This window comes from Syzygium oleosum, unplaced genomic scaffold (genome assembly GCF_021117445.2).
Source record: "Syzygium oleosum isolate NSW1041296 unplaced genomic scaffold, Sole_v2.1 Sole_v2.10, whole genome shotgun sequence".
Lineage (NCBI taxonomy): Eukaryota > Viridiplantae > Streptophyta > Magnoliopsida > Myrtales > Myrtaceae > Syzygium > Syzygium oleosum.
The window spans coordinates 3,919,354-3,991,442 of record NW_026607494.1 but is presented as its reverse complement, the minus strand read 5'-3'; the positions used below and the strand labels follow the sequence as shown (position 1 = coordinate 3,991,442).

The 72,089-nt window shown below is 39.5% G+C and overlaps 4 protein-coding genes and 1 long non-coding RNA gene across 8 annotated transcripts; 3 read left to right on the top strand and 2 right to left on the bottom strand.

Annotated features, from left to right (window-relative positions):
* Positions 1–34,469: 34,469 nt before the first annotated feature.
* Positions 34,470–35,582, top strand: LOC130139146 (uncharacterized). The gene is made up of 2 exons (XR_008817368.1): positions 34,470–34,523; positions 35,200–35,582. It is a non-coding gene; the product is annotated as an uncharacterized LOC130139146 (long non-coding RNA).
* Positions 35,583–43,893: 8,311 nt separating this feature from the next.
* On the top strand, positions 43,894–44,658 carry LOC115678625 (probable F-box protein At5g04010). The gene has a single exon (XM_030602013.2). The coding sequence runs from the start codon at positions 43,894–43,896 to the stop codon at positions 44,656–44,658; it is 765 nt and encodes a 254-aa protein (XP_030457873.2).
* A 2,670-nt stretch (positions 44,659–47,328) lies between these two features.
* On the top strand, positions 47,329–51,553 carry LOC115678623 (peptide chain release factor PrfB3, chloroplastic). Of its 2 annotated transcripts, XM_056315042.1 has the most exons (6): positions 47,354–47,635; positions 48,379–48,596; positions 48,860–49,060; positions 49,868–50,085; positions 50,784–50,959; positions 51,225–51,553. In XM_056315042.1, exons 1-6 carry the CDS (start codon positions 47,359–47,361, stop codon positions 51,515–51,517), a joined length of 1,383 nt encoding a protein of 460 aa, XP_056171017.1. In that variant the 5' UTR covers positions 47,354–47,358; the 3' UTR covers positions 51,518–51,553. The 2 variants fall into 2 exon arrangements, with proteins under 2 accessions (XP_030457872.2, XP_056171017.1); XM_030602012.2 differs by lacking the exon at positions 49,868–50,085 and having other exon boundaries at positions 47,329–47,635; positions 50,779–50,959.
* A 1,824-nt stretch (positions 51,554–53,377) lies between these two features.
* On the bottom strand, positions 53,378–60,078 carry LOC115678622 (DNA-(apurinic or apyrimidinic site) endonuclease, chloroplastic). Of its 3 annotated transcripts, none has more exons than XM_030602010.2 (12): positions 59,924–60,078; positions 59,378–59,564; positions 59,203–59,300; positions 58,340–58,419; positions 57,717–57,962; positions 57,311–57,633; positions 56,566–56,673; positions 55,352–55,489; positions 55,220–55,267; positions 54,934–55,014; positions 54,432–54,591; positions 53,378–54,242 (listed from the first exon to the last, which is right to left on the bottom strand). In XM_030602010.2, exons 1-12 carry the CDS (start codon positions 60,052–60,054, stop codon positions 54,121–54,123), a joined length of 1,722 nt encoding a protein of 573 aa, XP_030457870.2. In that variant the 5' UTR covers positions 60,055–60,078; the 3' UTR covers positions 53,378–54,120. The 3 variants fall into 3 exon arrangements, with proteins under 3 accessions (XP_030457870.2, XP_030457869.2, XP_030457868.2); XM_030602009.2 differs by having other exon boundaries at positions 59,878–60,043; XM_030602008.2 differs by lacking the exon at positions 59,924–60,078 and adding an exon at positions 59,763–59,896.
* Positions 60,079–71,349: 11,271 nt separating this feature from the next.
* On the bottom strand, positions 71,350–71,922 carry LOC130139091 (uncharacterized). The gene has a single exon (XM_056315324.1). The coding sequence runs from the start codon at positions 71,920–71,922 to the stop codon at positions 71,350–71,352; it is 573 nt and encodes a 190-aa protein (XP_056171299.1).
* Positions 71,923–72,089: the final 167 nt, after the last annotated feature.

Here is a 72,089-nt window from a genome sequence, read left to right as displayed (position 1 = left end):
TTTAATGTTTCAACATGACTCTAGAATCAGAAAGCCGGGAAAAGGAAGCCCCCACTGATACCTCATTACGGTTATCATTTTTGTTGCCGACTTTGGTTACAGGAGGACATGATATCTCAAATCTAAGGAAAAGTAATTCCAACAACTACTACACTGAAATGAACCTAGGAAACTTTCAAAAGAGCAAAAGAGTAGACAACAAACTGGCCTTGGAATGTCATCGAACACTTAGGCCGGCGTGGGCATGATGCTTCCTAAAGGTGAAACCGTGAAAGCCCATTGGAAGTCCCTTGACTTTCAACCCCAGTTCTTCCTAAATCCACCCACGGTGCTTCATGAATTGATAGTTACGTAAACACACAATCGTTCAGGGCGTAGAACATTGCCCCTGAAAGTGTTTCATGCAGCTACAATTTCTCATTTGAGCAAAAACTACCAGAACCCAAGTATAAGCTCCTGAAGGTCTCAAATCTCCCTAGCAACTGTTCTATTTCTTCTCATTCCTCATGTGAGTCCCAACCCGAGTTACCAGCAGTCAAATGAGCGTTCAAGCGCAGAGAAAACGAAAAAATTGTCACATCCTGTGATAGTTTGCAGGAAAAGGAGAGAAAAAGACGTTCATCAACAAGAACCGCTAAATACAAGTTAGGACACATGCATTTTGTATGGCCAAGCATGAAAATACATTGTTCTCACTTTTGAAAATCAATCATCCAATAATAGTCTCTTAAACTTATATTTATTTTATAAGTAGCATTGATGAAACAAATTGGCAAAATGATAAACAAATAGACTGTTTATTTGACATTAATCAAAGTAAAATTTATTGTTTTGCTTTCGTGCCAAAATTAGAAATATTAACTAAATTTTAAAAAAGTATCAAAGAATAGTATGGTAATTCACGTATCAACTAGGGGTGAGCGGTTCCTGGTCCGGTCCGGTCCAACCCAAGAACCGGGAACCGGACCGGGAGGACCGGTTCCCAGTTTCTAGGACCGGGGATCTAACCGGCCAATCTTGGGACCGTGGACCAGACCGGACCGTCAGTCCGGTCCAGTTCGATTCCAATGAGACCAATTGGTAAAGGCAAGAGGGAACCAGGAAGCATTTTTGGGACCAATATATGAAAGCATTTTTGGATTGGTCCCATTGGAACCGAATAAAAATAAACTATCAAATGCTTATTTTGTTATTTAAATATATATATTTAAAAAGTAAATAAATATATATATGAAAAAATTAGAAAAATATATATTTATCGGTCCGGTCCGATCCGGTTCCTACCCTAGAACTGCGAATCGGATCGCCCGGAAACCGATTCCACTTTTAGGAACAAGGAGCTGGACCGATATTCCCGAGAACCGAACCAAATCGGTCGGTCTGGCTCGATCCGGTCCGGTCCCGATTTGGGCGGTTCATCTTGCTCACTCCTAATATCAACGCTTAGGTCATTTCTAATCCAAAAAAACTTGGAAAGCAGCCGAAGAGTCTTTTTCTCTCCCTCTCTCTTCTCTCTCCATCGTCTTCTTCAAGCTTCAGCGAGGGTTTGAGCTAGTCTCACCCTCCCCTCCCTCTCTTGTTTATTTTGTTAGAGTATTCTTGTTATTTTCTTATTTTTACTTCTCTCCTGATCTAGATCTGGGAGCTCTCTTCTCCCGGTCTAGTTCTAGATCTGAAAGTTTGAACTCTCCTAATTTAGTTATAGATCTATGAGTTATATTTTCCTGATTTAAATTTGAGAGTTTAATAATGTTTTCAGGGATTCGATACCCTCGTGTTTTGTTCGTGCACAAGTTCTCTATATCCAGTTTCACTGGTGATTGCAGAAGCTTTGGCGTCTCGCTTAAGTATGAAGATTTGCTCCTCCAAAAGTTAAATTTGTGTTTATTCAACCTGTTTTGGTTGTCTCCATTCGGCGATGGTATAAAGAAAGTCGAACCTAGGCATGCACCGCTAACTAGCAATGCCGAAGTTATTGAAGAAGGAATTTGCGGCATATGCTCATCACTGATGATATGAGACCTAATGATCGGCCGCCGATTATTTTGCTTGACAGATCCGTTTTTATGGAATGAATGTGTGCTTAACCCTGCCGATGTTCTATTCATTCTCCTCATTTCCTGGATTTGGCTTTATTTTGTTATATTTTGAGCTTTGCTTTACTTCGATTTGTTTTGCCATGAAATTATATGTACTTTTCATGTAATCTTTGGAGCAATGAATACAATTTTCTTTTGACAAAAAAAAATTTATGTATTAACATTTATAGTTTTAAGTGTTTCCGATAAAAACAATAGTTAAATTGCGCAAGATTTTGACTAAGTAAAAAGTAAAAGTGAATTCAGACATGAACTCGGATGCAAATGAAATTTCGAAGTGATAATATATCGAACAACCTAAAATAACATGACAATTCCAAATTTGAATAGAAAGTCAGACATCTTACCTTACTTAAAACATGAAATCTACCTCGCCAGAAACTCGTGAGATTAGGAAACTCGCTCGTTAACTGATGTTTAGTTAGAAAGGCAAAGTCGTCATATGTTTCTAAGCATCGAATTTAAAAAAAAAAAAAAATTGCTCGCGCATGCTGACCTCTCTCATTCAGGAAGCGCATCACGCCTCTCTTTAAATTAATTGCCCCATCATCTTACCGAAAAAGGTATCATTCCCCTTCGTTTCACGTCACGCCACATTGCCACTAATAACGATCATAAAATAGGACCAATCATTCGCGCTTGCTCGTCATCGGATTTTGTAATCTTGTCGAGCCGCGTGCTTCCATCGATCACGCTATAAACTCGTGCATCTGCATGCGGTGTCGTACTCGGATTCGTCACATGATCGCGTACAAACGCGTCAATTCGCGTCTGAAATTGCCGACCCATCCCCGCCATAAAGTCGTTCCATTTTCCTATTATGATCTCCAAATGAATTCAGGTAATATGTGGCCACTAGAAGATGTCCTCCCCCATTAGGGAATTAGGTGTTCACCGATTATATTCGACCAGAAGTTTCGTTCCGGCTTCGGTTGATCCATTATTAAAGGGGAGATCCTCGACCGTCTCTGGCCTTCTTTCATGGGCCAATGTCGACCATTCCTTTTCATAAAAAGGTAAAAGGTTGTCCATGACTTTCCACGAGGATACTTCTCCCTTCTTTCTTTACACCTCGACAAGTCTTAGAATCGATAGTATTATTAAATTTTAAGAAGTGAGAGAGTGAAGTTACTCACCTTGCGTGTTTGAACGGGAGAAAAGCTTGATTGGCTCCCTATGCAACACTGAGGAAGTTGTACAATCAGTTCTAAACCTATGCTCCGAATATCAATTCAGTCCTAAATTTTCCAATTTTGCCACTTTAGTCCTAAATTTTTGTATGGAGTTCTATTAGAGTACTTCTCACCAATTTTTGCCAGAAATCGCCGACATGGCAATATGTACAACCGGCAATGACTAGACTGCCAGGTCATTAATTTCCGGTGAAAATTGTCCGAAAGGACTACATTATAATTTGGCGCAATGGTTTAGGGTTAGATTGACAAAATTGAAAAATTTATGATTGAATTGGCATCTATACCATAACTTTAGGACCGATCGGTTAATTTTTCTAGCAAGACTAATCTTTGTTAAACCAAGTGATTTCTAATTGGTATGGTAAAGTTAGTGTTTGGATGATTAACATATGTGTGATATTTTCATAAGTGATTATCTTGATAATAAAATGGTGGCTAATCTCCAATGCGAAGTATCTATCGCTAGTCAAATTGTAACTTTTTTTTTAGTCGAAAGTAAATATTTCAAGATCTCAAGATAATACACGAAAAGTTCAAAATATAGCAATTCCCAAGCAAAGTATAACAATAGAGCAAAAACTGTTTAATAAGCACACTTCTATTCAACAAGAAGTGTCTCATCATCAAAGCAAAATGAACGGCGGCCGATCGCTAAATCTCATATCGTCATAAGTAATGAGAGCACACACTATAGTCACCTTCTTTAATAGCTACGGCTTGGCTAGTGGGCGGTGCATAGTTAGGTTCAGTGTCCTCAACACAATTACCGTACGGAGACACCAAAAACAGGTTGAATAGGCTCCCAAATTTGGATCTAGATTGGGAGAGATTGAACAAGCAAAGAAACGCCTCTAAGAAACTCCCAAATCTAAATGTAGATCGAGAGAGAAGAGTTCCTAGCTCTAGATCTAGATTGGGAGATAAGAGCTTCCAAAATTTAGAGAAGTCGCATAACCGTTTCCAGTGCAATATGGACTCACTGTATTACTGCTCGATCCTGTCGGACTTCTTGGTTTGGAAGATCTAAAACAGCGGGTTGATTCTTACTAATGAAAGGGGAAGATACGCCCAACAAGTAGAGAATAGCATTAGCAAGGAGCAAAAAGAAAAAACAAAAACAAGATAAAAACAATAAAATATCCCAGATCAGATCGGGGGAGAAAATCTCAATTCAAATTAAGAAGATGGAGCCTCCCTCAATTGAGAGTTATTTCTGTCGATGGACCTTGGAGTGGAAGAAAAAAAAGAACTAGAGAGAGGTGGGTGAGAAGAGAAAGTAACTTTGATAAAACCGTGGACCGAACTGGTTCTCACTTGACTGAGACTACATAAATAAGTATGATTGTACTAATATGCGTTCCGAATTCTTTGACTGAACCGGTTCTCTCTAGAATCGGCTCTGAACCTATTGTTCTTCTAGGTCGGTTCAATCTAGTTCCCGAGTTGAACCGAACCCGATGCTCACCCCTAGTAAATATCATATACTCAAATTTCAACTGTGGCATAATAACTTGGAAGGACTCTTTCAATTAACGCAGCTTTCATGAGTATTAGTTATCCCCAATTTTAAGGCTGCGGAGAAACATCGCGCTTATTGACCACGCATTTTTTAAATTTTGTTAGAACTTATGAGTCAATAAATTAATAAATTCGATGAAGTCATTTGAGCAACTTTAAGCCAACCCAAAAAAAAGAGGAACAAAAAAAAAAAAGCCACATGATTCTCTTGCCATGGGTGATCTTTGCATAGATTTGACCACGTACCTTAGTCCTCAAACGTAATATATATATTATAATAATTATAAGGACTTATTTAAGTGCTTATAACAAACTGAGGTTTTCTATTTTTAAGTTAGCATGCCGTCTTAGTCTCAGATTCAATTCATGTGGACTTCCTCTCAATAGTACTCAATCTTCGACAAATTTGTTTATTCCCATCGTGTTTCGCGTTTGTCCAAGAGCACGCTTCGTTTGACTTTAATCGAACCAAAGAAAACAAAATTTTGAATTTCCTATTAGTTAAAAAATTGTTTTGATTTTGGAATAAAAAAGTGAAATATCTTGAGGTAACTTGTTCTTAGGATAAGTAAAATTGATTTCAAACTTTAAATTGTGAAAGTCAAAATTACAACAAAACACTAGCTCTATAAAGTTAATTTATTATCTCTGTCTTTATCTATATATTTAAGGCAAAATCTGTCTTTATCTATATATTTAAGGCAAAATCGGGTTTCGTCTCTCTTTTCTTTTTTATTCAAATTTAACCTAATATAGTGGATTTTTTTAAACCTACACAATCTCTGCTATTTACCTTGAATGACCGCTCAAGACCTTCTCTTCTAATTTTCAGTTTTCAATCCCACATTTCCCTATATGAAAATAAGGGATAAGTATATTGAAAGTTTTAAAACTTATCACGAAAGTGTAATTGAGTTCTAAAATTATCGAAAAATGCAATCAAGTCGAAAAATTTGTTACGAAAGTGCAATCGAGTCTTAAAACTTATCACGAAAGTGCAATCGAATTCTAAAACTTTCAAAAAGTACAATCGATGAAAGGATTTGATTGGACAAATTTTATAAGTTTTATAACTTGTTTACATTTTTTGAAAGTTTTAAGACTCAATTCCACTTTTGTGATAAGGTTTCGGACTTAATAGTACTTTTTAAAAATTTTAAGATTCAGTTATACTTTTATGACAAGTTTTAAAACTTTCAAAGTACTTATTGCTTTAAAATAACTTCATTCTTACTCGATTGCCTCATTAAAGTTGCTTTCTTCTTCATCTTTTGTATCAAAAGATTCAAAACATGGCAGTAAATTTGTGAGGAAATGAAAATGATAATCTTTTATTTTATTGACAAAGTTGATATCTAAATCTTTTGAAATTAAACTAAAAGACCTCGACTTATTAATTTATCTAAACGAAATACTAGTTTAACTTTTCCATCACTTATCTATTTGTATCAAAATAAAAAGGGGAAAATTGAGAGAATCGGGCAATTGTCTAGATCTATAACACTTTTTAAGGCCTAATTTTTATTAAAAAAAAACCCAAACTTTAAGTCAAGTCCCGATTCTATCCTGAACTTTTTTTTTTGTCTAACAAAAAATCTCAAACTTTTACTCTGGTCCAAAGTCTGCCCACACATCCAAGAATCACCACTAGTTTACTCGTAATTATTAACATCAGAATTGGTTAGAAGTTCATTATCAAATCTGCGTTTTCATCAACACCTTTACCTTGTAAGGAACAACAACAACCTCCTAATATTGATAATATTGAAGAAATTGGTGACGATTTTTGGACAAGCGGTCATATTTAGGACTAGAGTGAAAGTTGGAAATGTTTTATGAGGAAAAAAAAATGTTCGGGATAGAATTAAGACTAGACCTAAAGTTGAGAATGTTTTTGGGAATTAGCCCCACTTTTTAGTGCCAATTAAATTATAAAAGCGATTGTTTTCTCGAGTACAATCATCATTTTAGTTTCATGCAAAAACTATCGTGCATGTTCATAACACGTGAATCCCAGCACAAACTTACAAGGTATGCGAGCAGAAGTCTAGGTAACTTACCATATCCCACCTATTAGTAAAAGAGAGAGAGTTATAAACGGGAAAGAGATAAAGTCACCATTGATCCCTAAATCATCGGAACATATGCAATCTAATCCGAAAACTTTCATCTTACACTATTATTTCGACCACGCTATAGTTCGAGCCCGCCCTAATATCTCAACTTTTCGAAAACGGGGTTCCTCCAAACCCTTCACAAGTTTTCAAAATTTGACCAAAAATACTCAAAACTTACTATTCTACATGTAGGAATTGTAGGCCTTCACTAGCCTGCCGATAACGCAAAATTGATCTGACCATACAAATTTCCACAAAAGAAAAGACAGATCCTTCCTCCCACCCACCCAATAGAGAATATTCCCACCCCGTGGAGAAATCAAAATGGCCAAGAAAGTGGGCATGACAAGGGGGAAACGTATGACACCACGCGCAGCGACAAAGCGAACGTGGACCTCCAAGTCATCGCCATTGTCGCCTCCATAAAAGCCGCACTCCTCTCCTCTCCAAAGGCGAAAACCGCAGCGACCACCACCACCAACAACATACAGACATCTCCGAGAACTCCGAAGCTCGCATACTTGTATTCAGATTCAGTGTCCAATCACTGATCGATTCAATCCTCTGATTCTTACATGGCCGGTCTCCAGTACTACTTCTTCCCCACCGACTTCTTCTACCCTCGCGCCTCGTCGCCGTCCCCCGCTGACGGCAGCGCTGCCGCAGCCGTCCTTCCCGTGCAGGCCCTGAAAGGATCAGGAGGCGGAGACGGTTTGGTCGGTCGGAAGAGCCCTCCTCCTCAGCCCACCTCCGTTTCTGCTTCCGCCACGTCGTCGCCGCTGGCGCTCTCCCAGTCAGACATCGAGCGAGAGCTCCGTCGTGGACAGCCCATCATCGCCTCGGACACTCCGAAGCAAGCCTGAATGTGAACTGTGATTACCCAGAAGAGGCTTTATAAATAAGCGCTTCTTTTGTAGTATACTCTGATTGATTTCGCTTTTGAATTTTTGTGGCAAGTTCGTTTGTGCTTTGCCTTTGCTCACAGAGACTTCCGCAAATATCGTGTTGCGCCTGCTTTTCTTGAACGTGTTTGACGTTGTTAGTAGATGAGAGGCTATTTTTCGTGGCCAACTGTTATAGAAGTTACCAGGCCACTTTATAAATGCAATAGCTTTCGGGTGGTACTCCTAACCGGTGCAACATTTGTGACGTTTGAAATGTGGGTACCGCTTTGACCAAAAACAAAAAAAATGTGGGTACCGCCAGCTTTGACTTTCTCACAATTCTTGTGTTCCCTGAGTCCAAACGCTTTCCCAATGCTCATGCAGATTGACATTATAATGGATTCCATGCTTCTCCACAAGGGTTCATCTTCGTGTGACTGTTTATTGGGTTAAAGACAACATAGAAGTAGCCGTCGGGGTGGATAAAATGAGCGAAAATTTACTTCATCGATACTGTCGAATTACAAGCATATGGCATCTTAGAAAACCTTTCGACACTGATCCTGAAGGAAGCTAAATTCTTATCTGGTTTGGTATTTTCGGCGAGACATTGGGCCTTCACCGATTGTTGTCAATCCAAATCAGATTTGTATTGATCGGCTTCCTTGGAAAACTTGTCGAAGCCTTTAACAAGTCCCACCGAACTGGTTTCAAGTGCTCTTCAAGCTTTTTTTCTTCCGCAAGGAGTCTAGCATAGGTGTCGCTCAGCGCCTTATAATTGAGATAGAGATTGTCGATGTGCACCTTCTTACTGTTGAGAGATTCCTCCGGAGCTGTAACTTTCCTTTTCGACAACGTTAAATTCATTGATTTATCATAATTCTCCTTGAACATGTCTATGTCGGAGACAAAATGAACCAAATACTCTTCACACTTGGTTTGAAATTGGCGAGTTCTTGTGAAGGAAAGGTTACCAGCACTCAGCCCAGAAAATAATTCCTTGGCTCTGGCCTCAGAAGCTGGCTTGATAAACTGTGGAATAGCCACCCTACGTGAGATTAAGGAATTCCTTCCATTTGGCTTTCAACATTTCGATAAGAATTTTATCGGTGACACTAGCCGCAGGGGGAACTTTGGGCTTCTCCGATTGAATGATTTTCGTTATACCCTTCAACTCAACTGGATTAATATCACTGGTGGATTTTCTCCTATGATGTTGATAGTTGATGTGTCAGGATTTAAATACTTGATTTGCTTGCTCGTTCGTGGATGGCACTGGAGACTCTCGGTTAGTCGAAGTGTTGGACAGAGTAATAGCAATTTCTGGAGGAGACTGGCTCAACAGTTTCAGGAGCTGGAACTTTAGTACTCTCAGGCGCCGGTATCTCGTGTTGGAAAAAATATGCTCCTTCGAATTGTAGAAGAAAAGAAACTTCAACTTCAACTTCAATCGGGATGAACAACGAAGTCAGACTTTGAGGCGTGATATCACTTTCTTTAAGAAATTATTTGCCCCACGAAGTTGCTAATGGTCACCGGCAAATTTCCTCCAGGATATAACAAAGTCTCGATTGAGAATACCGAATAGCAATTTCGGTATACTTCCAGGGTCTCTCTAGGAAAATAATTAGAAAGAATGGCTGCTGTTTTTCGGAATGAAAAAGTATCTAAAAATCTGAATGAAGAGACTTTATATTCAACCATGTAAAACTGACTCACTAATCACCCCTTTTCGAACAAAGGCGTCCCTTCATCAAAAAGATGTATAGTGAATTGACACGAAATCAAACGTCACGTTGAAATAGGATATATGAAAATTCGGAATAAAATAATAATAAAATAAAAGAATAATATTTTTTAGTCATTTTTTATTAATCCGAGTTTTATAATTCTGAAAAATAATCTTTGAACAAATACAACCTTTCAACGTTGAAGGAGTTATGTCCGAAAAGACATAATCTTCCAAAGGTGAAGTTGTTATGTCCGAAAGAACACAATTTTTCCAAAGGTTGTAAGAACGCCTAATAAACGTTAGGCTAGATAATAAATTTTGAAATTAATTAATAAAAAAATAACCGCAACTCTATTGCGAACAGTCACACTGTTTCAATACGATAAAATCGTTATTTTATAATAATAAATTCGAAATTTAATAAATAAAAATAATAAATGAGGATCAGTGCTAATTATCATCCGCAAGCGCGCCAAGTGCTAAGTGCACCTAATAATCGTGCCAAAATCGCGCACCCGCACACAGGTATTGAGAAGTCTAGTCCACACCCCATTGTCTTCATTTTAACATTGAAGAAGACACTTACACATATAAAGTGGCTCACCTTCTCAAAACTTTCCTATGTGGGACAAAGGAAAAAGCGCTATTTTGTTTGTTTTACAAACAAACAACGAACAATCCCCCATTTTGTTTGTAAAACAAAATGCCTACTAAGATTATAAAAAGAATACAGCCATAATTTCCATGAGATTAATATACTTACATAAAGGTCTCTTTCGAGTTAAACCTTCATTTAGTGCAAGCACATCAAAACTCTATGAAAGTGACAAGTAGCTATGCTTTAAACTTGTACTCTATGTAATAGAATCAGACATACCACACATGTACTAACCTCTTATTTCAGCGAGAAGTTCCATATTACTCAATACTATTATGGCCCTGTGCTTGTACCTGTTTCATGAGCTCTCTAGAAAGCAAACCCAACTTTAGTAAGAAGCGGCACCACTTCTAAGCTCATATAGGTGAAGTATCTTTCATGTGTTTCTGTTACTAATAACATATTTGAACCATACTTCATTAAGAATTTAATTCAATCTACAAACGTAACAGATGATACTTATTTCTCATGTCCAGGCTCATGTCAGTATCAAACAATCACTTCAGTAACTTGTTTTTACCCATTAAACCTTATAACTAGTGATGTTCTAGTAAAAGTCGAGTTACCATTACTGGTGATTTTGATTAAAGGGTTTTAGCCCCATTTCTTTCGAGGTCGTAGTTACCATATCTCTTGGTAAAGCCTTTGTAAAAGGATCAGCTAAATTATTACTTGACCTCACGTAAACAATTGTTATTGTACCATCCTGAATCAATTGTCTCACGTACTCGTGTCTTAGACTAATATGTCTAGACTTACCATTGTAAGTGCTACTATAAGCTCTTGCCAAAGTAGCCTGACTATCACAATGGATAGAAATAGGAGGCATAGGACTAGGCCATAATTTGATATCCAACAACAAATTCCTAATCCATTTAGCCTCTTTCCCAGTTGCTGCTAAAGCAACATATTCGGATTCCATTGTCGAGTGAGTTATGCATGTTTGTTTCTTGCTCGCCCAAGATACAGCACACCCACCTAAAGTGAAAATCCATCCAGAAGTGGAATGTTGATCACCTACACTTGTAATCCAACTAGCATCGGTGTATCCTTCTAGTACAACCGGATAATTATTATAGAACAATCCCAAATTTTTAGTTCTCTTGAGATAACCAAAAATTCTAGCAATAGCCTTCCAATATTTTATATTTGGATTACTAGTATATCTACTCAACTTACACACTGAACAAGCAATATCAGGTCTAGTACAATGCATCGCATACATTAAAGACCTTATAGCACTCGCATATTCAAGTTATGCTACCGCTCTACCAGTATATAATTCAATTTAATACTGCTATCAAAGGGAGTACTCATTTCTTTGAAATCAAGATGACTAAATTTATTTGTTAACGTAATCACATTGGCTCAAAGAATAACCCCCATTATGCCTTTTAACTTTAATACCTAAGATAGTATCTACTTCACCCAAATCTTTCATTTTAAACATGGAAGTTAGATACTTCTTAGTCTCAATAATTCCAGTCATATTTGTTCCAAAAATAAGCATATCATCAACATATAAGCACACTAAGACACCATAGTCTTTAGTGAATTTCGAGTATATACACTTATTAGCACTATTGTGTTTGAAATCACTAGACAATATGACTCAATCAAATTTCTCATGCCACTGCTTAGGTGCTTGCTTAAGCCCTTAAAGAGATTTAATTAATTACATACTTTCCTTTCATTTTCAGGAAGAACAAAACCATCTAGTTGTTCCATGTAAATTTCTTCGTTTAAAACTCCATTCAAGAAAGCAGTCTTGACATCTATTTGATGAACACAAAGATCATAAATGGAAGCTAGAGCAAAAAGAATTCGAATAGAAGTTATACGTGCTACAAGAGCATATGTATCAAAATAATCTATTCCTTCCTTTTGTCTATACCCCTTGGCTACTAATCTAGCCTTGAAAGCTTGGATAGAACCATTGGAATGATATTTTCTCCTGAAAACCCATTTGTTCCCAATAGGTTTAGATCCTTTTGGTAAGTCTACTAATACCCAAGTATTATTAGACATAATTGAGTCCATTTCATCATTTATAGTTTCTTTCCAAAAAGAAGCATCTCTAGAAGACATAGCATCACTAAAACATTTAGGATCGTCTTCTAAATTTAATACTAAAGGGTATTTATTTACCGCGTTATTATCTCCATCTCCTTCAACAAGAAAAACGTGAGTAATATAATCCGGACCTAAATCCTTCGATTTTCTTACTCTAGTGCTTCTCCTCAATTCAGTCATGTCTCTAGAATCATTTATTTCTTTCTCATGAGAATCTACTTGAGTTTCTATAGGTTTTGAATTATTTTCAATAATTTCAGAACCCGTAAAACATTTATTCTCAAAGAATTCAACATCTCTTGAATCCACAATGACATTGGACTCTAAATCAAGAAGTCTATAAGCTTCACTGTTTTCAGCATATCCAATGAAAACACTTTTGATAGCTTTAGGACCAAGTTTCGTCCTGGGGTCTAGTACTCGGTAATATGCCAAGCACCCCCACATTTTAAGGTACGACATATTCGGTTGTCTACCTTTCCATAATTCATAAGGGCTCATGTTATTTCTCTTAGATGGTATTCTATTATGAATATAACATGCAGTAAGCAATGCTTCTCCCCAAAGATTAATTGGTAACTTTGAATTTGAAAGCATACAATTAACCATTTCTCAAAGAGATCGATTTTTCCTTTCAGCCATACCATTTTGTTGTGGAGTGTATGGTGCGGAAACTTGATGAATCATACCATGTTCTTCACAAAATGAAGAAAATTCATTTAAGAAATATTCTCCACCTCTATCTGAATGTAGAACTTTAATTTTCCTTTCCAATTGATTTTCTACTTCAGCCTTGTATTTCTTAAACATGGTAAAAGCTTCATCCTTTGACCTCATGAGATAAACATATAGGTATCTACTGCAATTATCCACAAAGGTAATGAAATACCTTTTACCACCACGAGTTAACATGCCATTGAATTCACATATATCACTACGAACCAAATCCAACAAATTCGAATTTCTATTAACGCTAGGAAATGGTTTCTTTATGAGTTTAGACTTAGCACATATTTCACATTTGTCTAATTCGCCATTGAAATTAATCAAGTCTAACTTTTTCATATTCTTTAAATAGCGAAAATTTATATGTGCTAATCTACTATGCCATAAAGAAGCAAACTCAACGGTATAAGCAGAAGATACGATAATATTATTGATACTTAGTTGATACATGCCGTCATTGGCATAACCATTCCCCACAAACATCCCATTCTTTGACAGGATAACCTTGTCGGATTCAAACAAGATTCGAAACCCCCTCTTACAAAGTAAATAAATTGAAACTAGGTTATTCCTAATTTCGGGTACATATAACACATTAAGAAGAGTAATCTTCTTTCCAGAAGTAAGATCAAGTTCCACCGTGCCTTTGCCAGCAACCTTTGCAAGAGCGTTGTTCGCCATTAGGACCTCTCGAACATTTTTGTCGATAGTCTCTTCAAATTGCTTAAACATATATTTGTCCATGCATACATGGACCGCAGCCCCGAAGTCGAACCACCAACTGGATTGGATAGAAGCATAATTGATTTCAGAAACCACGGCCACCTTATCATTGATTTCAGAAATTCTCATATTTGAAAACTTGGTTGAAATCATGGCCACAAAGTTCTCTTCAACCAAATTCGCATCTGCCTTCACTGTCGAAATGTTCTTGTCCTTGAACATGATCATCTTGCGGTGCTTGCACTCCTTAGCATAGTGTCCATGTTTACCACAGACAAAACAAGAACCCTTCTTCTTCTTATGTGTTTTCTTAAATTTCGGCCCTTTCTTTACCTTGAAATTTCGCCGGTTTTTGGATTGAAATCCATTATCCTCCACAGCATTCACCTTGGTATCAAACAAAACAGAATTGTCACGTACACGTGACTCTTCCTCAATTCGAAGATGTTTTTGAATTTGCTCTAAGGATATGTCCTCTGACTTATGCATAAGCCTTTTTCCATAGTCTTTCCAACTTGGAGGCAATTTTGCAATAATTGCTCCAACTTGAAAGGCTTCTTGAATTTCGATTTTCAGGGCACGAATTTTGTTGACTAGCACTTGTAGTTCATGGACTTGCTCCAACAAAAGGTTTAGTATCAATAAATTTAAAATCAAAGTACTTAGCGATCAAATACTTATTGGTACCTTACTCCTCTGCTTTGTACTTGAATTCAAGCGCATTCCAAATTTCTCTAGCCGACTTCATTTCAGTGAACAAGTCGTAAAGTCGATCGGACAGTGTGTTTAGAATATGTCCACGACACAGCAAATAGTCCTCCTCGCGTTTCTTCTTTTCCTTGTTAACCCTTTCCGTGGCTTCTGCACTCGGTTGGCCTCCTTCAATAGTAGGCTTCGGATCCTCTATAGGCTTCAGGTTAGGATCCAGAATATAGGATATCTTCAATGCAGTGAGTAGGAACATCATCTTGTCCCTCCAACGAGCAAAGTTGTTCCCATCGAACCGGTCCAGTTTCACCATGTCTTGGTTCATGACCTTGATTGTCTCTGACTCCATTGTTGAACGAATAATTCCTTAAAATTGTTGGAAAAAATATGCTCCTTCGAATTGTAGAAGAAACTTCAACTTCAACTTCAACTTCAACTTCAAACGGGATGAATAATGAAGTCAAACTTTGAGGCGTGATATCACTTTCTTTAAGAAATTATTTGCCCTACGAAGTTGCTAACGGTCACTGGCAAATTTCTTCCAGGATACAACAAAGTCTCGATTGAGAATACCGAATAGCAATTTCGGTATATCTTCAAGGTCTATCTAGGAAAACAATTAGAAAGAATGGCTGCTGTTTTTCGGAATGAAAAAGTATCTAAAAATCTGAATGAAGAGACTTTATATTCAACCATGTAAAACTGACTCACTAATCACCCCTTTTTGAACAAAGGCGTCCCTTCATAAAAAAGATGTATAGTGAATTGGTATGAAATCAAAAGTCACGTTGAAAAAGGATATATGAAAATTCGGAATAAAATAATAATAAAATAAAAGAATAATATTTTTTAATCATTTTTTATTAATCCGAATTTTATAATTTTGAAAAATAATCTTTGAACAAATACAACCTTTCAACGTTGAAGGAGTTATGTCCGAAAAGACATAATCTTCCAAAGGCGAAGTAGTTATATCCGAAGGGACACAATTCTTCTAAAGGTTGTAAGAACGCCTAATAACCGTTAGGCTAAATAATAAATTTCGAAATTAATTAATAAAAAAATAACCGCAACTCTATTGCGAACAGTCACACTGTTTCAATACGATAAAATTGTTATTTTATAATAATAAATTCGAAATTTAATAAATAAAAATAATAAACGAGGATTAGTGCTAATTATCATCCGCAAGCGCGCCAAGTGCTAAGTGTGCCTAATAATCGTGCCAAAATCGCGCACCCGCACACGGGTATTGAGAAGTCTAGTCCACACCCCATTATCTTCATTTTAACATTGAAGAAGACACTTACACATATAAAGTGGCCCACTTTCTCGAAACTTTCCTATGTAAGACAAAGGAAAAAGCACTATTTTGTTTGTTTTACAAACAAACAACCAACATCTCAACAGATGCAGGAAGGGGTAATATCAATGGCCGCAGGCTTGTGTGCCTCAACAGTTTCGGCTCGGTTTGAGCGGGCATATAGTTTCAGGTTCACCATCGACCACTGTGGTCGTCCCAGCCGTTGAGGCTAAGACTACATTCTCAGCGATTGATGATGATGACTTGGAAGTAGCCGCTGAAGCATCCCCTGCATCTGTAAATACAAAATCGTAAGTTAGGGTATATCGACAAAAAGATTAGTAAGAGTAATACCATTTACTCTTAAGAATCGAAACATTGTTGCATCACTAGAGTTGATGTTTGCGTGACCGAGGCGCAAATAGCCTAAATCTCGATATGGTGGCCACTTCACCGGGATTGTGACATCCGGAATTTCCTGCATTAGTTATATATCTTTAGGATATAAAGATAGTAAATGTTGAGTGTGAAGTCTCAATGGCATTATTAATTTTATAGTGTGCAGAGGATCCGGAATATATTTTACGTGTCTGTAGTTTTGGAATAGTGATTCGGTTAGGATTAAATTAGTAAGTAATCATACATAGTTTTATTAGATGGAGTTGTGGAGAACCATGTGCCGCCACAGTAATTGTTAATGGAGATTGATATGCCCCGGAACGCGTACCGGTTAAATTCTCAAGTTAGAAATTTACTAAGTTGTGATTAACCTAATGTTTGGTAATTTTCGCTGAACATTTTAGTGGATTCAAAATATTTTATGTATTATCGATATTTAGAATGGACACTGATTTCCTTATATATGTACAGTTATACTAGATATCTTTGTAACTCATCAAGATATGCACTTTGGAACCATATAATCAACCCATGTGTCACTTTTTAATTTGAACACCTTTCTTTTCATTTTCCACCTAGTATTGTTAAGCTCAAGTCATTATTACTTTTACCTTGGTTAATTATTCTTTTCCAAATTCATCTTCCTTCTTGATCAACAAACCACTACAAGTATCCGAGATTTGAAAAGAAATTTCATTTGTCCTTACAAAGAAAGAAAAGAAATCTCAAGTCACTTTCCTCCTTGTTCTTTTCCCACTCTTTTGAAGTAAAGGTGAAAATTTTTGGACTCCCTCCTCTTTTTATCAAACTAGTTTGGTTGTTTAAAAAGATCGAAAGTTATTAATTTATGTTCTTGTTTGTTTTACTTGAATGCAATTAAAGTCTCGAGTTATTCAAGTCTTTCATTTAGGTTAGTGAAACTCTAGGGTTAAGTTAGATTGATTTACTAGTACTCTTGACTTGGTTGATTTGATGGTTGTGCTTTTGGTTTAAGTGTGATTGAATTAAGTATCAGCATGTTGAGCTTTACGATCGTTTGATTGGAATGAAAAGTGATTTTCCATACTTGTGATGTGCTTGGTTGATATCTCAAGGGTAGTTTCGTGATTCGGAAAAGAAAAATGGAAACGGCAAAACTGGGCCTAGAATCGACATTTTTGTGATTCTCACTTAGTGCTGACCGACCAAATCGAGATACCAATCTCTTATTTGATTGTCAATTTACTAACTATGGTGCAAAATTAACCATTTCACGGATTCTGGTATTCCATTGATTTTGACCCCCTCACCTATTTTAAACATCTTATCGACTTGCTAATTAATTGAATCTGACCTTTTTGCCAATTTTGATCATTTTTCTAACTACATCGACTTCTTGATCAACTTTCCATCTGTTAACCAACTGGCCGATTTCCTAAAGTTAGCAATTTCTAAGTATCGATTTCAAGTCTTCGATTTATGTGTCAAACTTCAAAGTTGTCGATTTTAAAGATGTCGAGTTATGACTAAAGTTGTCGATTTCGAAGTTGTCGTTTTCTAAATGTCAATTTTAAGTTGTCGATTTATAAGTATCGATTCCTCAGTTGTCGATTTTCTGAAAGTTGCCAATTATCTCACTAAGGCCTCCGATTAAATGATGATGGCTTGGCAAGAAGGGAATGAGGGTACGTGTGTTGAAGTGCACGTAATTATTTGTTTACCTACACGTGAAATGGCAAATTATTACTTACAATTGTGATTGCCAAAATGTACACGACATTTATTTCAAACTTTTGAATTGTGTGTGAGTAGGGGTGAGCGCAATTCTAAGGTAGAACCGGGAACCGGAGAACCAAACCGATGGGTCCGGTTCAGTTCTAGGTTCTATGGGGAAAGGGTCCGGTTCCCCATTTTTAGGAACCGCCGGTTCACGGTTCGGTTCCCGGTTCCTATAGGAACCGAAACCGGAACCGGGAACCGGCGGTTCCCTAATACAGAAACTAAAATCCCTAAATTATTGCTCTTATTTTTTCATACTTTTATTTCTTTCTAGTTTCCACTCTGCAACTTTTCCTTTCCTTTCCGAGGACTTTTCTTTTCCTTTCCAGTTTCTACTTGCGACGAAGCTCTCACTCTCGGTTCTCAACTCTATTGTTCTCGATCTTCACCGCGACGCCATCTCGTTCGTTTGCTATCACCGACCAACTCAACGTCGTCGGCCGCAGCTCAGTGAGCGACCATCTTCTCTCTAGTTTCTCTCTCTTTATCTGTTGAAGTTTGCACGATCGGGGTTTAGTTCTGCGCTAGGGTTACTCTCGGTCTGCTAGTGTTGCCAACGCGATTGTTATTGGTTGATTCCGTAGCCTACTCTTGGTCTGCTAGTGCCGCCGATGTGATTGTTGTCGATTTAGTTTTGGGTTAGGGCTTCTCTCTCTTGGTCTTTTAGTTCTACCGAATGCCAACGAGATTGACGGTGTTGTTGTGTCTTCCCCTGGCCTGTGAGTGTGGAGTGTCCATCTGCCGATGAGATTGGTGGTGGTGATGGTGTCGTGTCTTCCCTTGGCCTGTGAGTGTGTAGTGTCCAATGTGAAGCCACGGAGAACAAGCAAAGAAAGGAGATGGAGTCTTTAGTCTTTAGTCCTGAGGAGGATTATGTTGCGAACTTGCAGGCCTGTGGCCCCTACCTCCCCAACCTTTCCCTGCCCATATTATTTCTCTAGAAACAAATGAGACTTTAGCCCAATTAGCCTCTATTTCTCATCCCATTCATTCTCAAAAGCTAACTGATCCCCTCCCCCCCCCCAAACACCTTTAATGATTTATCTTGAATTTTGATTGTTTATCATGTTAGTGATTACTTCCTCTATTGTTGTTCATCTGTGACACGGTTGATCATTTAGAGTGGAAAGATCATTAGCATATTTTATCGCGGTGATTTGCAAAAAGCTATCAGAGCAGCTAAGTCTAGCTGCTTTAACATTCTTCTTGTTTTTTTTTTTGCAGCTTGAACGGCAACCCAGATTTTTGGCCTACTAGTCGTTGCATCGGTTTCGGCCTTCTGTGTAGTTCTCTTGTGTGCTTTGGCTACAATTTGGTTGATCAAAAGGAAACAGATCAGAGGTGACTTCTTCTTCTAATTCTAGTCGACAATGTTTGACAATATTTCTAGGGTAGATTCATCAAGAAAGACAAGGTGGCAAGTTGGCCACTCATCCATTTTTACCCTCGCGAGAGTCCACTATTTCCATTCAAACTATGTTTTCCTTGTTAAGTTCTGGCAAGTCATGAAGTGATCTTATAAGAAAGCGAGAGAATAGATAGACAAGAATTGCAGGCATGTAGAGTTTAATCCATGGAACTGTGGAATTGTTACTTGTAGATTGAAATGGATTAGATTTGGAAAAGGAAAAAAATATATCAAGGTGTTTGTATGTTTATGTGGCTAATTTGAGTAGTACAGCTTGAGGTATTATAACATTGTCATTGCTGCTAGAGGAATGAACAAGACAAGTTTATGTGCTTTGGTTACTAGTTTAGTTTTCCTTGTTTCAATCAAGCGCGGAGATGATCTGGGTTGTGTGTGTTTTCCCCCCTTTTGCATAGTTTGTGAAGATGAGTTTGCTTGGTCAGTAAGTGCTTATTAGTTTCAGATTATTCAATGAAGTATTGAGCTTCGTCATGGGAAATCGCACTACAAAAAAACAATGGATTAGCGACGATTTTTGCGACGAAAAATTTGACAAAATCCGTCGCAAATCGAATTTGCGACGAAATTAGCGACGGAAAAAGTTCCGTCGCTAATTCGGCATCGCAAATTTTTGCGATGGAAAATTTCAATTTCCATCGCAAAATTCGTCGCAAATAATTAGTCGCAAATTAGCCACGAACTTTATTCGTCGCAAAATTCGACGCAAATTAGCCACGGACATTATCCATCGCAAATAATTCGTCGTAAATTAGCCACGAACTTTATTCGTCGCAAAATTCGTCGGAAATTTCGTCGCAAAATTCGTCGCAAATTAGCCACAAACTTTATCCGTCGCAAAATTCGTCGCAAATTAGCCACAAACTTTATTCGTCGCAAATTAGCCACGAACTTTATTCGTCGCAAAATTCGTTGCAACGAATTCGTTGCAAATTAGCCACGAACTTTATTCGTCGGAAAATTCGTCGCTACTTATTCGTCGCAAATTAGCCACGAACTGTATTGGTCGCAAAATTCGTCGCAAATTATACACCATTTGGGCCATCAAATCTTGTCCATAGCAACAGCTACGCATTAATGAACATCATGTAATACATTGAAAACAATCAAAGGACACGAGACAACCATAGATTCCGCTTCAGAAAAAAAAAAAGAACAAACCAGACACAATGCCATATAATTGAAAAATATAACTGAAGGAAAGATGCCAGTCCGAAAAAAATAATGATAAATGCAAAGTTGCAAAGTCCGACATGATGCTATTTGATATCCAATCTTATAATACATTCAAAACATTCAAAGGAGGCGAGACAATCATAGATTCTGCTTCAAAAACGAAAAATCGACAAACCAGACACAAGATTGGGCAGCTTTGGTACTCAACAGGACACCAGAAGCAGTCACTTTTGTCGACACCTGATAAAATGTGGATACATAAATAAAGATTTTCAATCAGTCCAGAATATAAAAGAAGCGTTTATGCATGGATGTGGAACTAGGTATAAAAAAACAAGTAAGAGGGTTAACAAAAAAACGTTTCAGGACAAACATCAATGTTATTACATATGAATATGAGTCAACTTTGACATCCACTGTAGTTTTTTCACCCTTGTAAACTGTATTTCTGTCACCTACGAATAATTAGATCCTTCTCCAAACAGCATTCAACAGTTTAATGACTTAGAGAGATAAATTACCAACACCAATTCCCAGGAAGAGAGGACTCAAAGTCAATTAAGGCATGTATTTCTACAATGTTCAAATATCATGATTTTTTGTAACAAGCATATCATCCTGGGATCTCTAAATTTTCAGTTTTTCGCAAGCAAAGAACCTAGTTGTAAGAGAGTTGTACACAGAAAGTAATTGTAGGGCAGGAACATATTGGGCAAACTGCACTTATGGCACAAAAGATTGTGAAGCAAGCTTACCCTCGATTTTGGGAATTTTAACTAGAAAGGACCGAGAAAATCATCATCATCATCAGCAATCTCAGCATCATTGTGTCGCTCATCATTGTGCCCATCACCTATTCGATTGGCGGGAGGTACAGGAGGAACCTCATCGTGATGGAGGTTGAGGTGTCGTATAACGATTTGCATTTGTTGTTTCAAGTCATTTATTTCTTCGTCCTTCTCTACAAGTATATTTTTCAGTTGGTTCAATTCTTGGGTCAATTGCTCGTCATGTCGTGTCCTCCTTCGAACAGCCGCATTGGATGATGAAGTTGCAGCATGATTCGTCATGTATGCCCTTGACAAGGATCCCATCCCAAATATTTTTCCTTTTTTTCATCCCACCCGTTGCCTCCACCCATAATGTCATACTATCAACTGATGGCTCAGATGCAGCAACACTATCACCACCACTAGCATTGCTCATTAAAAGTTCATCATATTTTTCCTACATTAATAATATAGATGAAAATAAAATAACTTCATATATATAACTACCATAAATATTAAAAGCATTCACGATTTTCATTCTAGTTTCCATAAAGTCCAAAGTATAACCTTACATACCTTAATAGCTTTTGCTCGATCGCCAGTCCATGTCTTATCTTTTTTTTGAAATGTGCATTCAAATGTAGCTGCAAATGTCGATTCCGTTCCCAATTCATGTGACTACAAAATGTAAACATGAGTAATTGAATTAAATTAACTTATAACTTATTTAACAGACTTACCATTCTTTTGCAATGCTCCCCAATGTTGATAGAGCCCCCAGCATATGTGGCAGGCCCTTCACTAGAACTAGAAGATCGATTCTTTTTATTCTGCTCACTGATTTGCTGATTCTTTTCAGTTTCCCAAATTCTGTTAATTTCCGTCCAATTGTCAGCTGTAATGAAAGCCGGCTTCACTTGCTTGATCTTCGCTCTATTCATCACATTTCGTATGTGATCACCGACTTTCTTCTTAAAAATTCTTCTCACTTCATTCTCTTCCTCTTCATCCCACCTTAACTTCCGCTGCAATCAATACAAAAACAACTGAAAGTTATTATGATTGTCACATATCTGTTACCATGCACCAGACAATTCGGTGATAGATTTTGTAAAGGTCATCTCGGGGAAAATATCTGGTCCCTTTAGTACCGAAAACTAAAGAGTTATTCTAGTCCCTTTACATCATTCTTGACCATCAATATACTACACCGAACTTAGTTGGTGAGAAAATAGAATATCTAAAACTTACCTTGAACTCATTCCACCACAAATCTTTCATTTCTTGTGGAGCACTGCTGTAATTAATATACTGCCCCATCTAATAGTTTTTGACTATTTTATTCAGTTCCCTCACAACAAACGGAGCATCCGTGAATCTGCAAACATACGGATATTATGCAACATCGACAATTCAGTTGACATCCATATCTAAAACCATAAATATTACATATACTTAAAAAAATGAAGTATTTACGAATCTCCAAATGGGCATATCATGAATCGGTTATCTTCTTCACCTATGTTTCTGTTATTATTCGATTGTTGCGCTGAATAATAAGGTGGAACGGAAGGAGATGGATCTAAAGGAGATGGAACTGAAGGAGATTTAGTTCGCATGTGTCCAAGTCCCCTAACATGTTCTTGAGTGTTGGAGGAAGGGCCAACGTGTCCATATTGTCCATCAGCATATAGTGGTTGAGGGTTAGATGAAAGGGCAGGGGAAGAGGAAAGGGACGGGGACGAGGACGAGGAAGGGGCTGGTCTTCTATGCATGTGACCTCCACGTTTATACTGACAAGTAGGAAGGTTAGACAAATATGTAAAAAAATATGAACACGTATTACGGACACATAATGACGTACATGACGAAGCTTACCATTTTGTTTCAAAAGCAGAAAATATATCCTCTTACTTAGCCAATGCCGAGTGTTTATGACGTACAATTTCCTACGAACAAATATACTATGAATCGCACTCATTTTGATATCAAACATCAATATATGATCACGATATGCCATGCTAAGCCAACAATAGCCATAATTAACCACACGATCCACTTTCAAACCACACGATCATTCATCAAGTACAAGATCAACCATGAAACATCAATTTCAGCCACATGATCTTCGTTCTCGGCCACACGATCATCAATCAACCCACACGATCAAGCCATAGTTAACCAATCAGCCACAATTAAGCAAATCAACCACACGATTAAACTAATTACCCATACGATTGGCATTAAATAACTAAGGGTTCGAATGGTAACCATTTTGCTCTAGAAATCAAATTGTTGCCAGAAATTGATTTCTGGAATTCTTGCTAGAAATTGATTTCTAAAGGAGAAATCTGTTTGGTAAAACATGACTAATTCTGCTCCAGAAATCAATTTCTGGAACAGAACTCTATTTTGATTTGTTGATTTTTTTTCGTCGCAAAAAAATTTAAATTTTACTCAAAGTGGGTGGCCACAGGTATTTTAAGCCATTCTATGAAGTTTTGAAATTTTGGATTCTTTTTAATTTTTTTTGGGCACCTCAAAAAAATAAAATTTTTGCCTAAAAGTGGGTGGCCACAGGTATTCTAAGCCATTCTATGAAGTTTTGAAATTTTTGAAATTTTTTATTTTTTTTTGGGCACCTAAAAATATTTAAATTTCACTCAAAGTGGGTGGCCACAGATATTCTAAGCCATTTTGTGAAGTTTTGAAAATTTTTATTTTATTTTTATTTTTTTTTACTTTTTGGGCCACCTAAAAAAATTTAAATTTCACTCAAAGTGGGTGGCCACAGTTATTATAAGCCATTCTGTGAAGTTTTGAAATTTTTGATTTTTTAAATTTTTTTTGGGCACCTAAAAACATTTAAATTTCACTCAAAGTGGGTGGCCACAGGTATTCTAAGCCATTTTGTGAAATTTTAAAATTTTTTATTTTATTAAAATTTTTTTGGGCACCTAAAAAAATTTAAATTTCACTCAAAGTTGGTGGCCATAGGTATTTTAAGCCATTTTGTAAAGTTATGGAAATTTTGATTTTTTAATTATTTTTCTTTTTTTTGGGCACCTCAAAAAATTTAAATTTCACTCAAAGTGGGTAGCCACAGGTATTTTAAGTCATATTGTGAAGTTTTGAAATTTTTTGCTTTTTTTAAAATTTTTTTTTTTACCAAATTTCATATTTTCCCAAAATATGATTTTTTTTATTTTCGGGAAATTTTTATGAATTTTTCTAGAATTTTTCATTTTTTATACATTTTCTGAAAAAACGTTTAATCAACCACACGATTGTCATTCTGTTCCGGAATGCATTCCATGCGCACCCTAATCAACCACACGATCGTTATTGAACGCTTAATCGGCCACATAATCGACAAATTAACCAGGCGAACATCGATCAAAGCCACATGCAATCCTAAAATCGGCCTCTAACTTAGCCAACATATCTGACACTAAACAATCCCTAAACAAGTCCGATTAATACCCATTATACTAGGTAGGGTTTAGGGAGTCGTTTACTTGGTTCAAGGCCAAGAAAAACCAAACAATAGGGCAAAATGGCCCGCCGGCCAGTGGCGGGCTGTGCGCGGGCGCGGCCACAAGTGGCGGCTAGTCGGCCAGGCGCTCAGCACGGCGCTCGGCCTGGCAGCGAGCAGCGAACGACAGGGGCCGGGCAGCGACGGCGTCGGCGGCTCATTTGGCAGAGCGGCGAGGCTACGAGCTCGAAGCGAGGCGGTGGCGGCGGCGTCGGCGGTGGCTAGGCGGCGACGGCGTCGGCCCACGAGCTCGGGCGAGGTCGGGCGGCGGCGGCGTCGGGCGGCGGCGGGCTGAGGCGGCGGCGAGCTCGGCTACGAGCTCCGGCGAGCCCAGGCGCGGCTTCGTCGGGTCAGTGGCTGGCTTAGGCGGCGGCGATGGCTACGAGCTCGGGCGAGTTGCTTGGCGGCGACAGGCGCGTCGGGTGGTTCTTTGGGCTGCGACGGCGAGGACGACGGCCACGAGCTCGGGCGAGACGCGCGAGGCGAGCTAGGCGGCGGCGAGCTCGGCGAGGCGAGCGAGCGAGCACACGGGCGGAGCGGCGACACTCGCGGCTGCGAGCTGCCGAGCGTCGGCGGGCTGGCGGTTTGGTCCAGGCGGAGAAGGCGGCGTGCGGTTGGGCGGCTCAATTGGGTCGGCGAGAAGGCGGCGTGTAGCGGTTGGGCAGCTCGGGCGGACCGGCGACAGGCAGTCGTGCGGCTCGGTTGGGTCGGCGAGAAGGCGGCGTGCGGCGGTGGGTTGACCGGCCTGCGGTGGCTGGGTGGTGCGAGGGAGCCGCGGCGGACGACGACAAACGGAAGAAGAAGAAGAAGAAGAAGAAAAAAAGGAAAAGAACAAGAAGAAGGGAAAGGTCTGCCATGCAGGCTTGAGCGGACGTGATCGGGGGGCACGTGCGCGGGCAAGGGGGAAGAGAGAGAGAGAGAGGGGCGAAAAAATTTCAAACGTGCGCGAATGTTATTTTTCCGTCTCAAATTTGCGACGGATTTTGCGACGAAAAAAATTATCCGTTGCAAATTTGCGACGGATTGCAAAAATAAAGGACATTTTCTAATCCGTAGCAAATTTGCGACAGAATTATTATTCGTCGCAAAGTTGCGACGGAATTATTATCCCGTCGCAAATTTGCGACGGATTGCAAAAATAAAGGACATTTTCTAATCCGTCGCAAATTTGCGGCGGATTCCAAAAATAAAAGGCATTTTCGAATCCGTCGCAAATTACTCTAATTATTCTCTCTCGCTTTTTTTCTTCCTGCCTCCTAGTGTAGCACCAATTGACACGTCTCCATCACTCCAGGATTAAGATTGAAGGAGCAGCCATTGAGGCAAATCTTCACAGTTAACATATTCTCTTGAGCGTGAATCAAGCTAAAGAAAGTGAGAAAAACATCAAATCTTCATGATGCATAAATATGAAAAGTGAGATTTAATGTAGGTCGGATCGTTAATTACTTGAATTATCAATTAGCTAGGTAATATGTTGCTTTCCCAGATATTGCATATATCTGCTAGCTTCATCAACGGAGGTGGTCATGTTTATTCCTTTGCGAAACTTATGTGTGTCAACTGTTTGTACTCTTACATGTGTGAGCAATTTTTGAAAGAATGTTCTTGCAGCGAGAAATTTTTTCAGCGCCCTTGCAGTTCACCATGACTATTTATTTTACAATCTTACAATGAATTAACAATGCTTACATAAAAATGCAGAAGAGACAAGGTGCACCGGCTATAATTGATGGGGTGCTTGAGTACATTCCAGAGATCAAGAATGAAATCGAGGAGCTAACCCTCCAGAAGGAAAGCATGTTATCTGTGATGGATCAAAACAAGCAATTAGTTATCGACAATAGCTCTCACACATCATCGAAAAGTAATGAAGGTCGTCCGACTATTTCAGTGCATGAAATTGCCAAAGGTGAACTCGTCCTTCAGATTTGTATGAAGAGGGACCAAGGAAAGCTTTCCAATCTTCTATGGAATTTATAAGCTGAAGGCATTAGCATTTTGAATGCCTCCACCGTTGAAGTTCCGCATGATCGAGTCTGCTTCCATTTACACATCCAGGTATATGCTATCTGGATAATGTCTTTATCTATTCGCTTTTCTCTTTGAGGTTCAGTACGTTTTCTAGGGCTAATTTCTTTCACCACCATATGCGTAGTTTCTTTTAGCGGTTTAAAGTTTGAATTCAATAGCAAATTTGAGACGGAAAAATAATTCCATCGCAAATTTGCGACGGATTTTGCGACAGATTCCAAAAATAAAGGGAATTTTCTAATCCGTCGCAATTGCGACGGATTTATTTTTCCGTCGCAAATTTGCTTCGGATTTTACGACGGATTTAAAAAATAAATGGCATTTTCGAATCAGTCGCAAATTTGTGACGGATTCGAAAAATTGCCGCGAATTTCACTCCCGTCGCTAATTCTTCAATGAACAGTAGCGATGAAATTAGCGACGATCCAAATCTAATGGAAAATAGAATATCACAAATGTCATCGCACGAATAATATTTGACTTGTCGTCATTTAACGACAAATTTTCCGACGATCAACTACATTAATAAGAATAATCGACAACAACAATAATGATAATAACAATAACAATAATAACAAGAACAATAATAATTATTATGACAACCAAAATAACACATGTCGCAATAATAATTACACATCATTAGTGTTTTGTCACAAAAATTTTAATCTTCATGTTCGTCTTCGTCTTGATCTGCATCTTCGTCCTCGTCTTGATCTTGATCTTGATCTTCATCTTCTTCATGAGCATCATCTTCACCATCTGTCTCAAAATCAGATTCTGTACCATCTTCTACATTTAATTCGCAAATTTCAGTTGGATCCACATCTATCATTGCTCCACATGGATCTCGTAAAGTTGAAATGTTATATTCCTCAGTTTCAACCGTGTTACAAACTTCCTCTTGTTGATAGGCTCTATCCTTCCAGTGTTCCTCGATTTTTCTCCGTGCTTTGATTTTACATACAGTCCACCAATCAGCTTTGTCACGTTTCAAACTAGGATATGATACATAACATACTTGAATTGCGTGTTGTGCCAAGACAAATGGTTCATATTTCATATATCTTTTCTTGTGATTTATTTCAACCAAATTAAACTTCGTATGCACCTTCATTCCTTTGACGGGGTCGAACCACTTACACTTAAATAACACAACCTGCATCATTAATGGTCAAGGGTACTCTATCTCTATGATTTCATCCAACAAACCATAAAAATCATCTTTTGAACTGCCACCATTGGATGACCGAATAGACACACCACTATTCATTGTGGCTTTTCCCATTCCATATTCTTGAGTGTGAAAATTATATCCATTTATGAAATATGCTGGCCAACTTCGTACTCTTAACTGTGGACCCCATGACAGATGATATAGCAATCCTTGCTCTCCAAGTTCATCATGATTACTGTGAACCTAAGGTTACACACGCAAAATCAATAATATATATTTTAATTAATAATGTATAAAATATTAATAACTTGGTTTTGGTCCATAGGCAACTTACATATGTTTTGAACCATGCTGCAAATTGTTCATCGCACAAACAGTCAAACTCATTTGGTGGTAGTCCATACATTGAAGTTTGGAAAATCCTAGTAATAAATATCATTTATATATTAGCAAATATTTGACACACAATACATATATTTGCAAATTTACACTTACTCAAAGTATGGCTCGACTTCTGGGCAGTTCAGTAAAATATATGTATGGGCTACATGCCATTCTTCGCCTGTTAAATAACGAAACTTACATGCGCCGCTTGGTCGACCCGATAATTGAAAATAGAGAATGATTTGCAATTGGGATCAATGGGGCCCTCATCATTTCTGCCTTTGCTCTCCGCCTCTTGCCTTGCACGTGCGGCTCAAAATAGTATGATGCAAATATTGTCACTTCTTCCACAATATATGCATTACAAATTGAAGCTTCAACACATGCCTTATTCTTCACTTTTTTCTTCAAATGATATAAGAATCTAGTTGCAATAGAAAGAAGCTTATCGGAACATAATATATAATAAAGTAATTTGAACTTTATTTTAAAAAAAAATTTACCTCTCAAATGGATACATCCATCAAAATTGGACGGGACCTGCAACTTTGGCCTCATAAGGCAAGTGAACTAAGAGATGCTCCATCGAATCAAAAAACGATGGAGGAAATATCCTTTCTAAGTTGCAAAGAATAATTGGAATATCTCTCTCTAGTTTCTCCATGTGTAATGCTTTTAACACTGTCGAGCAAATATCATGCAGGAAATTATTTAACTCTGTAATGGCGCCCCATACAAAGTTCGGTAGAACTTTCTTGATAGCTATTGGAATTAGTCTTTCCATAAATATGTGACAATCATGACTCTTCAAACCTGTCAACTTGCATTCATTCAAATCAACATATCTCCCGAGGTTCGAAGCATATCCATCAGGAAACCGCACAGATTTCAACCATTGACAAACAACTCGTCTATGCTCCTTATCCAATGTATAAACTGCTTTTGATTTTGGTCCCCTGCTGCTTGCATCCACATCTAGTGTTGGCCGATCACAAATATCTCTCATATCTTTTCTTGCGTTCAAGTTGTCTTTTGTTTTTCTGGTAACATCCATCACAGTATTTATGACATTGTCGAAAACATTCTTTTCTATGTGCATGACGTCAAGATTATGATAAATAAGATGGGCCTTCCAATATGGTAGATCCCAAAATATACTGCGTTTAGTCCACTTATGTGTACTTCCGTACGCAATAGTCGTGTCGTGAGGGTTCTGAACAACAGTTGGAAAGTCTTGCACCCACTCCCAAATTTGATCGCCGGTCAACCTCAATGGTGGAGGTATTCTTTCAGTCCTATTCTTGATGAACTCTTTTTTATTCCTTTTGAATGTATGATTTATCGGTAAAAATTGCCTGTGACAGTCAAAATAGCTCGGCTTCTTTCCATGTTTTAATCTAAATGACTTTGATCTCTCCAAACATATCGGACATCCTAAGATCCCAGCTGTACTCCATCCAGATAACATTCCGTAAGCTGGAAAGTCATTTATCGTCCAAAGAAGAGCAACCTTCATTACAAATGTTTGATCGGTAGAAACATCATATGTAAGGACACCTTCATCCCATAGCCGTTATAACTCTTCAATCAATGGTTGCATATAAACATATATTAACTTTTTCGGATTTTGCGGGCCAGTCACGATCAATATCAAAAACATATAAGGTGTCTTCATGCACATACCAGGTGGAAGATTGTACGGCGTTAAGATAACTGGCCAACATGAATAACTTTTTCCTGATTTTCCAAATGGGGCAAATCCATCAGCACAGAGACCTAACATGATGTTTCGAGGCTCTATCGCAAACTCAAGGTATGTTCTATCAAAATGTTTCCATGCCTCTGCATCTGAAGGATGACACATTAGACCCTCTTCTGTTTCATGATTTGCATGCCAAGTCATGTGTTCAGCAGTGGCTTGAGACGCATAAAGCCTTTGCAATCTGGGGATTAAGGGCAGATAAAACATTTGCTTGCATGGTTTACGCTTCTGATTACGACCCTGCCTCCTGTTAATCTTGTACCTAGGTTGGCTACAGAATTTGCAAGATTCTGCATTTTCATCATCTCTCCAATATAACATATAGCCCCTACTACATATATTAATCCTTACAACCGGAAGACCTAAGTTATCCACTAGCTTTTTCATATCGTAAAAATCACTTGGCATGATGTTATCACGAGGCATTGTTTCCCGCATTACTTCAACAAAAGAGTTGAAGCAATCCTGACACATTATGCTCGCCTTGATATTTAACGCTTCTTTGTCCACGATAACTTAGTGTGGTTGTCACAACCTGCCCATAAAGGTTCATCTGCTGCTTTCAACACTTCCCAAAACTGATTAGATGGAAAAGTTCCATTACACACATTCTCATCAAAACCCGTTACTCCTTTCTCTTCCAATTGTGATGCATGACTAGTACCCACTTGTTTAAGTGTAGGAGTAAAACTAGTACTTGCATGATTCGATTCTGAAACAAAATTCTGACCAGCTGCATCAATCACCATCCTCTCGTATGTGTTCAATTGGTTATAATAGCTACATTCTTCCCTAACTAAAAATTGATCACTTCTTCCGTATCCTTCATCAGATATAAATGGTTCACCATGGAAAGTCCAATTATAATAGTTCGGAGTAAACCCAAATCTACAAAGATGTTCTCTAACTTTATCACACACATGAAATTTACCATTACTGCACTTTTTACACGGACACCTTAATTTATTTCCATCCATGAACTCATATTTACTACTAGCAAAGTCTAAAAATAGTTCCAACCCAGTACGAAACTCATCGGTCAATCCTCGACGTCCAGGTAAGTTCTTATTATACATCCAAGCCCTGTCTCTTTCCATTGTGTCTGTATAAAAATAAAAAAATCTCGTAAAATATTAAAAATATCATATATACTGTTCTTAATTAAAATCATAAAATTATGAAAATTAAAATTTTATTTTTGACGCAATAATTACTTTGAAATTGAAAAAAATACCATGTAAAGAAGACTTACCCAAATATTTGACTGAAATCTTTGTAGTAGAAAGTGGTCAATTTGATGAGAATTGCAACGTTCACTTGGATTGCGAGACCTTCAAATGGACACGTACCTAAACAAAAAAAATCACTTAAGATTCATTTTTTTATAATTTATAATTTTTTTCTTTTTTTTAAAATTTTTTTTCTTTTTTTTTCCCCTATATTTTTCTCCGGTCACTGGTCTGGCGATCGACTGAGGCCGGTGAGGCCGCTCAGGTGTGGCGGTCGACCTTGCCGTCGCCCAGATCTGGGCAAAGGCGAGGTCGACCGGGCGGCCACGGCGAGGCCGCTCGACCTCGCCCAGATCTGGAGGAGGCCGAGCGGCCTTGCCATGGCCGCCGGTCGACTCTGGGCGACGGTGAGGTCAACGGCCATGGGGGGAGGCCGAGTGGCCTCACCGTGGCCGCCGGTCGAGCCTCGCCGTCGCCCAGATCTGGGCGACGGCGAGGTCGATAGCCATACCTAAGCGAGGTCGACCGGCGGCCATGGGGCGAGGCCGGTCGGCCTCCCCCAGATCAGGTCAACGCCCATGGGGGGAGGTCGAGCGGCCTCGCCCCATGGCCGCCGAGGCCGCTCGGCCTTCCCCCATGGCCGGCGACCGGCGAAGAAGTTACGAAAAAAAAACAAAAAAAAAGTCAATAAAATAAAAAAATTTGAATCCAGCGATTAATAGTTTTGCGACGAACCGTATTCGTCACCAATTAGTCACGAAGTTAGCTACGATACTTACCGGTAGAAAAGCTTTACCGAGATTGATTTGTGCGCGCACGTATAGGTTTATTGAGAGAAACGAAAGAGGGAGAAAAGCGAGGGGGATATGAGGAATCAGTACAGAGAGAGAGAAATTGACGTGTGAGGTGGATATCACGAAAGTTATTTTCCATCATAAACTACAAATTAGCGATGAATTCGTTTTCGTCGCAAAATCCGTCGTAAATTAGCGACGAATTTTTTCTCCGTCGTAAATTTGCGACGGATTTATTTTTCGTCGCAAATTTGCGACGAATTTTTATTTCGTGGCAAATTCCGTCGCAAATTAGTGACGATTAATTTTCGTCGCTAATTTGCTATAGAAAATAAAATCCATCGCAAATTTCGTCGCAAATTTGCGACGAAAAATTCCCCTTTTGTAGTGTCGAAGACCGAATGAGAAGATATCTACATACCACTGATTAGCTGACATGGGATTTAACAATTAGATATACTAGAGGGACCCATGTTCAAGGCAGCAAAGAAGGATGTAGGGGGGGGAGGTGGTCTTGTAGCTGGAAAGTTTCAATTCGAAGATGAATGACAAAATGCTTGCTAGGAGTTGAGTAGCGAGATAAGATATAAGAGATTGATTCTTCATTATATGTTTACCCGTGCATTGTTCACTTGTTATATAACTTCTGTTGTTCTTGCGGAGATTTTTTTTTTTTTAAAACAGGAAAAGTTCTAGTTATTATCCATGACTATTCTTTTTCTTATAAGGCTTGCGAAAATGTTCTATTATCGTGTTGTTTGATTGACTATTCAAGTGATCTCGGCTAATTTATTCTCGTGTTGTTTGCTTGACGTATTAAGAATTCAAGATAACATGTCAGTGGAGGTTGAGGGATGTGAGGATATGACTCCGATCACAGAATTGGAATTATCGGGCAATGAAAATGAAGAAGAGCCATCCCCTGGCACGAGTGCGACAAACAAGGTACTTGGTTCTCATCTTCCTCCTCGTGATAAAAAAATATACATCTGAATGTTGGAATCATTATGCAAGAATCAAATATGGGGATGGAAAAACATATGAGGTGAAATGCATTTATTGTGGGTCTGTGTTTAAGTATCGTGTTGCTAACGGTACTTCCGCAATGAGGAAGCACTTGACAACATGCAAGAAGTTTCCTCGCAATGTAGATAAGAGGCAGAAATTTTTTGCACCACATAATGTAGACGTGGCTGGCAAGGCAAGGGGAAATTCTAGTACCGGTAGTGTCTTATCGACATGGTCGTTTAATCAAGAACGTTGTGGACAAATGCTTGCTCGGTTCATCATAGTTGATGAACTATCTTTTTCCTTGGTTGAGCATGTTGGATTTCGTGAGTTTGTCACCGAGTTACAACCTCTCTTCAAACATTTATCAAGTTTTACGGTGGCTAAAGATTGTATGAAGCTGTATTTTTGTGAAAGAACTTGTTTGAAGACTTACTTTGGTAAGATTAATTATAGGATCGCACTCATGACTGATACATGGACTTCCATTCAAAATCTGAATTATTTGTGTCTCACTGCACATTTTATTGATGAAAATTGGAAGTTGCATAAAAGAATCATCAATTTTGTGGTGATGCATAGTCACAAGGGTAGAGAGATTGGAAAAATGATGGAGAAATGCATCAACGAGTGGGGAATAGAAAAAAATGTGTCCACAATCACTGTGGATAATGCTAGTTCGAATCACGTTGCAATTGGTTATTTGAAGGAAAGACTTTCAAGAGAAAGGTTGTTGATCTTAGATGGTAGTGTTTTACACATGAGGTGCACCGCTCATATATTAAATTTGATTGTGAGAGATGGCTTGACTACGGTACGGGAATCTATTGCACGTATCCGAAATGTGGTTAGGTATGTGTGGAGTTCTCCCATGAGAGCCAACATATTTAAATCTTGCATTGATGGTGAAAAAATTACTTACAAGGGTTCAGTTATTCTTGACGTCACCACGAGATGGAACTCCACTTACCTCATGTTAGACACTGCCATAAAGTTAGAAAAACTTTTGAAATGATGGAAGAAGACGATCCATCTTTTGCCGGTGAGCTTAACCATGATCTTCCTAAAGATGATGATTGGAAAAATGCCATTATTCTTTCGGAATTTCTAAAACTATTCTATGATACCACCAATTGGATGTCGGGGAGTTCATATGTTACTTATGATTATTTTGAAGGGATAGCTCTTTTGTCTAAATATTTGAAAGATGCGGCGGATGCTTCGAATCCTAAGCTTCAAGTTATGGGTATGAAAATGAAAGAGAAATTTGATAAATACTATGGGTATATGTTGTGAAGAGCTGTAGTTTATATATATTCAGAAGTTGAACATTCTATGTGTTATTGTGTGAGTGTGTTTGAGTTAGGGTTAGCTGTTTAATGCACTCCCAATTCCATGTCTCCACATGTCGGTGCATGAGTTCCAGTGTTCATCCCAGCTCACTTCTTTTCTTTCTTTTCCTTTTCTCTTCCAAAACTTGGGCACTTTTGCACCTTATGTGAATGTGCACATTGACCGTGCTAGTGTGTTGCATTCTTATGGATGACTAAAGTCTAGGCAAGTAGAAATTAGTGATCTTACTTTTGAAAGTAACATGATTTGGAAATTAATGTACTATTAATAGTTTAAATGGAGTTATATGGATTTCTTAGTGGATTTAACTCATCTAGTTTCATATGACTAGTTTTATATGATCTGTGAAACAAGCACCAATAGCAATGTTTTGCTATTGGACATTAGTGCCCTTTATGAATCAGGGAAGGAGGCAACAACCATCCCTTGCCACCCCTCTATTTTTCTCTGTTAACAAACAAACTTTTCCCTTGCATTTACGAGCTGTATCCTGAAATGTATGAACTCATGCAATTATTGAGGTTAGATAGAGTAAAACACAGTTTCTAGTGACAATTGTGTGCAATGAGATGTTGGAGTTGTGTTATGATGTGGAAATGTAGTAATTCAACTCAAAGTTAGTTGATTTCTATAGTTAATTGGTATGATACTTTGATTTAGGTTCTTTCATTCGGATATGATAATATCTTACTGCATAAAGACCACTAGTAAAAGTTCAAGTGCTCTTGGCTAATATGTTCTCATGTTGTTTGCTTGGCAAGAAAAGAGCAACTCCAATGGGTACCATGCATTTGCTCCTCGGGGAACAACAGTTAAGTCTAATGACTGAAACTTAGCTCTTTTAGTACGAATGTCTTCGTTTCAAATGTTTAAATTGATAGAAGTAGGATTTAGAGGAGTTGGTGATGTCCTCTTGCACGGCAGCAGCATCCATTTCATTTTGTAATGTCCTCTGACAAGTCTAGTGACTGAAACTTGGTGACAAGTCTAGTGACTTTTGATCTGTTTCCTCTCTTTTATCTAATGAAATTCCTTGCCAAATAGCAGCCAATTCTGTTTCCTTTGTTGATAATTTTGTTTGTTTTGTATTCTCTCTTATTCGGTATTATTGCATTCATTTTTCGTTTTGTTTAACTAAAAATGAAATTAAAAAAAAAGGAACCTGTTGGACCCTGGAACCGACCCTGGAACCTGTGACAGGGTAGGTTCTAGGTTTCAGGTTTCGACGGGTAGGTTCTAGGTTCCAAAAAATGAGGAACATGTACCCGAGGGTAGGTTCCAGGTTCCGGGTGGAACCTGTAAGGAACCTAGAACCACTCACCCCTATGTGTGAGTGTTGTCATGTGATTAGACTTTTGCCACGACCTATTCACCAGAGAGCAATTTCCCTTGTATGAATATGTGTGAAAGACTTTAGGAAAAGAAAAATGTTCTACCGTCTAGAAATGGGTCTCTACAAGATTGAACGGACATGAAAGTCCTATAATTTACACACGATATGAAATGGTTTGCCCGACATGGCTTGTGTAGCCTAAGTTGACCATCATCATGGTGTATTTATCCTCGTTAATGTAGAGGGCGCTCGTGATGGGTGGGTTGAGTGGTGTGGCAAAGAGATATTAATGATTCCATTCCCCATGAGTTGATGGTGATGATCCCTCATTAATCGAAATGCTTTGTGGGTTGAGATAAGTCCTGGCTAGTGATGAGCAGGAGTTAGAAACTTACCTGTATATATCGGTGAGCTACTATTCCGGTGCATCATAAAATAATATGATATGTGCTTGCATTTGAGTGAATAATCTTATGTGTCACTATTAAGTGGTTTACATCAGCATATCATAATAGGAAATACAGTGCATTTACTCCTTCATTCGTCATACATAATTAAATTGTACTTTTCTTGAACTCACTCTCATTCGTTGGTACTAAGTTGAGTGATAAGAGAATCTTTTACCTTAGAGATTTCATTTTCTAAGATTTAACTTACCCCTTATTTTTACACATCTCTAGGATGGTTCTCCCAATGCCACTGCTTTTTAGAGTTCTTGTGTACTTCGATTGCGAATATCAAGATGTATATATACCCGATTCAGCAGTGTTTTATATTGAGTATAGTTCTATTGTATCGATGACATGGGGTTGCAAGAGTAGATCCCATATCAATTAGCTTGGTACTTTAATATCGACGGAGAGTTGGCAGAACCCCTGAGGGGCTTCCATGGTCCCCCTAGCTTCGATGGCGATGGTGATGTGTCGATGGATCCATAGTCTATTCACTCGACATTATATAGGCAAGTTCTAGTACAAGAGCAGGGGTATAGTGACGACAATAGACCCAACCTTCATACGAGATTAATGCATTGTAATTATTTCCTTTGATGCTTGTATTAATACTTGGAAGAGAGAAGTTAAAGGAACGATGGATAGGTTAATTATTTATACTTGTCAAATTTCCATTCTCATATGATGTGATTACTCTATGGTGCTTTCACGTGCTAAAAAGAATATACAATTTAGCGAAAGATCTCGGGTCATGTGTGATGCTTTGGGGCGTCACAAAGCTCGAGATCTCGGTACCCATGTTTAGGTCCCCGACGGCCGTGCCCTCGTACTCGGCTCTCACACCCAAGTCACTAGTGCCCGTGACCCCAGTCCGACACTTTGGCCTAGGTCCATCGAAGCCAAGCCTAGGTCCAAAGAGGTCAAGCTTAGGACCTTGTGTCCGTGATGGGTCCCCCATGGCCATGTCCGAGTACCCAGCTCCTCCACCCAACTAACTGACGCTCGAACCCGAGCCTATTGAGGCTAGGCTTGGATCCACGAAGACCGGACCTGAGACCCCATGCCCGTGACTGCGTCTCCAGCGCTTGGGCATGTAAACCCTGACGCTCGTGCCCAGGCACCCAACTTCCAAGCTCAAGTCACTAGTACCCTAGCGTAAAGTTCATCAAGGGCGGGTCTGGGTTCCCGGTGTTCGTATTCGGGTTCCTAATGGTTGGGCCCAAGAAACCCCGAATCCTACGATCGGGACCTGAGCGACTGGGTATCCTTTATATCTTACGAATAGTACATGTCTTTTTAAGAAAATAAAAACAAGTTTTCTTTTTCAGACAACGGAATAATTTCTAGTTCATTTTCAAATTCCAGCCATATACCAGAAAATTTTACCATTTTCCTGAAAAATGACTTCTTCAAAACATTTTCTAGAAATGTCAAATTTTCTACAAAACTAGCTAAGTGTTAAGTTATTCGGCTTAATAATTTCCCTGCATACGTTTGATCGAAAAGACTAAAATCAATACAAGAAAATCACAAATAATGCCTTTTGTCCCGTTATCCTATCAAATATCTAACATGTGAAATTGTAGACTTTTTCGACCAAAACAAAATTTAGACTTTCACCAGCCTGCCTGAAACACAAATCTCTATGATGGGCAGTTGTCGAATTGGAACCCAAATCAATTTGACCACAAACATTTCCCATGAAAAGGCAGATCCTCCCCCGTGGACTAATCGAACGGCCAAAAATGTGGCACGACAAGTGGGACCACCAAATTTAAAAATTCATGAAAAATGTCAATTCTCTCTCTCTCTCTCTTTCTCCACTCCACACAAAGTTACAAAACGCAGCACACGTAGGACACCACGAGAGCGACAAAGCTGTCGTAGCCCTCCAAGTCATTCGCCATTGTCTCCGCCTCTATAAAACCACTCGCCCCCACCAATGCAAAAACCGCGGCGGCGGCGACCACCACCACCACCAACGACAAGAAGGTCGGATACCTCCGACGGTTCGAGAAAACTCCAAACCTCGCGTTCTTTATATTCAGTTCCAGCGTCCGATCGAGAATCCATTCGAAGTCCTCTGATTTCTTGCATGGCCGGTCTCCAGTACTACTTCTTCCCCACCGACTACTTCTACCCTCGGGCCCCGTCGCCGTCCCCCGCCGATGGTGGCACCGCCCCGGCCGTCCTTCCCGTGCAGGCCCTGAAAGGGTCGGACAGCGGAGACGGTTCCGTCGGTCAGAAGGGTCCTCCTCGACAGCCCTCCTCTGCTCCTGCTTCCGCCAAGTCGTCGTCGTCGCTGGCGCTCTCTCGGTCAACCATCGAGAGAGAGCTCCGTCGCGGCCGGCCCATCATCGTCTCGGACACTCCGAAGCAAGCCTGACGCGGTACGATGCGAACTGTGACTACCCCCATAAGAGGCTTTATAAATAAGCGCTTCTTTTGTAGTATATTCTGATTGATTTCGCTTTTGAGATTTTGTCGGAAGTTGGTTTGTGCTTTGCTCACAGAGACTTCAAACAAATATTGGGTTGTGCCTACTTTTCTTGAACGTGTTTGACGTTGCTAGTGGATGAGAGGCTATTTCTCGTGGCCTTCTCGAAAGTATTTTCTTTCATTCTTTTCCTGTATAGCTTCAAGGGTTTCCTCCAACGAGGGTGATTGTTGAATGACTATGATCAATCACATGCACACCTTATCACGCCCGTTGACAGTGTGAAGAGACATCAAGATTTTAATTGTCGAAAAATTCATATGCAAACCTTATAGATAAAACCTCCTACGCCAACGAGAACTCTATTGACTTTATAGACAATATTCGTGCATATTTTTTTCCGTAACTTATGAAATTCATAGGGAACGACTATGTTAACCGTTGATACTGACCTTAACAACTTTCTTCGAAAAATACTCACTGGCCATCTTTGGCGGAAAGCACGTAGGCTAAGACCGACAACATCATCAAGCCGTTGCTATTGGAGAAAGGGCCCAGGCGACACGCGTCGCCTAGTGAGTGACTCGAATTTTGCCAGCGTGGAATCACAGTTCTATGCAATATTTTTTCTCAGGCTTTTTGCCTTTTAGGGAAGGGTTTTACGGTCACCAGTTCTCCTTTAATAGTTGCGAGAGTTCAATTCTCGCTATCGACAATTCCTTGTCACATATCTAGAAACAAAACATAGGGAAAAATTATAAAAAGGTCTATATAAGACCAATTGGAAGATTACTGCATGATCTTCAGATTATATAGATCAAACCCATCTTGGCTGGTGATCATGTGGACTCCACGATAGGACTCACATAATTAACGATTGATATTAGTTCACTTAATCCGTAGACCATAAGATAATTTATCGACAATTTTACCTATGAACAAATATGCAAGCAATGGTTCTAAACGAGGTAAATCGTGTCCGTCAAAGAATTTAAACATCTTACGGTGGACATATGTTTGTCATATCTATAGAAGAATCTAACATATCACGGCCAACATGACTTAGTAACACGAGAGGGAATATTCCAAGTCCAATAATAGAGTAATTCTTCTATGCTAGAGGTCTAAGTGGGATTGGATAGGATAGATGTTGGTCCGGCAATTACAAAGGGGTTGTAATCTCTGGACTGATATTCACATTGTTGTGAAATAATGTAGAACCTAATCAGATTTTGCAATTCAATAAACGTGAGAGAATGATATCATCATAATAAATAAACAAGGAATGATAAAGCAAGCAAGATATATACGTGTTTCGGTCTAAATAGCATCATCTACTTCTCGAGGAGAGCTAGTGGCAAATAATCTACTAAACAATCGGAGAATTACAAAGTTACATTCACATGCTCAAATATTTTCCAGTCCTAAATTACGTCCAAACTCATAGTGTTTAGCCTCGCGGATAATTACCTCACGACTTTAAAATACTCACGTCTCCATGAAAAAAATAACACAATTTGAATATAGAACTCACAGAGCAAATCATCCCGTTTTCGGAGCTCTCTACACGGCTAATAAGAGAACCCTTAGGTTTTATTTATTTCACGGAAAATTAATGATTTAGAAGATATTTTCCTAAAAATGGTCGCTTGTTTCACTTGAAATAATTAGTCAATAAAATTTTTTTCATCATCAATAAACATTTTTATGAACAATAAATATTCTTTTGTTCATTTATTTTTACAAGCGATCATTTTTAAGAAAATATTTTATGAATAATTTATTTTTCGCGAGATAAATCAAGGAACTCCACCAGCCGTTTGTTTCTATAGAGCTCTTTCTTGCGGCCTGAATTGAGCTCTCTTCTTATCCTGCGGCCAAAAAGATTCATTAAAAGACCAGAGGAATGACTCTGAATCTTTCACGCGAATGTGGCCTTCAAAAAAAGGAATTTTATCCGAATCGGGAAGTGGGGGATTTTTTTCCTCGCATGGTAGCTCAATAATTCTGACCAACAACAATTTCTTCCAGTAAATCCTTCTTATATTACGGATTGGGTCAGCTTTCATACACGGTTAAAACTTGAGATATAATTTAAAAATTCTTAACCTTGGCTAGACGTGTAGTGCTCATCAAATATGCCGGCTCTCCCAACACCCCAATGAGTGCTCATTCTTACAAATGCCAATTGAACTCGAGGAAAGCTTAAGTTTTACCAAAGAAACATGCTTAATCATCATGTGTGTCGAGTTCTCTAGATACATGATCTTCTTCACAACAACCTTGCTCCTTCGCCACAACATCTCGAATTAATGGTACTTGATGTCAATATGCTTCGTTCGCTCGTGATAATTTAGATTATAAGTCAGTTATATTGCACCTTAGTTGTTACAGTATATAGCGACACATCTCCAACCCAATCCGAAAGCATATCCCTTAGCCATATCACCTCCTTCGCTATAAAGGTTAGTGTCATTTACTCTGCCTTAGTCGAAGACAAGGCAACATTGCCCTGTAAAGACGCTTTTCAATTGATTGCACCACCTACCAGTGTGAGCCGTACCCCGTTAAAGACCTGCACTCATCCAAGTCAACAGCATAATGAGAATCTACATAACTTGTGGTCTTTCTTCCATTGCTGTCACTCCAATACACTATATCAATGTTTGTTGTCCCCTTCAAATATTTAAGGATCCACTTTAGAGCCTCCCCATAAACTTTTTCAGGACATTTTACGTACGACTAACGATGTTCATAGCTTATGAAATGCCACGCCTAGTGCATACCATACATACATAATATTACCCATTGCACTAGAATAATGAACATGGGACATATGTTCATCCTTACTTTTAGTCTGCAGTGATAATTTATCAGAAATTTTAAAGTGCTTAGTTAAAGGTGTTCTCAGAGATTTCGCTAATTGTATGTTACACTGTGCCACAATCTCATTAATATATTTCTTTTGAGTCAAACGCAAAAATCCAACAACCCTACCACGCAAAATCTCCACACCCATATTTTCTTTGCAACACCTAAATCTTTCATCTTAATCTCAGCACTCAATTGCCGCTTTAGCATATCAATATTAGACATATTTTACGCAAAACATGCCATAAAGTAAACACAGCTATTCAACTGATTTTTTGAATAATCTTGACTAGCCACAAAGCATCAAGATGCTTATACCACTACCTAAGAAACTCTTTCAACCTATACAAAGATTTCTTTAATAAGCAAATATGGTATTCCTTACCTGGAATAATGTTAGTGGTCTGCCCTAGGAATCAATCAAGGTTAATACTCTAATATTAGTTGTGGATTAGGTTGTGTCGGAAAATCGACCTTCACTATACTTAGGTAGTCATAATGTCTTGCTAGAGACCGCTTATGACTTGTGGGCCAAAAAGAGTTTTGAGCACACTGCTAATGTTTAGTGAACCTACAGGGTCGCACACAAAAGCGAACTGAGTTAATATTTTCTGTGCGCCGGGATCTACTTAAAATAAGAAGTAGATTTTAATTTATTCTCCTATTCAACTTATCTACGCAGTCGTGCGCGTTATGAGATAACGATTAAATGTACGATTGAAAGTGGACGGTTTGGCGGGCCCAAATCGCCTGGCCCACTTCTTTTAATTCCGCTGGATAATGAGGCTGTTTAAATAGATAGAGAATCATTCTCTATCTAGGGTTTTTCGACAGAGTATCGAAAATCAAAAGGCGTTCAAGAAAAAGGAACTTCAAGATCTTTCGCTAGCACGTGGATTGTTGGAGAATTCCGTTCGTGTGTGTGGATACCGGTAGAAGCGCAACACTTGGGGCGCTAATCCAGACACAATCGGTTGCCTATTTATCTTCGATCTGCAAAAGGTATGTTTCGAAATTCCTTTTCGATTTCAATATACACATGGATCCTGTCTAGGGTTCTATATTCCACTGCGTTGTTTTTCGTTGATGAACCCTTCAAATAACATATCTCTATGGCTACCTCATGTAAATTCATTCCTCAAACTGATCATAAAGAAATACTGTTTTCACAATTTAATTGTTCTAGCTCAAGATCTTGTATACCAACTAAGGCAAGTAATACTCGAATAAAAGTATAGAGAAGACCTCATTATAGTCAATTCCTTTACATTCAGTATATCCTTTCGCAACAAGTCTCACCTTATAATTTTCTGATTTGATACCGGGAATGCCCTCCTTCTGTTTGTAGATCCATTTGCATCCAACAATCTTTTAGCTCTTGAGTATCTTGACCAACTCCCATGTCTGATTCCGTCGAGAGTAATTCCATCTCTTTACTCATAGAAGTTAACCACGGCACCAACTCAACATTAGCCATCACCTTAGAGTAAAAAAAAGGCTCATTTAGCTTCACCTTACCACTTATAGTCAATGCATAAGCAATATTTGTATAATTGCAACGTACCGGTAGTTTGATTATGTTTGAGTTGTGCCGAATGAGTGGTGTGATATTTGCTTATCAAAATGAAATAGTATGTTTGGATTGTGAATAGTTGAAGTTGTGAGGAGATAAAAGACAGTTTGGAAGCTGAGAAAATAATAAGAAGAGCTCTAAAACTGCATGGATGAACGATCTGGCCAGTGCTTGGGCGGCTTGAGATTGAGAATGCGATTTATTATGTCGAAAGCAATCGCACAACTTACTAGCTCGACATAAGTCTGACCTAAGCAGCACCTCCATCTACCCTTGGAGTGTATAGCCAGACGGCTCTTCCATCTAGTTGCTGAGTCGGCCTTGCATTGGATTCATATCCCCATCCCAAATGGACAAAGCATTAAATTAGTGGAATTCCAATCGATTGCTGAACGTGCAATTCGAAGAAAATGTGGTTTTGGCGTAGACATCGCTTTTTGTCAAATGAGTGAATCACCAAAGTCTTTATAGAAGACCTACTATGCTTACGTGGTTCTTCCCCTCCATGCAAAACCTAGGTGGCTTCTTCCCTTCCATGCAAGACCCCACCGTCTTCCACGTGCCATGACTTCAAAAACCTCCCAGCCCAAACTCTCCTCCCTGTGGAACAACCCCATATAACTGCCCTCACTCTCACATCAAACAAAAACCTCAAGAAAACGCAAAAAACACTCGTGAAGCCAAAGCCATGTCGGCCACTCCTCCGCCCCAGAACCACTCTCCGCCGCCATGGGAAGTCGTCCTCCTCGTCTCTCACCACCTCGACCCCAAAACCCTGGCCGTCGCCTCCTGCGTCTGCAAGTCGTGGTGCGCTTCCATGTCCTCGGACAACCTCTGGAAGCCCGCGTGCGCCTCCCACTTCCCTTCTCTCTCCGCCCTCCAGTCCACCGACCCGGCCGTCCCCTACTGCCGCATCTACGCCCTCGGCTTTGCCGCCTCCAGGTGCCGTACACACTCCCCTGCGAAGCCCCGCCTGTCCCTCAACGACCTTGTGTTCATCGTCGACGTGCAGTCCGAGGACCTCCGCATCACCACTGTGTCGAAGCCGGGGGACGAGATTGCACCCGATCCGAACGGGCTGTTCCGGTTCGAGCTCGGCGCCGGTGAGGAGTGCCTGTCGGCGATGGAGATCATGGACCACGTGAGGATCACGTGGATCGTGGCGTTGAGAAGGTGGAAGGCGGTGTTTACCATGATGAAGTACGATGGGAAGGCGAGCTTCATTCCTGGGGCCGAGGGGTGGTTCTCGCAGGAGCTGCCGTCGCCGGGGTGCTGCTCAAATGCTGCCACCAGTGGGCTCGTGGCGGACTTGAAGTTAGGGTTTTGTAGCAGGAGGGCGACTGGGGGGAGAATCAAGGTCGAGAGCGTGAGCGTGGGGATTCTGAGTATGGCGAGATGGAGGTGCGCGAGCATGGATGGCGGTTTGAGGTACTTGCAGAATTTTCTAGCTTGATGTAGGAATGTGATGTAGGAAAGTTATATGTCGGTTGATAATATGGAAAGGGAGGATTTTTTGTTGTTGTTGTTGTTGTTATTCTGAGTAAGAGTGTAAAAAATCTATTTATTCTTAGGCAAAATAGATTTTGAGTCATCTGATCTGAGATACAGGTTGAATGTAAGCATCTATATGCAATTCCGACTTTTCTCTTGAAAAAGAGGCTGTATTTTTCTATCCTGTTATAATGCCCATCTTGATTATCTACCGACCAAAAGAATAGATAGAGGAAGAAATTGATATTTTAGTCCTGAGCTTTCAATTGATATAACGTTGTTCTAAACCTTTTGCGTGAAAATTTAATTCTGATCAAACTGTTGACTGAAATTACTGACGTAGTAGTACAATATTTGCTGGCAAATGACCCCGTTTGGTTTTATATTTTGAGTTTTTTGAATTTTTCTCTTCTTTCCTCTATTTCTTTTGCCGAGGCCCTTTGCCGACGGCCTCCACCCTTTGCCACCGAAAGGTCAGCAAGAATGAGATGGTCGTGGACAAGCAATTGTCACGGTCGGCTTCAATCTTAGGACTTTACTAGCATAATAGTTTTTGGTCACTATGATACTAACAGCATGTTGTGAGCTACAAATTTTTGAAAGAGTGGACGCTACAATAATTTATAATTATTTGTTATTTATCTTTTTCTACAACATATTGTTATTTTTACGTAGATTTTTTTTTTATCAATCATATTCTAACTCTCAACTCACTCTTAGAGTTTTGCCTTGCCTCTTTGCAAAGCATGGGAGTCCAAACCCATATCTGAAACTAAACATCCTCACCTCCCCCTTCGCAAGTAGAAAAAGTGGCCACTGGGGTTTGCCCTAGTGGTTATTTTAACGTAGATTAAAGACTGTTACCAAATCAATATCTTATGTCTCTCGAGAAGATTGCGTCCGTCCAACCGAATCTGAAGCATCTTTCGCCAAAAATCTTTGTGTACTCCTCGATCATAAATTTTGACAATTAGAGGACAAGGTCAAGCCGCCATGGAGTTCAACTTTGGTCGACCATGGGGGGCTCGACGACCTCAAATCTAAGGTTGTGACAACCGTCTGGTGACTACAAGCCTTGCTTGATGTTCAGGAGCGAGAACTTGCTGTGATCGCTTCCATCCACTTCGTCCATTCCGAACACCGTCATGCTGTTGAAATGGCCTCGATGGCAAGAGTGGTTGAGCTGTAGACAGCGGCTAGGGAGCCTTAGTCGAGGATCGAGAGTGGGTGGTTATGAGGGAATAGGAGGTTCGGGAGCCCGTGCTTCAGTTACACAAAGCGAGTTCTGTAGATTGAGCTAGATTTGCATTATAATTAGAGAACTAATAATGATACAAATGGTCCATGAACTTTGGTTTAATATGCATGTGGTCCATGAACTTTTAATTTGTTCAATGTAACCTCTGAACTTTAGCCAATATGTAATGTTGTTCTTGAACTTTTAATTTATTCAATGTGGTTATTGAACTTTTGGTATATGTTTAAACTAGTTCCTAGACTATATGAAAATATCAAATATTATCCTTCTATTAATTTAAGTTCAGGGATAACATTGTAGTCAAGGGACAACATTAAACATTTTCATATAATCCAAGAATTAGTTTGAATATGTATTAAAAGGTCAAGGATCACATTGCATATTGGGTGAGAGTTCAAGGATCATTTATGTCATTTTCCCATCAAAGAAAGAAAATAAATATTGGACATAACTAGAAGAAAAGAAAAGAAACAAAGTGGAATAAAAATCAGAGAATTAAGAAAAAAGACATTATACCTAGTAATTGTTTAGATCGCGGGCCATGATACTTAGTACACTGAATCCATGCCAGCATTTTCATACAAGATTTGGTTGAGAGGATTTAATTGGATTTTCACGCAAAGTTTAGAACTGCAGTAGCAATATCCAATAATCAAATAATCCAAACTTACAAAATTTTTGTCTTGGCCTATATTAATAGGCAAACCCTAGCAAGACTCCTACTAGAAAGATACTCTCAATAAGAAAATTAAATAAAATTACATATTCTAAATCCTAGAAAATGTTAAATAACTAAGTTAAATAAAGAACCATTAATGGGGTGATTGGGAAATTCTTGTCCTACATCAACAATGGCACCTTCCAATAATGGTATTACATCTCAACAGAAGAACAACATTACTAGCGCATAGAAACCATGGTCCAAAATGTATTGTACGACTTCGCTGAATGTACAAACTTGGCCCTAAAGAAAGAAAGTGGCAGTGGCGACACAATGGCGGGTCATGTGGCTCGAACGAACGGAGGTAGGGGGCATGGGCGACGGGATGTGGAACGGGGTGGCAACGAGAGATTTCATCCTCCAAAATGCCCCGTGAGCTTAATATGTCCGGAAATGAATCCATTGAATATGTTTAGTTACCTCCTCATTTGGGATGTTTCCAACCCTTCTTGAAATACAAGAATGCAATTGCTACTTTTATTTCGAAAAATTCCTATCTTGAAATTGTATTTTCAAGAAGTTAGATATTTTCTCGAATAGAGAAATAAAAAAAAGTGAGGATAAGGAGCGCAGGAAAGGCAAAAGGGACAGACCAGAGGAGAGACCTTTGGCACATACGTGGTGTCGGGTTCGTCGCACCTCCCAACGATACACCATCACCGTACATACACCAATGTTATGTAATGGACGCATGTTCTTGTCTGCGTATCGTCTCTCTCTCTCTCTCTCTCTCTCTCTCTCTCTCTCTCTCTCCATCGTTTTCTCTGTTTCCTTCGGATTCCTTCCTCTCTTTCCATCCGGAAATGGCGGCTGAAGCTGTTCTTGGTCGAAGTAGCATGAGCTCTGCTTCATTCGGCTCGAAATGGCGGGCTCCGCAGTCGCACAAGTCCGAGGTCTCGCGCTGTACGGTCCGGGCTTGTAGCTCCGTCGAAGGCAGAAGCAAGGTCTACAGAGAACTTGGTCCGTCTGTCTCTGCCTCTGTCTCGCCGAAGTCCGTTATGTTGGTCTTTCTCGAATATTTTCATGAGGGTAGTTCTTGTTTTTTTTTTTTTCAGATTTAAGATAGAGTGCTCGGTTCATTTGCAAATGTACATGGTGATAGATGGTTCTTGTCTTTTGGAGAAATTCTTTGACATGTTGTTGAGACTGCTTGTGAAGAAATCCAGATCGGTTCGTGGTAAAAATGAAAAGGAAAGAGTGAACTTTCCGGAATCCATTGGTCAGACAATCATATCTTTCGTGTAGAATTTGAAGTCTTCGCATATCTTTCGGGCCTGAATCTTTCTCGTTAGGCCTTTTGCTTATGTTATTCACTTCTCGCGAACTCAACGAGTGAACTCCCATATGTGGGTGGTTCTTGCTTTTTTAGTTATCCCCCTAAAGGAAAGGTTCTTCCTTTCTTTTCCCTCGGTGTTCCAGTATCTTTGGTTTCGGAGTTCGCACTTCAGAATTTCGAACCAGGGTTTCATTTGATATCTGTGGTTGTGTTGTAGCCGTTGTAAGGAAGTTATGTCAAACATGGGGAAAAATATGGGTTTTGCAAAATGTGACTCCTGCTAGAGGCTTGAAGTCAAATTTAATTTCCTTGTCTAACCTGACACGAATTCTGTGAAATGTAAGCAAAAGGTGTTTCTGGGATGTTGTTGGGGTAAAAATCATTGCAGTTAGGCATTTATGTTAAATTTGTATTTCTTTTTCTCCAGGGTTGTTTTCACTAAAAAAGAAGATCGAAGATGCAGTTCAACGCACCGAGATGATGGCTCCTACTGCACTGCAAATCGAAGAAGCTCGATGGATTAAGCAGGATGGACTGATTCGAGATTACGACCTCTGGGATGACCCTGCTAAATCCAATGATGCTTTCGTGAAGTTGGCAGACATTGCCAGAGCAGTCGATTCACTGAGGGATTTAACTTACAAGGTGATGGGGAATGCCATATCCATCTCATAGGAGTTTATTCCGTCCAGTAGGTGTGGATTTAGTTGGGCGATTGTTGGGTCATTGGTTTGTGCATGCTCTGTGCCGAAGCCTGGAAGCATGTGCAGGCACTTCTTGTTTCAACTCGTCTTTGAGATTAACTTGATTCTTAATGTGTCAATGACTGTCTTGTCTAGTTTAACTGTATCAATTAACCGAAGTGCGGTTGCTGGGCTTTAGTTAACTTTGTCTGCTGAAAGTTGCAGGCGGAAGAAGCAAAGCTGATAACTCAACTGGCGGAGATGGATGCTATTAATTATGCTCTTTTCGAGCAGGCATACACTGCTTCTTTGGATATGAGTAAGTTTTTGGACCAGTATGAGATGTTAAAGCTTCTAAAGGGACCATATGATGTGGATGGAGCGTCAATGGTCATCAAAGCTGAATCCAGTGGCAATGACCATGAGGTTTGATAATTTGACTTGGTTTCTAAAATAATTATATATGTGCAAAGAGATGATGTTCTATTCATACTCTTCCATCGTAAAATGCATCGAGAATGGATTTGAAGTCTCTGGTTCCTGCTTCTTTATAATAAAATATAGGAGTTTCAAAGAACTTGAGAATAAAAAACTGCATATATATGTACATGTAATGGTGGGACATCATTAGGGGAATGTTAGTATATATGTATGCTTGTGCGCATCACCATGTCAGTTACTTCTCATCTACTTATCTCTTTGCTTGATGACTTAGATGTCTTGAAAATTGATTGTGGGATTTCTCCAGGGTTTAGCTGATATTTAATATATTGTCTAGTATTCTTCTTCCTGTGTGAGGTATTTCGCATCTCCCTCCCCTGAATTTCAGTTTGCCAATAGCTCTTCTATGCGCTCAGAAGTAAACATTGAGTGAGAATGTGATGGCTATCAAAAGAATAATGAGAACAAATGAAAGAGTGAGAATTCGATCAGTATGGATAGTTGTTCGATATCTTCTGTGCTATGAGGATACTTCATTTCGACATCAGTATGAACTAGGGCAGGGGATGATATGTTGCCAATCTATTTGCATTCAACAGATGCAATCCTGGAAAAACTAAACAGCATTTATAGCGGACTGTAATATTCATCTATAATGGGGATATATTCCTCTTCCATTACCTAATTCAATGAAATTACCTTGGTTTTGTTGACCAAAATGAAAAAGAATCTTTCGGGCTTATGCCTCTGCTGGTTCCAATCTCTCTGTCTCTGATGCATTTGCTAATCCAGTTATGGGCTGAAAAACTACTGAGAATGTACCAAAAATGGGCTGAGAAGCAAGGTTACAAAGGGAGGATTGTAGAGAAGCATCTGGCAAAGAACGGTGGAATCACTTCTGCAACAGTTGAATTTGAATTTGATTATGCATATGGTTATCTTCAAGGGGAGAGGGGTGTTCATCGAATGATAAGAAGTTCGGAAACTGGATCAACAGATGATGAGGTTAGGTTACAATTATCATTTTCGTTTTGATGAAACATTGGCTTTTGTATATTACTATTGGTTTTTGACTTCTTTTTAATAATGGGCTCTGAATGATTTCTTTCTTCTCTATCCAGAGATCTCAGACGGCGAAAGTGCCATCTTGTTAGTGCATCATTAATATCAAGAACTGATTTTAAATGTATTAAAGACGTGACCAACATGTAAATGACTGTGCAAAAGGAAAAACACATCGAAATTGGAAGATTGATAGTTTTTGTGGCTCTTTCTTGAATCAAAGCAGCTAGATATGAACTCGTACTCATGACACCTTATCGTATATATTTGGGTAAATTCTTTCTTCGATCTTACCTTAATTGGACACTTTAGATGTTTGTGGCACCTAGATGTATTCATGTACCATAGAGTCTAACATCGGTTCTAAGATATAAGATATGCAACTTCAAGTGGCATGTGGATTAATTGTGCACATGAGTTTAAGGTTGATTTAGTTAACTCAAAAACGTAGCCAAGGGAATTGTTGCATTTTATGGGATCTTACCATTCTAGTCATTTCTTTTTATAGTAATATCTGTTTCTTATATGATAGTGAATTGGAGGTTGAGACGAGCCTCTTCTGTGAAATGTGTTTCTGTTCTGCTACATCATTGGCCCTTAAATTCCTGCCAGTTTCTCATTTTAGTACTCAAATTTTGTAGGTTAGCCTAGCAGCTGTTGATATAATTCCTCTGTTCTGTGGTTTGGCCCCTGACCTGCAAATTAAGGAGGAGGATTTCCTCATCTTGTGCCCGTCTTCATCACCTGAAGTAGAAGTCAGTGAAGGCCAGTCTGGAGTTGTTATTCAGCATGTTCCTACTGGTTTTGTCGTCCAATCTTCAGGTAATGAGTTGTCTATTTGTTCATTTGTTAGAGTCGACCTTCCGACTCAAATTTGTTTACCAATGGTTTCCGCAATCCGGTTTTGACTTTACAGAAGCAAATGCCCGTTCCTCAATAGATAGCAAATTATGCTGATCCCTTCCGATTGTTGGTGGTGATAAGACTTCTATGAAATCTTTCGACTTGTGTGTGAACACACGTTCATTCCTGTCTCATACCGCATTTTGTGATCGAGAAATAAGATCTCAAAACTTTTATCCCACAGGTGAAAGGAGTATTTTTGCAAATAAGATGAAGGCCCTCAACCGGTTGAAGGCTAGACTTCTTGTCACAGCCAGCGATATAGGAGTTCGAGGCATAAATGGCATCAAGAAAGAAGATGTGTTCGACATATGGCGAGACGAGGCCCGGAGATACGTTCTTTGCCCTCGCAAGCATGTGAAAGATGTAAGAACTGGTGTTGAAATGCCTGACCTGTATTCTGTTTTGGACGGTAATATAGAACCTCTAATTGGGGCTCATATCCATATGAGACACTCAAATGACATGGCTCGATAGTAAAGCAGTTTTACACATTTTCACTCTATTCATTTATTTCTCTGCGTTGGTTCTTCCCTCCAAGTTTTAGCCCTTGAAGTTTCTTTTATTTTCATGTTAAAATTTATTTTGTCGACAAAAATGTAAGTTGGAAAAGAAAAAGTAACCCTTGGGTTGGCATATTGGTTGGATTAGCACAGGACTTCGAGCTTGTCCGATCACATTTTCATCGCTAGTGTGTAAACTACTCTGGATGAGGATTATCTCGAAAGGACTAAGCTTATGAACTTACTGGTTTGTTGTGATCTCCAGGTAGTCCAGCCTCTTTGCCAGTTCATGATCTTTAGTAATTCTAACTGTCGGCCCTAAGTTAGTAATTCTAATTCCACCAAACATCGCTCCAAGTTCGATGAGTATGTATAGGATGTCCATTCACAGAAGTTCGGAATGATGTAATTAAGTTTATACGTAGACATCCCGATGTTTGATTTGGTGTGGGGAACTGGCGTGTGAATTAAATGCACGAGGTAGATTCAGTTCTTGATATTACTGTACCCATCGAGCTTCGGCCTACATTCTAAGAGGCCAATACTCTTGTGATTAAGAGCCTTAAGAGCTTTATGCTTGGATTATAAGAAAGCTATTTATTTGGCCTAAATAATTAGGAAGGGTTTATTGGGGTCTGACCAGATTTGACCTTGAGATGTAGATCGTCTCGCACACAACAATATGGTGTAGTTCTCGAGTTCGAACTGGGTTCGAAACCGAGACTCTAGTGACGCGTTATTCGATTTTATGTGGTTTCGTCGGGTGCGGAATTGGGACGATTAACACAATCCCAGCAATGTCCCAAATCCGCTTAAAGTCTGAAGGAGGCTCTCTAAGTGAAGAAATTCATCTTCACTATGCCCTTGGATGGGGAGTCCATGTGGAAAACTAGAGGAAGCATTGGATCTGAAGGACCAAAGAGGAGGCTTGGACATGTGCAGCATCAACCCCTGCCTTCTTGGGCAACAGACACGCATATTCCTGTGGGATCCCCACGCCCTTGCAATTTCCCCAACACCCTCACCAAGTTTTGTGGCTCTTCCATTTGGAGAAGAAGGTGAAGAGCTGGTGGTATGATGAGGGCGGCATACCCTTGGGATCGTTCTTCGTGGCGGCTAGACCAGTAGCAACCGAGGAAGATGATTGTGAGTAAGCACATTGTTTTGGAATATCATCGATGCACGAACATGTTATACCAAACTGTCGTATGAAGGATTGAACAAATGCACGGTTTCAAATTGAATAGCAGGCACATTTCATTCTCTCTTAACAATACTTCGCCTTCTTTTTCGTGTTTTTGGAACAGTTTTTTTGTATATTTTTGTATCTTAATAAGCATATTTGATGCATTGTAGGCGTTGTAAAATCAGTTTCTAGAGAGAAAAATTGGAGGGTTATATGTATTTGTATCTGATGGATCCACATCTGAGGAGATTGCAAGGGCATGGTTCCCTTCTGGTCTTCCATATGGTCTCCCACGGATGCTGGATTCCGGAGAAATTGAGAACATGAAATAAGAAATAGTTTCAACATTCGCTTAAGGCTTTCCACAAAATAAGTACACCATATAAGCATGGGAAACTAAGAAAGAAGCAGTAATAAGCAGTTTAGGATTTATGAAGAAGCAATTGCAGTTCATTGATATAGATAAAATTTCAAAGATGGCAAGAACATGTTCATGGACAATAATAGTAATCAGCAGTTCAGGCTTTATCCTGGCCTTTGTGAAGTCTGTTGGGACTTCCTGGTATTACCAACATTCGGAATTCCATGCAAATTTTCCTACAAATTCTAGGAGCCTTCATATTTTTTGTCAGGGAAGCCAGCAAACTGTTATAGACTTGAACAGCAGGATTCCATAAATAAGAGAAACTCGCTAATTCCATCTACATTTTTGCGCCTAGTTATGGCAACATCATCATCTTCAGGTCTTCCATGTTCATATACAAAATTCAAGAGCCCAAAATGACAAATTGCTGATACATGCTCCTTTGAGCTTCTCTAACAACAAGACGCAAACAAAGATCCACGATAAGTCATTGTATGCCTTGCCTTACTCCTTAATAGACTGAGCAGCAGACCGTCGTAGACAACTGTCTTTCTAGGCTTCTTTTTCAATTAAAACAAAAACATCCACCAGATGATCAAATTGGATTGCAAACCAGAAAGGTTGTACCTACAACTTGCACACAGCATTTCAGCATTATTACCCTAACGGCTTCGGCATCGGCATCAAAATGTATGTTCAAAAACTTGCACGGATATCTTCAAATGTGATTTCAAAGTTCCATCATAACTCTTCCTCCGAAAGACGCCTTATAGAATAATCTAGAAAAACCCAGATCACTCCACAAGCCCAGACAAAGCAAATACTGTCTGTCCTGTCATCTCGTCATCCCTTTCTTTGCCCCCATTGCTAAGCAAATTTCATCAAAAAAATTTCCCTTGCTATTGGCTTCAACATAAATGACCATGCAAGAAAAGCTCAATACTTTTCACCAACCAGCATCTAAGATGATGCTGCCGGACTACCTTCCCAGAATATATTCACCAAGATCCCAACAGAGATGACAGAACTAAAGCTTGAGAATGAGGCCAATAGGACAATGATCACTACCGGTGATATCAGGAAGGATGTACGAGTCATGAACTTTGTCTGCTATAGATTCTGAAACGAGAAAATAATCGAGCCGCCACCCTGTAGATTACAAGGAGGATAGTTAACATTTGAGAATACCTATTTCCATAAGCTTCATCTGATAAGACGAAGATATGCATAATGACCCAAGAAAAAGCAAAGAGGTTGTCATTGCTCATATTATCACAATTACCAGAGAGAAGTGTAACATTTGATATATAATTTTCCATCAAGTAGATCTATGTATACCTTTATTTGTCTTCCTCGCACCATGCCGATAACCCCAATAAGTATAACCAACAACATGAGGATGCTGTCTTCTAAAGGTATCGACAAAGCCCCTTGACAGGAAGTTGGTCTCAAAAGATTCCCTTTCTTCAATTGTAAATCCAGCGCTTCTTTTATTTCCCTGGAGTCTCATGATAATCAGATTAATGACAGATATAAGAAACATTATACGTACTAAGAACTTCTGTTTTGAAATACCAAACAGCCTGAATTGTGATTTCCATCAACACACCACCCACCCCCCGAATTCAGTTCTATGGAGAAAAAGCCTAATTACAGTCCTTTTCTCTGTTTGATTTTGCTGCCTTCTGTTTTAGGTTTTTCCCCCTCTTTTTAAGTGGGGTGGGGGACATATGGTGCGGCAAGGACATTGTACTGTGACAGTTAACTTAAAAAGTTGATGTCAATTATTAGTGCACCTATCAATCAAAGGCAGGAAAGGAAAATGGACTATTTCGCTTACCGCAGGATTGTAAATGTCTATTTCCTGATGGGCACAATTCAGATCGCCAGTCAAAATCACGGGCTTTGACTTTTCAAGTTCCTGTATTGCCAACAGCAAGCACAAATTTGAGTAAGAAATAAAACAATATTGCAACAGAATTATAGTAGTAGTCTATTGGAAAACCTTTACAGGTACTACGAAAAGCATATTGTAGAATGATCCATGATATGGTGAATAATGACTCCAGAACAAAAGGCCAAATAGCTTTACAAAAAACAAGAGGGCCACATAGAACTGAACATACTTTTATGTAGCGGCCCAGAGATGGATCCCACTCTTTAATCCTATACATCTGACATAAACAATAAAAGCAATAGAGTTAGAAAATCATACTCGCAAGTGTGTAACGGAATAAACCAATGAAATAGATTGATACCAGTCTTCTCAGGCCATCACCAGAATTAGGAACGTAACCACTCAAGAGAAAGAACGAATCAAATTCTGCAGTGACAAGCCGTCCCTCAGAATCATGATCTGATATGCCCAAGCCATATGTAACTGAAAGGGGCTTTGTCTGCAGAAAAAAATTACTAATAGTAACTACAGAAATAGATAATCCGAAAAAGCCAAATGTAGGAGAAAGCCAAAAGGCACGGTATCCACCTTTTACATGAATTAATATAGAGAAAAGGTAATCCTTTTGCATTTTTAACATACAAATTACAACTTATATCAATTTTATTATCCATCCAACATCAATTGAGATGCTAATTCCAACTCATAAGCACCTAAACCAGCTGATCATTGGCTGTGATCTTTATTTCAGATGAGAAGCATTTCATTTGAACAAATATAAAGCAAATGGACTAACCTTGCTACAAGCATATTACAATGTCAATTAACTAGATTAAAATATCATAATATCCATACGGACTCCTACATTCTCGGTTACAATATGACAATTCATTGGGGTCAAATGCACTCGCTGTAACAAATCAATGGGGCCATTTGGAATTTTTACATTCTTACAAACTTCGTCTTAAAGATGTTCATTGGATGCTATGAGGCGCCAAAAGGACCATGAAGGCACTATGGCTGAATGGGTTCAAATCACTCTTTCAAAGTGCTTTAAAGGAGAGAAATGAAGAAAACTGGGATGATGAAAATTTTCCGCAAGATATCTAGTTTCTAGTAGCTCATTCACTACATAGCAAATCGCATAAAGTCTATTTCTGCTCATTCCCAGCTTAAGACATTGACCATGAGATGACATGCCATCTCATTTCTCCACTTCTTCAAGGACAGACAGATGCTTTCAGGCTTTATTCATTCTTCTTTCAAATACGCCAACAATCAGTTGCTTCCATCAATCTGTTTTGTTTCTTCTACTCAAAAAGTAACCAAGTTCTTCCTTATTTTCTACTGACTATATCCAACATAGTGTCAAAGTAGCAGATTAAAACAGAATGTGTACATTATAAAGCCAGAGATAATCAATCTCTCTCCCATTGCAAAAATCAAACCTTTCTTATGAAAGCCATACAGCACTCCAGCTAAGGTGGACATTAAACAATGACATATATAAGAAAATTTTATCACATTCCCCAAGGCTGGAAAGAGTGCTCCTGTGAAAAGCAAAATGAAGCATACCCGTGAGATGATTGCTGTACCAGAATAACCAAGTTTAGAAACACTGCATGTCCAGTAGCTGTTCTCATAACCTTCTATAACGTCTTTGATTGCTTCTACATCCTTCTCCTGCATATAGGCAAAATTTAAATATTAACAACCTCAAGCAAATATGAAGCCAGGAGACAGAGCATTGATGCTCAGGAGGGATATGTTAATATTTTCCCTTAAGCAGAAATAGTAACCTGGTTTGCAGTTCGATTTGGTACGTGAAACGAACATGGGAACAAGGAACATTATGTATTGAGAATGCAGTATGAAGGGGGTAGGTTTCTTTGGAAAGCTTTTTCTGACCCAAATTCAAACATTGCATCGCAGAACGTTTTCAGAGATCAAGTTTGAGTAATTTAAGAAATATGTTATATTTAGAGCACAATTCTTCCTTTTTTAGTCAAATCATATATAGTATATGTTTAGAGCATATATATATATCCAATAGATGATTTCACCCTTATTTTCCTTTATTCCATCTGGAATGCTCGGATGGCCAAATCTAGCGTACCAAGTCTCTAGTGAACCACAAATTGCAACGCACGTACCAATTCACGGATCTTTGCTGTTTGAGTGAATTCTGGTAACCTCAGATCCATAAAGTGGTTCATAATACAATGATTTTGATGTCTGCATGGACTAACTAGTAGGCTTTGAATCTTCCACTATGAAAAGATGGTCCCAACAAACTCAGAAGAAAAACAAGTATACTTGCCTGGAGTTTGGTCTCCTGCAAGCACAATACATCAAACTTTTCCCTTTGAGCAAGCTGAACAGCAGAAAACCCCTCCATCTTTAACAATGCTCTCAAACCATTGACATTCCAAGACATCAACTTCACAGAATTCACATTCCGTGAAAGAGGTGGAGGCCTCATAGTTCGAGGATTGTAAGCAACCCAGTGCTTCTGTGGCTTCTTGTGGGCGAGAACTGTCCATGGTTCTATCGTTCCATTAACTTCAGCTCCTACTTCTTCAATACAAACTTCTGTATCTCTTTTCTTCGAAATGGATAATATTTTCCCTTTCGTCATTTCACCTAATAATTTAAATTAAGTTAACTAGGCAAACAGCATGAACACATTTTACTACAATTACTAAAACAGTACATATTTCACCAACCAGCAATTTCATCAGTTTCAGTTGACTGCATCTGCTTCGATCTGACCACTGTGCCATCAACTTTCATCGTTTTTTCCTTGGTAGACTGTTTTACCCTCTTACTTCTTTGCATTCTAGAAATTTTTGACTCGGAGCTAATTGCTTCAACACAATTATTCTCATCAGAGTTCTCTTCCCTCTTTGAAACTGAAATATATTCAGATAACCCATAAGATGCTTGATCCTCCGCCGCCTCAATATTATCACCTACAAAAGCCAATACAGGACAACCACCATGGTTGTCAACCACAATAGTGAGGAGCTCATCTTTGCACTTCAATGGGTCCAAAAACAACATAGGAAATGGAATATCAAATGGTTAAATGAGCATTAAAATGTGTTCCTGTGAATTAAAAGTGCATAACGTAGATTGCAAACTGCCACAAAAGCTTCTAATCTCCTAGAAAGTCTTCGACATCCGTCAATGAGCACATGAAATAGATTTCAAACTGTCACAAAAGCTGCTGCTGTAAGTGAAAGTCTTTCAAATATTTACAGTTGGTGAGAAAACTTCTAATCTTGCTACCTCTGCCCAGCATCAAGTGAATTATCATCAAACTGTAAATAGATTATAAAGATGGTACCCTTTGTTTCTTGATTGAAATAACCCTTCAAGGCAGATATTAGATCCGGTTTACGCCCTTTGGCCGGGATTCCAATTCTCCTGGTGTCAGAAGAATGTCAAAGACAACCAGCAATGCAATTAAAAAATAATTTACAGGTTTCTCAAACAATAACAACTGCTTTCAAGATAATACAAAGAATGGTACACTCTCAGAGGGAACCAGTCATGCAATAGAAACTATTTATCCAACTCTTTCGAGTGCTTCGAAAAAAAAAAAAGTCAACTCTTTCGAGTGCCATACCCTTCTTTATATGCATCCTCTAGACAGATGATATTTCCAATATTGTCATGAGAACATCTATTTTGTACATTAAAAATCACATCGATCAGTTATTCATCCAATCTTAATATAACTGGGGATTCTACAAAGGCAGTTCACATGCAATTCCAAGAGGGTGCTAGACTGTAAGTCCAACCAGCAGGACAACCGAGAAGGTGCAGTTTGTGCCTCTGAACTGCAACAGCAGCTAGGGAGCCAGTCCTTCAGACCAGTCGTTCCGTGTACTCTTCCCACATGCTTTACAATAACGATCTACAAGCCTCTCAAATGACCGTAGAAACGCGAAAAAAGGACATAAAGGTTTCATCATCATATTGAGAAAAAGCATGATGCAACAAAGACATAGCTCTTTGTTGAAGGAGAACTCTCCAGAACTCATGGTTTTCTATCAGTAATGTTGATTTCCCTGCTAAATAATCGCACTTGCAAGCTTCAAATAGAAAAACTTGATTTTTGCTTACTGCAAAGGTTTCGCGGGAAACACCATAACAACGATAACGCGTTTGCGTTTGCAAAATTTGACAAAAACAATTTATCCCCACCTCAATGTAGCTCTCAATCCCTGAAATGTCATCGCCTCAATTCTGGCCGGGTCATTTTTAAGGCATTCGACGTCACCGATGCTTCCACCAAAAATTTCCTACAAGAAAAATGAATGCTAAGCAGTCAAGTCACCAAAACAGAGGTCAAACGATAGGTTCGACTAACAGACGATACCTTGACACGACTCGTGCTAGAACTAGGAACCGAAGTCGCCAATCCTTTCGATTTCTTCCCTTTCTTGTCCTCAGGAGTCGCCGACTCAGGTCTCGACGAATTAGACATGCCCCTTTTGGGCCCCATTTCGCTTGCTCCGAGGGAGACAACAGAACGACCGACCCAGAATCTTGGAGCCGCCGCGAAACTACAACGTTCAAAAAAGTCAGGAACTTTTCAACAACCAAAGCAATGCAACATCACAGATTGTCGCCTCAGCGGTCATTTTTGCTGACCCACTAATCGGAATGAAAAGGGGATCACATGGAAAGAAGGCTGGAAAAGCTCGCGCATTCTTCACGCTGGATTCACGCAAAGGAGAGGTGGGGAGGGACCCGGGACGAACCTCAAAGAAGGGGTGGCGAAACCCCTGAACCCTAGTCGAAATGCTTGCCACATGGATGAAGAACGCACAAAGAGAGAGAGAGAGAGAGAGAGAGAGAGAGAGAGAGAGAGAGTACGATGTTGCTGCTGAGCAGGAAGAAGAGACGCAGCACAAGGGCATACCCGACGCCTCGCAGACAGGAAGAAAGAACCGCCGAAGCGTGGAGGTCGTGGGGGGCCAACCGCCGGACTCCACGAACCAACCGACCGTCCCACGTCTCGTTCCTACTCTCACTTCCGGCGAAAACCACCATTTATATGTCACCTCGTTTTACTACGACAAATATACAAAGGGACTGCATTTCCAAGATTACGGGTCGGCGTAGAAAATACCGAAACCCCTCTCGACAAATCTTAAACGAAAAAAAAAATTATTTTCATAAATGGATAGTTGATATTTATTGAGGTATGGAGGGAAACATAATATTAAATAGAAGATGTTTATCCGTTGTTAATACAAAGTCCGGGATTTAATCCTTCATTCTTTGTTGATGGAAATTTCTTCTAATCACACCGCTGGTTTGACGGATCTCCGATTGTAAGCTACGCTCACACCATACTTTACTCAATATAAACATGGGTTTGTATCTACAACTTTAGATATACCCATGACTTGTAATCAATCAATATCATTGGAAGAGAATAAGACAGCTAATAAGAAGCAATAATTTCAAACTTCAAAAATGTAAGTTTATTGGATGCATATCGTGCGAATAAAGTAATTGGTCTATTATGTCGCTTCCGTCGTGTCTATTAGTTTTATGCATAACAGAGTACCCAAAAGGAAAGGAAAGAAGAACAGGAGATTCGTTGATTGAATGGCATTTCAATTTCAGGGTACATTTTGCTGCAAATGCACTTATTCTCCACGACTGATGAATTACAGTAAAGAAACAGTTGATGCACTTACTTATCCCAATTCGACCCCAAACAATAGTGACTATCAGCTTCAATCTACTCCACAGAATCAACTCCATATTATCCTCTACGAGAGATCTCCACTCATGCCGTCCCAATTGTATCTGTCCGAATCGTCAAGGGTTCTGTTCTTGGCCATTCTCCAACTTAGGACTTTCCTGTTTTGGTGAAAATCCTGTAGAGAAGTAACCTGCCGATTCTGCTATTCTGCTAAGGTTCTGATTCGGCTCCTGAGAATTGCCCTGCTTTGAACCCCCACAAGGGTCAGCCTAGCCGCAAGTCACTCCACCGAACCAACTCCATTTACAGTTTCTCCAACGTCGAAATCAGAAAGATCTTCCGACTATTCTCGTCTTTTGACCAATCCTTTTCTACGTCTTCCCGTCCATCGCATGCAAATGACTTGACTCGTGGGGGCATTCCCAAAGATGACTGTTCTGCTTCTGTTACTGCCATCAAGACCCTCCGCTACTCTGCTCCCAGTCCAGAAGCAGTTAACGGTCCATTTTGGCTTCCAAATCTACTTCGTCGGTGCAGGATGTGGATTTTTGGATCGGGTGAAGGGATGTCGCGTGGAAGCCCGTTTGTTTCTGCCCACTTACCTTCGGGTTGCGAAACACCTCCTCAACTGCTGAGCTATTAGACTAAACCAATGTCATGAAAGTTTAAGAACCTCATTGCTTCCACGAGCTTTCACTTGGGAATTTAGCCAACCGAGCTGCAGAACTTCTCCTCCCACAATGGCACAGTTCAGCTGCAACTGCCTGCAAAAGTAATTGAAACCATCATTAGTTCATTAATTCAAAACACAATATCAAAGAAAAGTCGGAGAAAAAGGTCAAACTTTTCGCCGATCACTACATGCCCGTTTTGTACTCTCTTTGCGTATCATTTAGTGATTACAATTTCTACTGATAAAAGAATAGGACAACAAGCTTTGAGTTATTAATGAAAACAATGACAATGAGCACATTGTGGTTACAGTGAAGACACTCCGGTAACCAAAATCCTACTCTCATCACAGTGGAAAGCGAAAAAAGAATTTACAGTGGGATGTACAGTTGGGATTCAATTATTACTACCATTCTTTGGAAGGTCAATCCGGGAGACGCGGATGACATTGGAGCAAAAATTCTGTCACAGCTATTGGCTCTCTTAAAAAGGAAGCCTTGTATCTTGCATCTCTCCTTTTGCAGGCAGTTGGCAGCCAGCCGTGCGATCATGGAAGAAGTTCTGCAGATTGGTCGGCTCAATTCCCTGGAAGAGCTCGTGGTAATAAGGAGGTACTTGCAGTTAATATGACAAAGTGGTTAAGTGGAACGACTCAGCAGTTGAGGCGCTTCAGAACGCAAAGGAACGATTCAGGGCTGAGATCAACCGCCTTCCTTGTGCATCTCTTGGCCTAATCCAAAATCTCCATACCGACGAAGTAGATTGGGAATGCAAAGTGGACCCTGAGCTGGCTCTGAACTTGGAGCAGGGGCATGAGGCTCTCGATGACGACAGTAATGGAAGCGGAATAGTTGTCTTTGGCGATGTCCTAGCAAATCAGTCAATTCCAGGCAATGGACAGGGGAACGCAGAGGAGGAGTGGCAAGAGGACGGTAACTTTTGGAAGATCGTCTCCGACTTCAATGGCGACGAAAATATAACGACTGGGTCCGACAAGGGCGGAGAGTGTTCGCCGCAGCCAGAGGGCCTGGACAAGGAGCAGCTCTTAGCAGGTTTTCAGGATGCGAAGGGATATGAATGAATCGAACCGTATACCAAATAAGGGGAGAGCGAATTATATATATGTATGTGTGAAAACTGAAAATTAACTCAAAGGAGCGCATTTTGACGTAACAGCAATATTTAACTTTGGAACTCCAAAGTTAAACGTGCTTAGGTAGGAGTACTCTCACATGAATGACCTCCTGGAAAGGTGCCCACCTGTATGTGGACAAAACAACAAGGCTTGGTATGGGCGGTCCAAAGCGGATAATCCATTAGTCAATTCCAAGTAATGGATAGGGGAACACAGAGAAGGAGAATTAAGAGGATGGTAACTTTTGGAAGATCGTTTCCGACTTCAATGGCGATGAAAATATGCAGGGAGTTGATTTTTGCGGAGTGAGTTGCAAATAGGGACAGTGGACACACGGGAGGTGGCGGGCCACCAGCAACCCAAGAGACTCCCGATGCTCCAAATACGTCTCACTTTTATGCATTTTCAGACTTCAAAATGAGATAACTAGGCCTTTATGGCAAATATTATCTCCTTAAAAATTATGAATTGAAAATGGCAATTTCCATCTCTAAACATGGATGACTATGTGGGTACATTGGCAAAATCATAATTAGAACACTCTGCTTGAACTGGTCCGCACCATGTAATATTATTCGCCTCCTTTTTTGTTTAAATGTAACGTATGATATATTAAGACCGATTTACTACCAAGAGACACTGCATAAGTTAAATAGTTTTCCTTCCTAACAATGTTTGAGTCAATTACCATCAATTAAACGGGTTTCTTTTCGTGTCTTTGATGATTAACTTAAAAAAGAGAGAGGTAAATATGATTACTCATAGTGTAACACGACGTTAATTTAAAAATGGCATCTGATTCTCAACATGGATATATTAGATGGGGTATTTATAATGAACTTCTTTTTATGCCAATGGCAAAATCAACAAATACTCTTTTTGCATTTTGGGCTATCAATGTTTGCCTCCTTATTTTTTAAATTAACGCAACATATTAAGAAAAAACACTTTGTGTATTCCATTTATAGTAATTGTTAAAGATGGTAAGACTAATATAGAGGAAGCATTATGGCTAGCACCTCTTTTAGTAAAGAACTAAATGGGGACACCTAGTCCTTTATTTACTAGTTACAATGGTACTATTTCCATTCCCCTATATGGCTCCAAATCAGCAGATGAACAAAATTACCCTTGAAAAGGTATTCTCTCTCTCTCTCTTCCCCCCCAATTTGCAAAGAAAATCCTGTTATAGTTTTCAAGGGCATTTAATTGAGTGAACTCAAGATAAAATCACCTTTGCTTAAACCGTATTTCCTTTTTCTGATCTCTTCCTTGATCCATTGTGCACCTATAAAAAGTAGGGCTGAATCCAAAAAAGTTACTCACTTATCAAGAAAATAGTATCAAGTGTTGTTTCATAAGTTCATATTTTTCCGGTAACCGCTCTACCGAGTTTTTACTCTCACGTTGGAATTTCTTGAGCAAAATCTTAGAAATTGAAACATTTGTAAAAATTTGGGGAGAGAAAGATTGCCATCACAAAATATAGTCACCTAACTTGCTTATATGATACGCTATATTGCATAGAAATTAGAAATTGAAGATGGTACATGTGCTTCAACAACATACCACTGAAATAATATGAGATTCATTAACTTAGAGTAGAATATGCAAAGGAGAGGATTGTGTTATTCATCGTACATCTCAAAATGAAGAGTACATGAGCCTTTTTATAGGCTTTAGGATCAATCCAAGATATGCATAATTAAAGGGAGACACGGAGGATCTCCAGGATACTTGCATAATCACGAGAGATATGGAGAATTTGGGGAAATATCCTAATTATCTCTAACAAAATTAAATGTCGTTTTTTTAACGTACATATTACTGTAAATGCAATGGCTTATACTTTATATATTCATGAATTACAATAAAGAAATTAACAAGGCAACCACGACTCTTAGTTCCGCTTCATTTCCATCCGGCGGTCTGTCCGTAACCCATTCGCTAATCATTCCGGCGGAATCTAGAGGGCTTGCGTTTCGCGACATGGGGTCTAGCAGGTTCGGGTTCCCTATTCAGGTCACCCCAGTCCCATGTATCCCAATTGTCTGGACTGCCCCTGAATTTACCGCCATCTTTGCTATCGGGATACCCATGAGTACTCACCCACTGATTCGCTAGGACATCACTGAAGATAATCGTGCTGCTGTTGTTGCCGCCATCAAGGGCTTCAGGCCATCGGTCCAAGTCGCAAAGCAGTTCAGGGTCCACTTCAGATACCCAGTCCACTTCATCTATGTGCAGATTTGGATCGGGCAAAGCAATGCTGCATGGAATTCCATTGATCTCTGCCCAGAACCGTTCCTTTGCATCGTGAAACGCCTCCTCGACTGCCGAGTCATTCCACTTAAGCACTTTGTCATATAAGTGGATGTACCGCTTTGCTTCCACAAGCTTTTTCCAGGGAACTGACCCTACGAACCTGCAGAACTCCTTCTCCCAGGATGGAACGGCTGACCGCCAATTGCCTGCTAAAACAAACGAAACCGTCATTAGCTCATCAAATCAAGACACAACTTCAAATAATGTCATGTCCACGAACAGCTCAGTCGTACTACTTTCGACTTAAAGCTCCAATATCATATTACGTTGATCCTCCACTAGACGAAATTATGACATTATTCAACAAAAAGAGACGGACAATCAAAATGAAATAAGAGTGAGTGACAACTATTGCCGATAGGCGGCTTTCTTCCGAACGATCTGCTTCCCTGAGTGCCTTGATGACGATTGTAACCCTTTTGTTCCCTCCAACCGTCCATTATCAACACGACAACACTCCTTAAAACTGATAGGAAAATTTCAGAAGATCTTGCAGTTGAAGAGCCAGAACAAGAGGGCACTCGTCGGAGAAACTTTCCAGTGGCAATCTCAGGTTCTTTGCAGGATTGTGATCCCGAAAAGAGAAAGGGAGAGAGTCACGTGGGCTTTAGGTCTGCGCGCAACGTCTAAAGGGTGGTTGAAAAGCATAAATCTGGAGGTGAAATCAGAAGAAGCGCACAGCATTTCGGGGCCCGGTTTGGTGTTTATATAGCTCCTCAAGTTCTGATTCGGATTACAGTTTCCTTTCTTGTTGGTCCTCATCCATCGCCAGTGAATCGAATTCATGCACAGGCATTATTATTTTTCCGACCTGATTCTATATCTTCTTTTTATGCTGAACGTTTACTTTTTTTGTCAACTAGCAGAAAAGGACAATCATCACTGAGTTGCTCAACCAAAACAAGAAAAATGAAAACGAACTTTCTTAGTCATTTAATTTACAGATATTTGTTTCCACTTTCCATTCGAGCCTTTAAATGTCAAGTCAATTCCATAGATGTCTTCCCATATAGTTGCGACCCTTCACCTAGTGTTTCCGAGAAAAGTGAACAAAATTTCAGAAACCAAATCCAAAACGCATATGGGTTGGTAAAGAAAAAAGAAAAAGCATACTCTTACCCTTCTGTGGAAGGTCAATCCATGTGACGAGGATGAGATCATCGCAAAATGTTTCCCAAGTATTGACCCTCGTGATAGGAGAGCCATGTAATTGGCATTCCTGGTCTTACACCTTGCTGCAGATCTGTAGTGTTTTGAGATGGTAACACAGTTACTCTTGTGGGGAGTGCTCATTTTTTGAATCACACGTAAAAAGCAACGTAAATAAGCCAATTTCATCCAATGCAAGTCGGTAACTGCAAATTTGAATTTGGTCGTCTTTCTTACTTAGAAAAAGAAGGAAAAGCGAAACCAAAATTTCACATTGGATATGGATGATGACAATTTTTTAGTGAATGGGTAGATGTGCGCGCGCATAGCTCACGCATGAAAGTAAGTCTACCGTTTAAATCTTAAGTAAATCAATAGATGAAAAGAGACTTTTTGGACCAACCCTCCAATATATGAACACAAAAGGGGAAAATGTTGGGGTCTAATTTAAAGGATCAGTGGCTTTTCACTGACTATGGTAATGGTTTAGCCTCATTTGCATTGCATTGTCTTTGTGCTTTTTCTAGGTACTATATTACTAATAGCAAAACGAAGAATCGTACGCAATTTTCATGCGTACCGTGTATACTCCAACTCTTCGTCAATGGCGGAAGCAGAATCTAGGTTTAACAACTTGAGATAACAAATGTTGCATGAACCATCCTTCGTTGAAATTATAATAGGCAGAATTTCAAACAAACATTTAAGTGATATTTGATGAAAACAAAGGAGGAGTTGGAGGAGACACCAGGGAGGTGGCAAACCACTATTAATGCCTCGAGTTTGCCGATCTCATAGTACCACTCGCTTATATCGATTTTCAGACTATCAAATTTAGATAAATAAGCATTTTTGGCAAATAGTATCCAATTTTATAAAGGAATAATTATATGGGGATACGAGAAAATAACAATTAGGACACTCTATTAGATCTAGCATGCTACACTATGCAAAGTAAAATTACCTTCTTTAAGTGTAATGCTAGGTACGTTAAAATCGGTTTATTAAATTAATATACTAATTTTTTGTGACAATCTGTAACTAGGCCTATAAACAAGTGCATCGTATTCAATACCCAAATTTACCACATTATACCAACTCTGTAAATCAATCTTAGTATACCAATCAATGTTGTTTCTTCAACCTAATTAACAAAAAAAAAAAATGAATCCGCTTTATTGGTGGTAAAAATTTAAGACTACATAAAGGAAGCACAATGGCCCAAATATCTCCACATTTTTTTATAGAGATTTCTCTAAGCGTTGCTTCTAAACTTGCCACCTAAGATTGTAGATTGCTAATAGCTCACTTCTCATTATAAGAAAAGCTTTTTGTGCTTTTCCTATGAAGGTAGCCACCACCTAGACTAGGGGTGAGCAATCGGTCAATTCAATTGGCCTGAAGTGACCTTACTCAATTGGCTCAAGCTTCGTTCACAAGGATATCCGATTTTGGTTCCAGATTCCTTAAATAGGAATAGGTCTTGACCGGCTCAATTCCCAATTCTCTACCCTAGAGAGTAGAACATGGAACCAAACTAGTTTAACCCTAACTAAGTTCTTTTACTCTTTTTATAAAACAGAAAATTATTAAAATTGAGTATGTTTGACATATTATCCTCAAGCAAAAAAAATTGTATTCACTTCTGAAATAACCAAAGTTCGTTCGGTCTCTCCTCTTTTGCTTGAAAGGTTTGCATATATATTTTTCTCTATGGAAAGCCCACAACTTGACAGACAAAAGGTGATGGGTGAGTAGATCGATTTCATCACAATGCCTAGGTCTCCATAGCTCTTTGAGTTTTGTTTTTACACCATCCCTTTTTTCTTTTGATTTTTATTTCTACTCCACCTTTGAACGATCCACATCCAATCTTTGATACGCTACTTTTGTTTCTAATTGATAACTACTTTAAGTGTTTTCTCCTACAATCTCTAAATACGCATTTCTGTTTTTGAAGTTTGATTAATATGTTTCAGTGATTTTTTTTTTGGTCTGTATGTTTCAGTGATTTTAATACAATTATCTAAGCATTAGTGTGAAGAATCGGATGTATGATATCTCAATTTCTTTTTCAAGCCAGTATTCAGAAGTACACTCGTCATGGTACCTGCAATTGTCACATCCGCAAACATTAGTCCCTTGGATTTGTTCGCCTTCTTCATCTTGATGGAGCTCAGGATCCGCTACGAACCCAGTCGCGTCTCCTCTCGCTCCTACTCGTGGGTGAGCCTTGACAAGCGCCGTGAGTTTTCCTCATGTTAAGCAATCACGAGTTTTGTGCGCCACACAAGAATCACTTGATAGGGAAGCGCTCTCTTGTTCTCTCCACTGCTCGGCTCCGGCTTCACCTTTGCGGGGCCCACTAGTGGTTTGCCTCCACTTGGTCGGTGGAACTTGTTGCGATCTCCCTCACTTGTGCCTTTGTGTTTAATTTGGGAGTCTAACTTATCTCAAAGTTCCTTTGTGTTCCACGAGTGTCCGTGCCACGGTCAAGGCCGTCAAGAGGTCCTTTGCCTTATGTCGCTTCAACTTGAGCTTCGCCCATGGTTTGAGATCACCCATGAATTGTAAATAGGCTTCCGTTTCATTCATGGAAGGGATTTGTAGCAACAATTCCAAGAATTTTTTCACATACTCTCACACTCCACCTCTTTGCTCCAGGCGACGGAGTTCATCCCGACCTTCTTCGTCCACATACGTGGGGAAGTATTGCCGTTGGAGCTCCATGGCAAATATCTCCCAAGTTGTAATGGGTTCGCCACTCTTATCATCACACCTACGACGCCACCACAATAGCGCATTGTCTGTCAAATACATGGCCGCAGTTTTTACGCTAGTGCACCATCAGTAACTCCTGTTGCTTGGAAGTACAACTCCATGTACCATAAGAGTTGTCCACGTCGTTGGCCACCTTTGAGCTCTTGAACTCTTTCGGCTTAGGACCGTCTACTCATGGACGTGATTGCCCCGCTCAAACATGCAGTCTCCACCTTAGCGAGTTTCACCTTGAGTTCGATCATCTCTACCCGCATAGTCTCCACCAAGGCTTCCAAGGATCGTCCTGCTACTGGAGTTTTTCGGTTGTAGCACTCAAAGTGCCCAACATCTCTCCTAGGAGCTCACCCATGTCTGATTCATGCACTTGCACCTTCGCTCCCTTTCTGGATTCAAGCCCTTCAATGCTCTCGGAGGACCGCTCCTAGGACATCCCCCATGCAATCTCGATCTTCGCCCCGTGGGCCTCCAACTCATACAGCACATCCCTTGAACCCCCACAGCCCTTGTTTGCCTTAGCGCCTTGTTCCTCGGTGGCCCTCCCACTTCGATCCTCAACAACCTTCCCACCTTGTTGGTCCTCACCCTGGATGAACATTATGTCCGAACGTGGATCCATTGCACCTTGGATGGACTCACTCTAATACCATTTGTCACGGGCCGGTTGTTCTTACGTTCTCTTACCCATGTCGGCCTTAGAAATTTCTTACCAAGTCAGCCTTACTCACAGCACCCACAAGGATCTTAGAGAGATAAGTTTTGAATTTCTATTACTTATAAGATGATACAAATAAGGGAGACGGGACCCATGTATATACAATTATTCATCTAATTACAACCGTAGATCACTCCTTAATCTAACAGTGGAAACTATATCTCCCTATTTCCCAACCACCCGCATTAATTACAAGAATACTCTATACTAGTGTATATTTCCCATACTACCCCTGGGAATATCCTAGAATACACAAGAAACCTTAGGACTTTAGAAGCTTCAAGGCTCACCTTGTCTTCTTGGATCATCCTCGGTCCATCATGCTTGTACACCACTAGACCGTGACATAAGCATGTGCACATCTACCCATTCACTAGAAATTTGTCGTCATCCATATCCAATTGGAAATTTTGGTTTCGGGTTTTTTTATCTTGTTATAAGTTAGAAAGACAATGGAATCCAAATTTGAAGTTACCAAATACGAATGGGATGAAATTGCTGATTTACATTGCCTTTTGTGTGTGATTCAAATAATGAGCACTGCCCACAGAACTAACTGCGTTACCATCGAACACCACTACGAATCTGCAAGAAGGTGGACAACAAGGAATGCCAATTAGTCAATTACATGGCTTCCTTATTACGAGGTTCACTACCTGGAAAACATTTTGTGCCGATCTCGTCCTTGTCACGTGGATTGACCTTCCAAAGAACGGTAAGAATTATGTGATCCCAATTTAAATATGTACGTCTCTACATTCTCTTTTTGCTTTCCAACAGACATAAGTGTTGGATTTGGTTTATGATATTTGTTCAGTTTTCTTGGAAACACTCAATGAAGAGTTGCAACTGCATGGTCATAAATCTGTGGAATTGACTTTGAAATACGAATGCTCGAATGACTATAAAAGTTCGTTTCATTTTATTTTTTGGTTGAGTAACTCAAAGGTGATTTCTGACCAAAAAACAAGTACTCAAAGGTGATAATCAAGACTAACATAGACGAAGCACAATGGCCTAACATAGAGTCATCCTTTAAACAAATGTCATCGAATTGAACGTCGATTGCGTCACTAGGAAAGATGGAGTTTTTAGAAATGGAGGATGGAGATTGCATTGGAGGTCTCTCAGAGTTTGTGGATTTCTTTTCCAACACAAACTGCCGTATGGCCATTATGTCGTTGTTAGAATATGGGTGATCATTTTGCCAGTGGGTCGGTTCCCACCTAGAATCGAGACACTAACTAGTGGTGCCCGATCTGAAAAATCAAAACCAGTAACTAAATCGATCAGATTAAATGAATGGTCTTCGATTCCGAAGGATTTGAACTGAAAATCAAATGGGTGAGTTCCCAATTTCACATGGAGCTGCTGAATTGTATAATTGTTAATTTTGTCCTTTAAATTTTTAAACTCTTCCGACGTCTTCATTCAAAGGTTATATGGTTGTGCTTTTTGTCTTGAAGAGCATGGTTCGAATCTCATAAAATGCAAGTTTTTCTTGTTATGAAAATGAATACATGTCTCGAATTTGTCAACAGGCTTAGGGTATATGGTACGCTTTATTGCATAGAAATTAGAAATTGAAGGTATTATCTGTGCTTCAAAAACATACCACTTAAATAATATGAGATTCATTGACTTAAATGTATAATATGAGATTCATTAACTAAAATGTCATTTCTTTTTCAGGGTACGTCGTATTATAAATGCAGTCCCTTATTTTTTACAAATTCATGAATTACAACAAAGAAACTAAGAAGGCAACAACGATTCTTAGTTCCACTTCATCCTACTCTCGCGGTTCCATCCGTAACCCTTTTGCTGGTCGTTCTGGCGGAATCCTGAGGATTAGTGTCAAGCGACATCGGGTCCGGCAGGTTCAAGATCTCTATTCTGATCACCCCAATCCCACGTATCCCAATTGTCACAGACTATATCTTGGCTGCTCTTGAGTTCGCAGCCGCCACATTCAAATGATGGATTAGCTAAGACATCGCCAAAGAAAACCGTTTGGCCACTATTACTGCCATGGAAAGCCTCAGGTCCTTGCTCCAAGTCCAAAAGCAGTTCAGGGTCCGTTTCGGATTCCCAATCTACTTCGTCTATATGGATATTTGGATCAGGCAATGAGATGTTACATGGAAGCCCATTGATCTCTGCCCAAAACCGCTCCTTAGCGTTGTGAAACGCCTCCTTAACTGCTGAATCGTTCCACGTAAGCACTTTGCCATAAATGTGGATGTACTGCTTTGCTTCCACGAGCTTTTTCCAGGGAATTGACCCTACCAATTTGCAGAATTCCTTCTCCCAGGATGGAACGGCTGGCCGCCAATTGCCTGCTAAAGTAACGAAACCCGTCATTAGTTCATCAACACAAGACACAGTTCCGAATAAGGACGATCCAATATCACATTCTTGATCATCCATTAAGCAAAAATATTGCATAATTCAACAAAAAGAGACTGCCTGCCATTATAAAAAAACACAACCCCTTCAAATAGCAGTCACTCAACTGCCATAGTCAAATGAGTATCGATGGAAAATAAAGAGAACAAACTTTACAAGTAGGAACCTGAGAAAACATTATTGCAGAC

Coding starts and splice junctions, on each gene's coding strand:
- LOC115678622 (XM_030602010.2), bottom strand. CDS start 60,054: ATGGTGGTTTTCGCCGGAAGTGAGAGTAGGAACGAGACGTGGGACGGT. Junction 59,565..59,923: donor TCCTGTCTGCGAGGCGTCGG/GTATGCCCTTGT, acceptor TGAACGTTGTAG/TTTCGCGGCGGCTCCAAGAT. Junction 55,490..56,565: donor GTACAGCAATCATCTCACGG/GTATGCTTCATT, acceptor TTTTTTCTGCAG/ACAAAGCCCCTTTCAGTTAC.
- LOC115678625 (XM_030602013.2), top strand. CDS start 43,894: ATGTCGGCCACTCCTCCGCCCCAGAACCACTCTCCGCCGCCATGGGAA.
- LOC130139091 (XM_056315324.1), bottom strand. CDS start 71,922: ATGGATGATCAAGAATGTGATATTGGATCGTCCTTATTCGGAACTGTG.
- LOC115678623 (XM_056315042.1), top strand. CDS start 47,359: ATGGACGCATGTTCTTGTCTGCGTATCGTCTCTCTCTCTCTCTCTCTC. Junction 48,597..48,859: donor TGAGGGATTTAACTTACAAG/GTGATGGGGAAT, acceptor TGAAAGTTGCAG/GCGGAAGAAGCAAAGCTGAT. Junction 50,960..51,224: donor TTTTGTCGTCCAATCTTCAG/GTAATGAGTTGT, acceptor TTTATCCCACAG/GTGAAAGGAGTATTTTTGCA.